At 42.8% G+C, this 72,089-nt stretch overlaps 2 protein-coding genes and 1 non-coding gene across 4 annotated transcripts; 1 reads left to right on the top strand and 2 right to left on the bottom strand.

The window, feature by feature from the left end:
- The first annotated feature begins 39,040 nt into the window (after positions 1 to 39,040).
- LOC123397736 lies at positions 39,041 to 47,185 on the top strand. Its single transcript, XM_045092272.1, has 4 exons — positions 39,041 to 39,253; positions 39,502 to 39,600; positions 46,050 to 46,360; positions 47,001 to 47,185. Exons 1-3 carry the CDS (start codon positions 39,113 to 39,115, stop codon positions 46,323 to 46,325), a joined length of 516 nt encoding a protein of 171 aa, XP_044948207.1. The 5' UTR covers positions 39,041 to 39,112; the 3' UTR covers positions 46,326 to 46,360; positions 47,001 to 47,185.
- Positions 47,186 to 48,174: 989 nt separating this feature from the next.
- TRNAE-CUC lies at positions 48,175 to 48,247 on the bottom strand. The gene has a single exon. It is a non-coding gene; the product is annotated as a tRNA-Glu (tRNA).
- A 988-nt stretch (positions 48,248 to 49,235) lies between these two features.
- On the bottom strand, positions 49,236 to 59,782 carry LOC123397735 (kinesin-like protein KIN-4A). 2 transcript variants are annotated; one of them, XM_045092270.1, is made up of 25 exons: positions 58,879 to 59,782; positions 57,497 to 57,643; positions 56,972 to 57,121; positions 56,588 to 56,847; positions 56,183 to 56,370; positions 55,967 to 56,091; positions 55,756 to 55,792; positions 55,353 to 55,444; positions 55,111 to 55,224; positions 54,897 to 55,007; positions 54,583 to 54,676; positions 54,355 to 54,470; positions 53,876 to 53,971; positions 53,661 to 53,768; positions 53,467 to 53,583; positions 53,275 to 53,355; positions 52,835 to 52,906; positions 52,221 to 52,314; positions 52,088 to 52,119; positions 51,912 to 52,009; positions 51,713 to 51,808; positions 51,261 to 51,482; positions 50,592 to 50,760; positions 50,035 to 50,190; positions 49,236 to 49,948 (listed from the first exon to the last, which is right to left on the bottom strand). In XM_045092270.1, exons 1-25 carry the CDS (start codon positions 58,999 to 59,001, stop codon positions 49,718 to 49,720), a joined length of 3,129 nt encoding a protein of 1,042 aa, XP_044948205.1. In that variant the 5' UTR covers positions 59,002 to 59,782; the 3' UTR covers positions 49,236 to 49,717. The 2 variants fall into 2 exon arrangements, with proteins under 2 accessions (XP_044948205.1, XP_044948206.1); XM_045092271.1 differs by having other exon boundaries at positions 54,355 to 54,467.
- Positions 59,783 to 72,089: the final 12,307 nt, after the last annotated feature.

Below are 72,089 nucleotides of genomic sequence, written 5' to 3'. Positions count from 1 at the left end.
AAGGGTAACAAGATGGGATGTTATCGTAGATATGAGATTGTCCATCTACATCATGTCATCTTTCTTAAGGCGTTACTCTGTTCTTTTGAACTTAATACACTAGATGCATGCTGGATAGCGGTCGACGTGTGGACTAATAGGAGTAGATGCAGAAAGTATCGGTCTACTTGTTTTGGACGTGATGCCTATAGATATAATCATTTCCATAGATGACATCACGACTTTGCCCGGTTCTATCAATTGCTCGACAATAATTTGTTCACCCACCGTCTACTTGCTTTCATGAGAGAAGCCACTAGTGAACACTACGGCCCCCGGGTCTATTCACACCTATCGTTTCCACTTTCGCTTTCACTCTGCTTTGTTACTTTGTTGCTTTCAGTTCTCACTTGGCAAACAATCTATAAGGGATTGACAACCCCTTCAGAGCGTTGGGAGCAAGTTTTTGTGTTTGTGCGGGTACTTGTGATACTCCTTCACTGGATCGATACCTTGGTTCTCAAAACTGAGGGAAATAGTTACCGCCGCTATGCTACATCACCCTTTCCGCGTTGAGGGAACACTAACGCAAGGCTCCAAGGCCACGGGGGAAATCCTTTGCATATTTGCCTAGGAAGTCCCTAAAGGCGTAGCCGTAGCAGAAGGATTCCTGGTGTCGTTGCTGAGGAGTATCAAGACAAGAATAGTCTCCCGTCAGCACGTGTTTCTGGCGCCGTTGGAAGGTCTTTTGTTGCAGTAGCACACGCGTACATCTCGATGACGATCTCCGCCTTCTTGATAAAGAGTGAGAGACAGGGAAGTAGATGAGTTCTCCGGCAGCGTGACGGTGCGCCGGTGGTGGTGATGATCTATTCCTGCAAGGCTCCGCCCGAGCTCCGCAGAAATCCGATCTACAGGAAGAACTACGAGGTGTAGGTTTGAGTTGTACGTGGCAAAGTTGTGTCTCAAAAACCCTAAAACCTCTAGTATATATAGGAGGAGGGGAGGGGCTGGCCTTGGGTGTCAAGGGAGCCGGGCGCTGTGTTGGGGAACGTCGCATGGGAAACAAAAAAATTCCTACGCGGACGAAGACCTATCATGGTGATGTCCATCTACGAGAGGGGATGAGTGATCTACGTACCCTTGTAGACCGTACAGCAGAAGCGTTAGTGAACGCAGTTGATGTAGTGGAACGTCCTCACGTCCCTCGATCCGCCCCGCGAACAATCCCGCGATCAGTCCCACGATCTAGTACCGAACGGACGGCACCTCCGCGTTCAGCACACGTACAGCTCGACGATGATCTCGGCCTTCTTGATCCAGCAAGAGATACGGAGAGGTAGAAGAGTTCTCCGGCAGCGTGACGGCGCTCCGGAGGTTGGTGATGACCTTGTCTCAGCAGGGCTCCGCCCGAGCTCCGCAGAAACGCGATCTAGAGGAAAAACCGTGGAGGTATGTGGTCGGGCTGCCGTGGAAAAGTCGTCTCAAATCAGCCCTAAAACCTCCGTATATATAGGTGGGAGGGAGGGGACCTTGCCTTGGGGCTCAAGGAGCCCCAAGGGGGTCGGCCGAGCCAAGGGGGGAAGGCTCCCCCCCCCAAACCGAGTTGGACTTGGTTTGGTGGGTGGGAGTCCTTCACTCCCTTCCCACCTCCTCTTTTTTTTCTTTCTCTTTGATTTTCTTTCCTAGGTGCATAGGGCCCTTTTGGGCTGTCCCACCAGCCCACTAAGGGCTGGTGTGCCACCCTCAAGGCCTATGGGCTTCCCCGGGGTGGGTTGCCCCCCCCCCCCCCCCCGGTGAACTCCCGGAACCCATTCGTCATTCCCGGTACATTCCCGGTAACTCCGAAAACCTTCCGGTAATCAAATGAGGTCATCCTATATATCAATCTTCGTTTCCGGACCATTCCAGAAACCCTCGTGACGTCCGTGATCTCATCCGGGACTCCGAACAACATTCGGTAACCAACCATATAACTCAAATACGCATAAAACAACGTCGAACCTTAAGTGTACAGACCTTGCGGGTTCGAGAACTATGTAGACATGACCCGAGAGACTCCTCGGTGAATATCCAACAGCGGGACCTGGATGCCCATATTGGATCCTACATATTCTACGAAGATCTCATCGTTTGAACCTCAGTGCCAAGGATTCATATAATCCCGTATGTCATTCCCTTTGTCCTTCGGTATGTTACTTGCCCGAGATTCGATCGTCAGTATCCGTATACCTATTTCAATCTCGTTTACCGGCAAGTCTCTTTACTCGTTTCGTAATACAAGATCCCGCAACTTACACTAAGTCACATTGCTTGCAAGGCTTGTGTGTGATGTTGTATTACCGAGTGGGCCCCGAGATACCTCTCTGTCACACGGAGTGACAAATCCCAGTCTTGATCCATACTAACTCAACTAACACCTTCGGAGATACTTGTAGAGCATCTTTATAGTCACCCAGTTACGTTGCGACGTTTGATACACACAAAGCATTCCTCCGGTGTCAGTGAGTTATATGACCTCAGGGTCATAGGAACAAATACTTGACACGTAGAAAACAGTAGCTACGTCTATTAGTTTGGGTCTAGTCCATCACGTGATTCTCCTAATGACGTGATCCAGTTATCAAGCAACAACACCTTGTTCATAATCAGAAGACACTGACTATCTTTGATTAACTGGCTAGCCAACTAGAGGCTTACTAGGGACGGTGTTTTGTCTATGTATCCACACATGTAAATGAGTCTTCATTCAATACAATTATAGCATGGATAATAAACGATTATCTTGATACAGGAATTATAATAATAACTATATTTATTATTGCCTCTAGGGCATAATTCCAACAGTCTCCCACTTGCACTAGAGTCAACAATCCAGCCCTCACATCATCATGCGAATTACATTGTAATAAATCTAACACCCATACAGTTCTCGTGTTGATCATGCTTTGCCCGTGGAAGAGGCTTAGTCAGCGGGTCTGCTACATTCAGATCCGTGTGCACTTTGCATATATTCACGTCCTCCTCTTCGACGTAGTCGCGGATGAGGTTGAAGCGTCGTTTGATGTGTGTGGTCTTCTTGTGAAACCGTGGTTCCTTTGCTAAGGCAATGGCACCCGTGTTATCACAGAACAAGGTTATTGGATTTAGTGCGCTTGGCACCACTCCAAGATCCGTCATGAATTGCTTCATCCAAACACCCTCCTTAGCTGCCTCCGAGGCAACCATGTACTCTGCTTCACATGTAGAATCTGCTACGACGCTTTGCTTGGAACTGCACCAGCTTACCGCACCCCATTAAGAATAAATAAGTATCCGGTTTGCGACTTAGAGTCGTCCGAATCTGTGTCAAAGCTTGCATCGACGTAACCCTTTACGGCGAGCTCTTCGTCACCTCCATACACGAGAAACATCTCCTTAGTCCTTTTCAGGTACTTCAGGATATTCTTGACCGTTGTCCAGTGATCCACTCCTGGATTACTCTGGAACCTACCTGTCATGCTTATGGCCAGGCTAACATCCGGTCTAGTGCACAACATTGCATACATGATAGAACCTATGGCAGAAGCATAGGGGACGGAGCGCATATGCTCTCTATCTTCATCAGTTGATGGGCACTGAGTCTTACTCAATCTCGTACCTTGTAAAACTGGCAAGAACCCTTTCTTGGACTGTTCCATTTTCAAACCTTTTCAAAACTTTATCAAGGTATGTGCTTTGTGAAAGTCCTATCAGGCGTTTTGATCTATCCCTGTAGATCTTAATGCCTAGAATGTAAGCAGCTTCTCCTAGGTCCTTCATAGAGAAACTTTTATTCAAGTAACCCTTTATGCTCTCCAAAAGCTCTACGTTGTTTCCAGTCAGCAATATGTCATCTACATATAATATTAGAAACGCCACAGAGCTCCCACTCACTTTCTTGTAAATACAAGATTCTCCAACCACTTGTATAAACCCAAACGCTTTGATCACCTCATCAAAGCGCTTGTTCCAACTCCGAGATGCTTGCACCAGTCCATAAATGGATCGCTGGAGCTTGCACACCTTGTTAGCATTCTTAGGATCGACAACACCTTCGGGCTGCATCATATACAACTCTTCCTTAAGGAAATCGTTAAGGAACGCCGTTTTGACATCCATCTGCCAGATTTCATAATCGAAAAATGCAGCTATTGCTAACATGATTCTGACGGACTTAAGCATCGCTACGGGTGAGAATGTCTCATCGTAGTCAATTCCTTGAACTTGCGAAAAACCTTTTGCCACAAGTCGAGCTTTATAAACGGTCACATTGCCGTCAGCGTCCGTCTTCTTCTTAAAAATCCATTTGTTCTGAATAGCCTTGCGGCCCTCAAGTAGTACCTCCAAAGTCCACACTTTGTTCTCATACATGGATCCTATCTCGGACTCCATGGCTTCTAGCCATTTGTTGGAATCTGGGCCCATCATTGCTTCTTCATAATTTGCAGGTTCATTGTTGTCTAACAACAAGATCGTTAAGACGGGATTACCGTACCACTCTGGAGCAGCACGTGATCTCGTCGACCTGCGTGGTTCGACAGAAACTTGAACTGGATTTTCATGATCAACATCATTAACTACCTCCTCAACCGGCGTCGCAATGACAGAGGTTTCCCCTTGCCCTGCGCCACCATCTAGAGGGATGAGAGGTTCGACAACCTCGTCAAGTTCTATCTTCCTCCCACTCAATTCTCTCGAGAGAAACTCTTTCTCGAGAAAAGCTCCGTTTTTTAGCAACAAACACTTTGCCCTCGGATTTGAGATAGAAGGTGTACCCAACTGTCTCTTTTGGGTAGCCTATGAAGATGCACCTTTCCGCTTTGGGTTCCATCTTTTCAGGCTGAAGCTTTTTGACATAAGCATCACATCCCCAAACTTTAAGAAACGACAACTTCGGCCTTTTGCCATACCATAGTTCATATGGTGTCGCCTCAACGGATTTTGATGGTGCCCTATTTAAAGTGAATGCAGTTGTTTCTAATGCATAACCCCAAAACGATAACGGCAAATCGGTAAGAGACATCATAGATCGCACCATCTCTAATAAAGTATGATTACGACATTCGGACACACCATTACGCTGTGGTGTTCCAGGCGGTGTCAACTGTGAAACAATTCCACATTGTCTTAAGTGAGCACCAAACTCGAAACTCAGATATTCACCCCCACGATCAGACCGTAGGAACTTGATCTTCTTGTTACGATGATTTTCAACTTCACTCTGAAATTGCTTGAACTTTTCAAATGTTTCAGACTTGTGCTTCATTAAGTAGACATAACCATATCTACTCAAATCGTCAGTGAAGGTGAGAAAATAACGATATCCGTCGCGTGCCTCTACGCTCATCGGACCACACACATCGGTATGTATGATTTCCAACAAGTCACTTGCACGCTCCATTGTTCCGGAGAACGGAGTTTTAGTCATCTTGCCATGAGGCATGGTTCGCACGTGTCAAGTGAATCAAAGTCAAGTGACTCCAAAAGTCCATCGGCATGGAGTTTCTTCATGCGCTTTACACCAATATGACCCAAGCGGCAGTGCCACAAAAATATGGTGCTATCATTGTTAACTCTAACTCTTTTGGTCTCAATGTTATGTATATGTGTATCGCTATCAAGATTCAATATGAACAATCCTCTCACATTAGGTGCATGACCATAAAAGATGTTACTCATACAAATAGAACAACCATTATTCTCTGACTTAAAAGAGTAACCGTCTCGCAATAAACAAGATCCAGATATAATGTTCATGCTCAACGCAGGCACTAAATAACAATGATTTAAGTTCATCACTAATCCTGACGGTAACTAAAGTGAAACTGTGCCGACGGCGATTGCATCAACCTTGGAACCATTTCCTACGCGCATCGTCACTTCATCTTTCGCCAGCCTTCGTCTATTCCGCAGTTCCTGTTTCGAGTTGCAAATATGAGCAACAGAACCGGTATCGAATACCCACGCACTACTACGAGAGCCGGTTAAGTACACATCAATAACATGTATATCAAATATACCTGATTTTTCTTTGGCCGCCTTCTTATCTGCCAGATACTTGGGGCAATTGCGCTTCCAGTGACCCATACCCTTGCAATAGTAACACTCTGTTTCAGGCTTAGGTCCAGCTTTGGGTTTCTTCATCGGATTAGCAACAGGCTTGCCGCTCTTCTTTGAATTACCCTTCTTGCCTTTGCCGTTTCTCTTGAAACTAGTGGTCTTATTCACCATCAACACTTGATGCTCTTTACGGAGTTCAGACTCTGCGACTTTCAGCATCGCAAACAACTCGCTGGGAGACTTGTTCATCCCTTGTATGTTGTAGTTCAACACAAAGCCTTTATAGTTTGGCGGCAGTGATTGAAGGATTCTGTCAGTGATAGCTTCTTGCGGGAGTTCAATCCCTAGCTCAGCTAGACAGTTTGAGTACCCAGACATTTTGAGCACATGTTCACTGACAGACGAGTTCTCCTCCATCTTGCAAGCATAGAATTTATCGGAGGTCTCATACCTCTCGATCCGGGCGTTCTTCTGAAAGATAAACTTCAACTCCTGGAACATCTCAAATGCTCCATGATGCTCAAAGCGACGTTGAAGTCCCGGTTCTAAGCCATACAAGACTGCACATTGAACTAATGAGTAGTCCTCCTTACGCGCTAACCAAGCGTTCCTAACATCCTGATCAGCCGTAGCGGGTGGTTCATCTCCTAGCGCAGCATTAAGGACATAATCCTTCTTCCCAGCTTGTAAGATTAGCTTAAGATTACGAGCCCAGTCTACAAAGTTGCTTCCATCATCTTTCAACTTAGCTTTCTCTAGGAACGTATTAAAATTCAGGGTGACTGACGCGTGAGCCATGATCTACATCACAAATATATTCAAAGTGGACTTAGACTATGTTCAAGATAATTGGAGTTTAACTTAATCAAATTATTCGCTAAAACCCCCACTCAAAAAGTACATCTCTCCAGTCATTTGAGTGGTTCATGATCCACTTACACTAACTCAAGTCCGATCATCACGTGAGTCGAGTATAGTTTCAGTGGTAAGCATCCCTATGCTAATCATATCATCTATATGATTCATGACCGACCTTTCGGTCTCATGTGTTCCGAGGCCATGTCTGCACATGCTAGGCTCGTCAAGCTTAACCCGACTGTTCCGCGTGCGCAACTGTTTTGCACCCGTTGTATGTGAACGTTGAGTCTATCACACCCGATCATCACGTGGTGTCTCGAAACGACGAACTGTAGCAATGGTGCACAGTCGGGGAGAACACAATTTCGTCTTGAAATTTTAGTGAGAGATCACCTCATAATGCTACCGTCGTTCTAAGCAAAATAAGGTGCATAAAAGGATTAACATCACATGCAATTCATAAGTGACATGATATGGCCATCATCTTGTGCTCCTTGATCTCCATCACCAAAGCACCGGCACGATCTTCTTGTCACCGGCGCCGCACCATGATCTCCATCAACGTGTCGCCATCGGGGTTGTCGTGCTACTCATGCTATTACTACTAAAGCTACATCCTAGCAAAATAGTAAACGCATCTGCAAGCACAAACGTTAGTATAAAGACAACCCTATGGCTCCTGCCGGTTGCCGTACCATCGACGTGCAAGTCGATATTAACTATTACAACATGATCATCTCATACATCCAATATATCACATCACATCGTTGGCCATATCACATCACAATCATACCCTGCAAAAACAAGTTAGACGTCCTCTAATTTTGTTGTTGCATGTTTTACGTGGTGACCACGGGTATCTAGTAGGATCGCATCTTACTTACGCAAACACCACAACGGAGATATATGAATTGCTATTTAACCTCATCCAAGGACCTCCTCGGTCAAATCCGATTCAACTAAAGTTGGAGAAACCGACACTTGCCAGTCATCTTTGAGCAACGGGGTTACTCGTAGCCATGAAACCAGTCTCTCGTAAGCGTACGAGTAATGTCGGTCCAAGCCGCTTCAATCCAACAATACCGCGGAATCAAGAAAAGACTAAGGAGGGCAGCAAAACGCACATCACCGCCCACAAAAACTTTTGTGTTCTACTCGAGAAGACATCTACGCATGAACTTAGCTCATGATGCCACTGTTGGGGAACGTCGCATGGGAAACAAAAAATTTCCTACGCGCACGAAGACCTATCATGGTGATGTCCATCTACGAGAGGGGATGAGTGATCTACGTACCCTTGTAGACCATACAGGAGAAGCGTTAGTGAACGCGGTTGATGTAGTGGAACGTCCTCACGTCCCTCGATCCGCCCCGCGAACAATCCCGCGATCAGTCCCACGATCTAGTACCGAATGGACGGCACCTCCGCGTTCAGCACACGTACAGCTCGGCGATGATCTCGGCCTTCTTGATCCAGCAAGAGAGACGGAGAGGTAGAAGAGTTCTCCAGCAGCGTGACGGCGCTCCGGAGGTTGGTGATGACCTTGTCTCAGCAGGGCTCCGCCCGAGCTCCGCAGAAACGCGATCTAGAGGAAAAACCGTGGAGGTATGTGGTCGGGCTGCCGTGGAAAAGTCGTCTCAAATCAGCCCTAAAACCTCCGTATATATAGGTGGGAGGGAGGGGACCTTGCCTTGGGGCTCAAGGAGCCCCAAGGGGGTCGGCCGAGCCAAGGGGGAAGGCTCCCCCCCCCAAACCGAGTTGGACTTGGTTTGGTGGGTGGGAGTCCTTCCTTCCCTTCCCACCTCCTCTTTTTTTTCTCTTTGATTTTCTTTCCTAGGCGCATAGGGCCCTTTTGGGCTGTCCCACCATCCCACTAAGGGTTGGTGCGCCACCCTCAAGGCCTATGGGCTTCCCCGGGGTGGGTTGCCCCCCCCCCCCCCGGTGAACTCCCGGAACCCATTCGTCATTCCCGGTACATTCCCGGTAACTCCGAAAACCTTCCGGTAATCAAATGAGGTCATCCTATATATCAATCTTTGTTTCCGGACCATTCCGGAAACCCTCGTGACGTCCGTGATCTCATCCGGTTCTCCGAACAACATTCGGTAACCAACCATATAACTCAAATACGCATAAAACAACGTCGAACCTTAAGTGTGCAGACCCTGCGGGTTCGAGAACTATGTAGGCATGACCCGAGAGACTCCTCGGTCAATATCCAACAGCGGGACCTGGATGCCCATATTGGATCCTACATATTCTACGAAGATCTTATCGTTTGAACCTCAGTGCCAAGGATTCATATAATCCCGTATGTCATTCCCTTTGTCCTTCGGTATGTTACTTGCCCGAGATTCGATCGTCAGTATCCGTATACCTATTTCAATCTCGTTTACCGGCAAGTCTCTTTACTCGTTTCGTAATACAAGATCCCGCAACTTACACTAAGTCACATTGCTTGCAAGGCTTGTGTGTGATGTTGTATTATCGAGTGGGCCCCGAGATACCTCTCCGTCACACGGAGTGACAAATCCCAGTCTTGATCCATACTAACTCAACTAACACCTTCGGAGATACCTGTAGAGCATCTTTATAGTCACCCAGTTACGTTGCGATGTTTGATACACACAAAGCATTCCTCCGGTGTCAGTGAGTTATATGATCTCATGGTCATAGGAACAAATACTTGACACGCACAAAACAGTAGCAACAAAATGACACGATCAACATGCTATGTCTATTAGTTTGGGTCTAGTCCATCACGTGATTCTCCTAATGACATGATCCAGTTATCAAGCAACAACACCTTGTTCATAATCAGAAGACACTGACTATCTTTGATTAACTGGCTAGCCAACTAGAGGCTTGCTAGGGACGGTGTTTTGTCTATGTATCCACACATGTAAATGAGTCTTCATTCAATACAATTATAGCATGGATAATAAACGATTATCTTGATACAGGAATTATAATAATAACTATATTTATTATTGCCTCTAGGGCATAATTCCAACACGCCGTCCAAGGAGGAGAGGAGGACTCCAAGTCCAATTCGGTTTTGGAAGGAGGAGTCCTCCTCTTCCTTCCCACCTCCCCCTTCCTTTTTTTTCTTTTCTCTTTGGTTTTTTCTTCCTAGCTCCATAGCCCAATTGGGCTGGCCTCACTAGCCCACTAAGGGTTGGTGCGCCAACCCTGGACCACCAGGCTCACTCCCGGGTGGGTGGGCCCCTCCCGGTGATGATCCGGAACCCATTCGTCACTCCCGGTACACTGTTGGTAATGCCCGAAATCTTTCCGGAGACCAAATGAAACAATCCTATATATCAATATTCGTTTCCGGACCATTCCAGAAACCCTCGTGACGTCCGTGATCTCATCCGGGACTCCGAACAACCTTCGGTCACCAACAACTATAACTCAACTATACCGAAACGTCACCGAACCTTAAGTGTGCAGACCCTGCGGGTTCGAGAACTATGTAGACATGACCTCACACACTCCCCGGTCAATATCCAATAGCGGGACCTGGATGTCCATATTGTATCCTACATATTCTATGAATATCTTATCGATTGAACCTCTGTGCCAAGGATTCATATAATCCTGTATAACATTCTCTTTGTCCTTCGATATGTTACTTGCCCGAGATTTGATCGTCGGTATCTCTATACCTATTTCAATCTCGTTACTAGCAAGTCTCTTTACTCGTTTTGTAATACAAGATCCCGCGACCAACACTTGAGTCACATTGCTTGCAAGGCTTATATGTGATGTTGTATTACCGAGTGGGCCCCGAGATACCTCTCCGTCACACGGAGTGACAAATCCCAGTCTTGATCCATGCTATCTCAATGGGCACCTTCGGAGATACCTGTAGAACACCTTTATAGTCACCCAGTAAAGTTTGAAGTTTGATACTCACCTATAGATCACCTCATGATCACATTGTTGGGGAACGTTGCATGGGAAACAAAAAAAATCCTACGCACACGAAGCCCTATCATGGTGATGTCCATCTACGAGAGGAGATTTGGATCTACGTACCCTTGTAGATCGCACAAGAGGAAGCGTTAAGAAACGCGGTTGTTGTAGTGGAACTTCTTCACGTCCCTTGAACCATCCCACGATCCGTTCTGATCTAGCACCGAACGGACGACACCTCCGCGTTCAGCACACGTACAGCTCGACGATGATCTCGGCCTTCTTGATACAGCAAGCAAGACGGAGAAGTAGATGAGTTCTCAGGCAGCGTGATGGTGCTCCGGTGGTGGTGATGATCTACTCCTGCACGGCTCCGCACGAGCTCCGCAGAAATCTGATCTAGAGGTAAAACTACGTGGTATAGGTTTGAGTTGCACGTGGCAAAGTTGTGTCTCAAATCATCCCTAAACCACCAATATATATAGGAGGGAGGGGGAGGGCTAGCCTTGAGGCACAAGGCCTCAAGGGTGCGCTGGCCAAAGGAGGAGGAGGACTCCTCCTCCAATTCGGTTTGGGAAGGAGGAGTCCTCCTCTTCCTTCCCACCTCCCTCTTTCCCTTTTTATTTTATTTTCTTTTGGTATTTTCTTATGTGGCGCCATGGGCCCCTTGGGCTGACTCCACCGACACACTAAGGTCTTGTGGCGCCACCCTAGTGCCTTGGGCTCACTCCCGGGTGGGTGGGCCCCTCCTGGTGAACTCCCGGAACCCATTCGTCACTCCCGGTACATTCCCCGTAATGCCCGAAAACTTTCTGGTAACCAAATGAGGTCATCCTATATATCAATCTTTGTCTCCGGACCATTCCATAAACCCTCGTGACGTTCGTGATCTCATCCGGGACTCCGAACAACATTCGGTAACCACACATATAACTCAACTATACTAAAACATTGCCGAACCTTAAGTGTGCAGACCCTGCGGGTTCGAGAACTATACATACATGCCCGAGGTACTCCTCGGTCAATATCCAATAGCGGGACCTGGGTGCCCATATTGGATCCTACATATTCTCCGAATAACTTATCGGTTCAACCTCAGTGTCAAGGATTCAGGCAATCCCGTATGTCATTCCCTTTGTCCTTCGGTATTTTACTTGCCCGAGATTCGATCGTCGGTATCCGCATACCTATTTCAATCTCGTTACCGGCAAGTCTCTTTAATCGTTCCCTAATACAAGATCCCGGGACTTACACTTAGTCACATTGCTTGCAAGGCTTGTGTGTGATGTTGTATTACCGAGTGGGCCCCGAGATACCTCTATGTCACACGGAGTGACAAATCCCAGTCTTGATCCATACTAACTCAACGGACACCCTCGGAGATACCTGTAGAGCACCTTTATAGTCACCCAGTTACGTTGCGACATTTGATGCACACAAGGTATTCCTCCGGTGCCAGTGAGTTATAAGATCTCATGGTCATAGGAATAAAAACTTGACACGCAAAAAAGAATAGCAATAAAACGACACGATCAATATGCTACGTTCATAGTTTGGGTCTAGTCCATCACATGATTCTCCTAATGATGTGATCCAGTTCTCAAGTGACAACACTTGCATATAGTCAGAAAACCTTGACTATCATTGATCAACTGGCTAGCCAACTAGAGGCTTGCTAGGGACATTGTTTTGTCTATATATCCACACATGTATCTATGTTTTCATTCAATACAATTATAGGATGGATAATAAACGATTATCTTTAAACAAGAAATATAATAATAACTATTTATCATTGCCTCTAGGGCATATTTCCAACAGATCATGTGACCAACACTTGAGTCACATTGCTTGCAAGGCTTATATGTGATGTTGTATTACCGAGTGGGCCCCGAGATACCTCTTCGTCACACGGAGTGACAAATCCTAGTCTTGATCCATGCTAACTCAATGGACACCTTCGGAGATACCTGTAGAGCACCTTTATAGTCACCCAGTAACGTTGTGGCGTTTGATACACACAAGCTATTCCTCCGGTGTCAGTGAGTTACATGATCTCATGGTCATAGGAATGAATACTTGACACGCAGAAAACAATAGCAACAAAATAACACAATCACATGCTATGTTCATAGTTTGGGTCTTGTCCATCACATGATTCTCCCAATGATGTGATCCCGTTATCAAGTGACAACACTTGACTATGGCCAGGAAACCTTGACCATCTTTGATCAACGAACTAGTCAACTAGAGGCTCACTAGGGACAGTGTGTTGTCTATGTATCCACACATGTATTTGAGTTTTCAATCAATACAATTCTAGCATGGATAATAAACGATTATTATGAACAAGGAAATATAATAATAACTAATTTATTATTGCCTGTAGGGAACATTTCCAACAGTCTCTCATGACCCACAAGTATAGGGGATCAATCGTAGTCCTTTCGATAAGTAAGAGTGTCGAACCCATCGAGGAGCGGAAGGCTCTGATAAATGGTTTTCAGCAAGGTAATAACTGCAAGCACTGAAAGTAGCAGTAACAAGTGATGATGTAGCGAGGTGAAACGTAGCAAGTGAAAGGTAACAAGTAAAAAGTAGTAGCGATGGTGCAGCAAGTGGCCCAATCCCTTTTGTAGCAAGGGACAAGCCTGAACAAAGTCTTATAGGAGGAAAAACACTCCCGACGACACACGGGAATTTCTGTCATGCTAGTTTCATCATATTCATGTGATTCACGTTCGTTACTTTGATAGTTTGATATGTGGGTGGACCGGCGCTTGGGTACTGCCCTTACTTGGACCAGCATCCCACTTATGATTAACCCCTCTCGCAAGCATCCGCAACTACGAAAGAAGAATTAAGACAACGTCTAACCATAGCATTAAACTAGTGGATCCAAATCAGCCCCTTACGAAGCAACGCATAGACTGGGGTTTAAGCTTCTGTCACTCCAGCAACCCATCATCTACTTACTACTCCCCAATGCCTTCCTCTAGGCCCAAGTATGGTGAAGTGTTATGTAGTCGATGTTCACATAACACCACTAGAGGAAAAGACAACATACAACATATCAAAATACCGAATGAATACCAAATTCACATGACTATTATTAACATGACTTATCCCATGTCCTCAGGAACAAAAGTAACTACTCACAAAGCATAATCATAATCATGATCAGAGGTGTAATGAATAGCATCAAGGATCTGAACAGAACTCTTCCACCAAGTAATCCAACTAGCATCAACTACAAAGAGTAATCAACACTACTAGCAACCTTACAAGTACCAATCGGAGTCGCGAGACGGAGATTGGTTACAAGAGATGAACTAGGGATTGGAGAGGAGATGGTGCAGATGAAGATGTTGATGAAGATGCCTCCCCTCCGACGAGAGGAGTGTTGGTGATGACGATGGCGACGATTTCCCCCTCCGTGAGGGAAGTTTCCCCAGCAGGATCGTCCTGTCGGAGCTCTAGATTGGATCTGCTCAAGTTCCGCCTCGTGGCGGCGGCGAAAGCACGAAAAAACTCCTTCTTGATTTTTTTCTGGAACAAAACCCTTCATATAGCAAAAGAGGGGGGCCAGTGGGCCGTCAGGGAGCCCACAAGCCCTGTAGCCGCCACCAGGGGGTGGCGGCTACCAGGCTTGTGGGGCCCTGGTAGCTCCCCTCTGGTACTTCTTTCCCCAGTATTTTTTATATATTCCCAAAAAATTCCACGTAAATTTTCAGGGCATTTGGAGTTGTGCAGAATAGAGGACTCAGATTTGCTCATTTTCAAGTCCAGAATTCGAGCTGCCTGAATTCTCCCTCTTCAAATAAACCTTGCAAAATAAGAGATAAAAGGCATAAATATGGTACCACAAAGTGATATAACAGCCCATAAAGTGATAAATATCAACATGAAAGTATGATGCAAAATGGACGTATCAACTCCCCCAAGCTTAGACCTCGCTTGTTCTCAAGCGAAAACCAAGTTCCATAAACATGTCCACATGTTTAGGGACGAAGGTGTCGATAAAACATAATACAGACATGAGGGCATCATGATCACACATAGAACAACAATACATCATAAAGATTCTTATGGGGAAGTAACAATTCCTTCACAAAGCAAAGTATGAAGCAAAAACCTTACTAAGAAGTAACCAACAACAGTCCAAAGTCATTGAAGCAATTGCAATCTATCATAACATCAGAAAGAGTCAAATAAGAGCTTGTAAGGCAAACCCACATACTCAATCATCTATTTTATTTTCCACAATTGTTACAACTCACGTGGTACTCATGGTATCAAAGTTTCAGCTGGACACAGAGGAAGATAGGGGCTTATAGTTTTGCCTCCTAACTATTTACCTCAAGGGTAAAGTCAACAATAATAAAGCATAAGTACTCAACTCAAAGTTGATATATCAATATAGATCTTTCCCAAACATGTGACGGTAGCCAAGACAAAGGCAAAAATAGGGAATTGGTGAAGATCACCATGACTCTTACAAGGGCAAAAACTAAAGGTACAAGATAGGCCCTTCGCAGAGGGAAGCAGAGGTTGTCATGCGCTTTTGAGGTCTGAATGTGTGTCCTCTTAGTGCGGAGGAACGTTACTTTATATTGCCTCCTGTGATAAAGAACTTTATTATGCAGTCTGTCACTTTTATGTCTTCCTCATCACAGGTTCGTACAAAGCTTATTTTCCACACACTAATAGATCATACATATTAGAGAGCAATTTTTATTGCTTGCATCGATGACAACTTACTTGAAGGATCTTATTCAGTCCATAGGTAGGTATGGTGGACTCTCATGGCAAAACTGGATTGAAGGTTCATGGATGCACAAGTAGTATCTCTACTTGGTGCGGGAGTTTTGGCTAATATGAGGTGGAAGCAATCGTCACATGCTAAGGGATCTCTAATCATATAACATTGTTTGGAACCAAGCAAACACAATTCATTATGTTGTCTTCCTTGTCCAACATCTACTCCTAAGCATGTAATAGTTTGGTGAGTGCTCACAATTGTAAAAAGTGTCTAAGATGATATATTTATATGTGAACCTCTCTTTCCTTATTACTTCTTATTAATTGCAACAATGACTAAGGTCTATGTTGATTTATTCTCAACAAGTTTCAATCATCATACGTGTCATATGTGAAGCTATCACTTTCCATAAGATCATCTCATGATCTTTCATGATATCATTCTTTTCATACTTTTGATCACAACACAAAGCAAGGCCCTTGACTAAGATACTCTTTATTATATAGCTTGCAAGCTCGAATACATCGGGGGAGACACAAGGCAAAAGACTCAAACTAAATACTCAAGACTTATTCCTCTAAGAGAAGAAATAAAAACTGAAAAGGAAAGAACTAAAACAAAGGTAAAAGCAAAAGATATAAAGGTGATACGATACCAGGGCAACTCCCCCAAGCTTGGCAAAAGCCAAGGGGATTGCCCATACCAATGCTTAGTTGTCTTCCTTTGGTGGTGATGGTGGTGGAGTTGTTGAAGCAGTCTTGAGCTTGTCTAATTTCCACTTGAGCAAAAAACTCTGCTCCCTCAGATCGTCATTTTCCTCCTCAAGTTTCGACACTCTATGGAAAAGTTCCTGCTTACTCTCCTGCAAGAAACGAGAGGGGATAAACAAGGTCTTAGGCTTCTTCCTATGGTCAGGGAAGCTTGACTTCTTGAACTCCACATGAGTGCGTCCAGGTTGAGGTAGAGGAGCCTCCTCTTCGTCGGAACTCGTTTGTTCCTTCCCCTTGGGCTCATAGTCCTCTTCCTTGTGAGTGGTCCAACCATATGGTTCCAAGTCCCCATAGACCTTGGGGTTAGCAAGGTAATCAGCCACATAGATCTCCCCCTCTGAATCCTGAGAAGACATCTTGACCTAGATCTGTGGCAGAAACAGGCTCGAAACGAAAACAGAGGAAAACTACGCGATACGGGGATCAAAACCTTCGGGTCTATATATATATTGATTTTTTCTGGACCATAAGGAGTGCTCCGCAAGAAAACGGAGTCCGGGAGGCACACGAGATGCCCACGAGCCCTCTAGCCGCCGCCAGGGGGGTAGGTGGCGGCTACCAAGCTTATGGCCGCCTCATGCGCTCTCCGGACTGCTTTTTATTTTTCTAATTTTCCAAAAATTCCAAAACGGAGGAATTTTCCTATTGGAAAAGCTTCAAAGTCCAGTTACTTACAAACAGATAACTCTTCGTTTTCAGGGTCTGAAACAGGCTGATAAACATCCCTTATGTACTCCTATGGAGTTATGATATTGATGATATTGGTCTCAACATTTATGAGAGTACCAGAGAGATAATGCTTGATTCTTTGCCCATTTACCACTCTAGGAAAATTTCCTTCTGTGTTATTGATTTTGATGGCACCGGAACGATATACTTCCTCGACAACGTAAGGACCTTCCCATTTAGAGAGAAGCTTGCCTGCGAAGAATCTCAAGCGAGAATTGTATAGCAGGACATAATCACCTACATTGAACTCTCGTTTCTGTATTCGTTTGTCGTGCCATCTCTTAACCTTTTCCTTGAACAACTTGGCATTCTCATATGCCTGGGCCCTCCATTCATCTAATGAGGTGATATCAAACAACCGCTTCTCATCGAAGTTTGAAATCGAAGTTGAGCTCTTTGATTGCCCAATAAGCTTTGTGTTCCAGCTCAGGAGGTAAATGACAGGCCTTACCGTAAACCATTTTATACGGCGACATGCCCATGGGATTCTTATAAGCAGTCCTGTAAGCCCATAGTGCATCGTCAAGTTTGCTAGACCAATTCTTTCGAGATCTATTGACAGTCTTTTGTAGGATCAATTTGATCTCCCTATTACTCAACTCCACTTGAGCACTAGACTGAGGATGATAAAGAGATGCAACTCTATGGTTGACATCATACTTAGCGAGCATCTTGCGGAAAACACCATGAATGAAGTGTGAACCGCCATCAGTCATCAGATATCTAGGGACTCCAAATCTTGGGAAAATGACTTCTTTAAGCATCTCAATGGAGGTGTGGTGATCAGCATTTTTAGTGGGGATAGCCTCTACCCACTTGGTGACATAATCCACAGCAACTAAGATGTGAGTGTACCCATTGGAACTCGGGAAGGGTCCCATATAATCAAAGCCCAAACATCAAATGGTTCGATGAAAAGTGAATAGTTCATAGGCATTTCCTGACGCTTACTGATATTCCCTATTCTTTGGCATTCGTCACAAGACAAGACAAACTTACGGGCATCCTTGAAGAGAGTGGGCCAATAGAAACCTGATTGCAATACCTTATGAGCAGTTCTATCTCCAGCATGGTGTCCTCCATAGGCTTCGGAATGACACTTCTGCAGGATCTGCCCATGTTCTTGTTCAGGCACACAACGTCTAATAACACCATCCACTCCTTCCTTATAAAGGTGAGGATCATCCCAAAAGTAGTGTCTCAAATCAAAGAAGAATTTCTTCTTTTGCTGATAGGTGAAACTAGGTGGTATGTATTTGGCTACGATATAGTTTGCGTAATCAGCATACCACGATGCACTATGTGAAGTGCGGATGACATTTAATTGCTCATCAGGAAAGCTGTCATCAATAGGTCGTGGGTCATCAAGGACATTCTCTAGCCTGGACAAGTTATCTGCTACAGGGTTATCAGCACCCTTTCGGTCAACAACATGCAAATCAAATTCTTGTAGCAGGAGAACCCATCTGATAAGCCTAGGCTTAGCGTCCTTCTTCTCCATAAGGTACTTAATAGCAGCATGATCAGAGTGAATAGTGACTTTGGAGTCAACTATATAAGATCTGAACTTTTCACATGCAAACACGACTGCTAAAAACTCCTTTTCCGTAGTGGCATAGTTTCTTTGGGCACTGTCTAGAGTTTTACTAGTGTAGTGAATAACATTCAACTTCTTGTCAACTCTTTGTCCTAGAATAGCACCAACAGCATAATCACTAGCGGCACACATGATTTCAAAGGGCAAGTTCCAGTCAGGTGGTTGAACAATAGGTGCGGTTATCAAAGCATTCTTAAGTATTTCGAAAGCTTCCTCACAATCCTCATCAAAAACAAAAGGAACATCCTTCTGCAAGAGGTTGGTAAGAGGCCTAGAAATCTTAGAGAAGTCTTCAATGAACCTTCTATAGAAACCAGCATGACCTAGGAAACTCCGTATACCTCTGATATCTGTGGGGCAAATCATTTTCTCAATTGCATCAACCTTAGCCTTATCAACTTCAATGCCTCTTTCGGAAATTTTATGTCCTAAGACGATGCCTTCATTAACCATAAAGTGGCACTTCTCCCAATTCAAGACGAGGTTGGTATCTTTGCATCTCTGTAAGACTCGATCAAGGTTGTTGAGGCAATCATCAAAGGAAGACCCGTAAACGGAGAAGTCATCCATGAAAACCTCGACAATCTTTTCACAAAAGTCAGAGAATATAGCCATCATACATCTTTGAAAGGTGGCAGGTGCATTGCATAAGCCAAAAGGCATACGTCTATAAGCAAAGGTACCGAAGGGGCAGGTGAAAGTGGTTTTCTCCTGATCAGATTGTGCAACAGGTATTTGCGAGAAACCTGAATAACCGTCTAGAAAGGAGAAGTGTGTGTGTTTGGATAGCCTTTCTAGCATTTGGTCGATAAACGGCAAAGGATAATGGTCTTTCCTAGTTGCCTTGTTCAGTTTCTGGAAGTCTATCACCATCCTATAGCCAGTAATAATCCTTTGTGGGATTAATTCATTCTTATCATTAGGAACGACAGTGATACCTCCCTTCTTAGGTACGCAATGTACTGGACTTACCCAATCACTATGAGCAACAGGATAAATGATTCCTGCTTCCAGAAGCTTTAATATTTCTTTTCTAACGACCTCTTTCATCTTAGGATTTAATCTCCTTTGATGATCAGCAACTGGTTTAGAATCAAGATCGGTTTTAATCTTGTGCTGACATAGAGTGGGACTAATACCCTTAAGATCATCAAGAGTATATCCAATAGTAGCACGGTGGTTCCTCAAAGTTTTTAGTAACTTCTTCTCTTCGTGCTCTGAGAGGAGAGCACTAATAATAACAGGATATATCTCCTTCTCATCAAGATAGGCATACTTAAGAGTATCAGGCAACTGTTTAAGCTCGAACACAGGATCACCCTTTGGTGGGGGAGGATCCCCAAGCAGTTCAACAGGCAGATTATTCTTGAGAATAGGATATTGTTCTAAAACAATTTTATCTATCTCATCTCTTTCATCCATATGCATATCATTTTCATGCTCAAGCAGATATTGCTCTAAAGGATCCGTAGGAGGTACGACAATAGAGGCAAGAGCAATGATTTCATCCCTACCAGACGACTTTTTTTCATGGGGTTGTCTTCCAAACTTGGAGAAGTTAAATTCATGAGACACACCCTCGAAACTAACTGTGACAGTCTGCTTAATGCAATCAATGTGAGCATTGACAGTGTTGAGAAAGGGTCTACCGAATATGATGGGACAAAAGCTATCTTGTGTTGTACCAAGGACGAGGAAATCAGTAGGATACTTCGTCTTACCACACAGGACTTCTACGTCTCTCACAATTCCCAAAGGGCAGATAGTGTCTCTATTAGCTAGTGTAATAGTGACATCAATGGGTTCTAGCTCAGCAGGTGCAATCTCATCTTTGATTTCATCATATAGGGAACGGGGTATTGCACTAACACTAGATCCCATATCACATAAACCATGGTAACAGTGATCTCCTATCTTGACAGAAACAACGGGCAGGCTAACTACAGGTCCGTATTTGTCTTTCGCGTGAGGTTTAGCAATTCTAGCGGAGTCCTCACAGAATTTGATAACATGCCCATCTATGTCTTCAGCTAAGAGATCTTTGATAATAGCAAGACTAGGTTCAACTCTAATCTCCTCAGGGGGTGCAAGTGGTCTAATGTAACCCCTACGTATCACAGTTGGAGCTTTAGAATAATCCTTTTTCCTAGCAGGATAAGGTGGTTTCTCAGCGTAGGCACAAGGAACAACAGGATCACTAAAAGCAATGACTTTTTTTCTCAACTAGATTGGTTTTGACTATGTTGCTTTCTACAGGAGGATGATACTTAAACCACTTCTCTTTGGGAAGATCAACATGAGTAGCAAAAGATTCACATAGAGAAGCTACTATCTCAGAGTCAAGTCCATACTTACCGCTAAAATCTCGAGAAGTGTTTGTCTCAACAAAAGATTTAACGCAATCAAACTGGAAATTCATACCTGACTCCTTACCTTCCTCCAGCTCCCAATCTTCAGAGTTACGTTTAATTCTTTCCAATAAATTCCACTTGTGGTCAATATCCTTCTTCATAAAAGAACCGGTACAAGAAGTGTCAAGCATGGTACGATCTTCATGAGAAAGCCGAGCATAAAAGTTTTGAGTGATAATTTCACTCGAGAGCTCATGATTGGGGCATGAATATAGCATTGATTTAAGCCTCCCCCAAGCTTGAGCTATGCTTTCCCTGTCACGAGGCCAAAAGTTATAAATATAATTCCGATCACGATGTACTAAATACATAGGATAGAACTTTTGATGAAATTCCAATTTCAACCGATTGTAGTCCCATGATCCAGTATCATCACATAGCCTATACCATGTCAACGCCTTATCCTTCAAAGATAAAGGAAAGACTTTCTTCTTTACCTCATCCTCGGGCAAACCTGCAAGCTTAAATAAACCACAAACTTCATCTACATAGATCAGATGCAAGTCTGGATGTGAAGATCCATCTCCTGTAAAAGGATTAGCCAACAGTTTCTCAATCATACCTGAAGGAATTTCATAAAATATATTTTCAGTAGGTACCTCAGGTTGAGGAACAACTCCTCGTGCTTCCGTTCATGGTGAAGATACCCCGAACTTGGGTACTGCCCTTACTTGGACAAGCATCCCACTTATGATTAACCCCTCTCGCAAGCATCCGCAACTACGAAAGAAGAATTAAGACAATGTCTAACCATAGCATTAAACTAGTAGATCCAAATCAGCCCCTTACGAAGCAACGCATAGACTGGGGTTTAAGCTTCTGTCACTCCAGCAACCCATCATCTACTTACTACTCCCTAATGCCTTCCTCTAGGCCCAAGTATGGTGAAGTGTTATGTAGTCGACGTTCACATAACACCACTAGAGGAAAAGACAACATACAGCAATTCAAAATAACGAACGAATACCAAATTCACATGACTATTATTAACATGACTTATCCCATGTCCTCAGGAACAAAAGTAACTACTCACAAATCATAATCATGATCAGAGGTGTAATGAATAGCATCAAGGATCTGAACATAAACTCAGATTTGCTCCTTTTCCAGTCCAGAATTCCAGTTGCATGAATTCTCCCTCTTCAAATAAACCTTGCAAAATAAGAGAGAAAAGGCATAAATATGGTACCACAAAGTGATATAACAGCCCATAAAACGATAAATATCAACATGAAAGCATGATGAAAAATGAACGTATCAGTCTCCCACTTGCACTAGAGTCAATAATCTAGTTCACATCACTATGTGATTGTAATGAATCTAACACGCATACAGTTCTGGGGTTTGATCATGTCTTGCTTGTGAGAGAGGTTTTAGTCAATGATTCTGAACCTTTCAGATCTGTGTGTGCTTTACAAATCTTTATGTCATCTTATAGATGCTGCTACTACGTGCTATTCGGAAATATTCCAAATGTCTACTCTACTATACGAATCCGGTTTACTAAGAGTTATTCGGATTAGTGTCAAAGCTTGCATCGACGCAACCCTTTACGACGAACTCTTTAACCACCTCCATAATCGAGAAAAATTCCTTAGTACATTAGTTACTAAGGATAACTTTGACCGTTGTTCAGTGATTCAATCCTTGATTACTCTTTGTACCCCTTGACAGACTCATGGCAAGGCACACATCAGGTGCGGTACACAACATGGCATACTTTAGAGCCTACGACTAAGGCATAGGGGACGACCTTCGTCCTTTCTCTTTATTCTGTCGTGGTCGGGTTTTGAGTCTTACTCAAATTCGCACTTCATAACACAACCAAGAACTCCTTCTTTGCTGATTTATTTTGAACTCCTTCAAAAACTTGTCAAGGCATGAATTTCATTGAAAGTTCTATTAAGCGTTTTTATCTATCTCTATAGATCTTGATGCTCAATGTTCAAGTAGCTCTATCCAGGTTTTCCTTGGAAAAACTCCTTTCAAACAACCCTTTATGCTTTACAGAAATTCTACATTACTTCCGATCAACAATATGTCAACCACATATACTTATCAAAAATTATATAGTGCTCCCACTCACTTCTTTGGAAACACAAGTTTCTCATAAACCTTGTATAAACCCAAAAGCTTTGATCATCTCATCAAAGTGTATATTCCAACTCCGAGATGCTTGCACCAGTCCATAGAAGCATCGCTGGAGCTTACATACTGGTTAGCCTTCTTTGTGGATATATATCATCATGATTGTCTTCTACTTAGAATCTTTTACACATGAGAGAACTTACATCTCTAATTGATATCCTCTTTTCTTTCACGTCCACCGTTGCATTTCCTTTTTCAGTTTTTGGTGGCTTCGTGAAAGGATTTGTCTTGAGTGCGTATCTTATTTTCCTACATCTTGATGCCTCTTTGGCCGTGAAGATTATTTTTCCTCATGCTTGTCTTGATGAGGGTTTTGCCATTTCGATTGGTATCCCTCCTCTTGACAAGGTTCTTATTTCCCATCTTCACCATCGGTTGTCACAAGCGTTGGTTCTTATTTTGTTTATTAGTAAGCTTGTGAACCCATTTTCTAGTATGTGTTTGTGGGAATGAGATGTCTTGCACTTTTTGTCTCATTTCATCAAGACTATGTTGATGAGTAATGCCCATCCTTATCTTAGTCTTCTCAAGTGCTTTGCCATGACTCACACACATTATTTTGGTTGAGCCTATTCTTAAGTTGCTTCTTTTACATGTTGCTCAACCATTTGTTTCGTGCAAGTGATATGCTTATTGTCTCATTTATCTTCTTGCACTCGTTGTGTATTTTTATTAATTTTAGGGGAACAACGATCCTATTTTCTGCACTTGTATCAAATACAAAAATCTCTTATTAGTGCACAAATCATGGGGAGCTTCTCTAGTTTTCATAAAACTTTATTTTGAGCAAATTCCAATCTCAGAAATTTTGATTCCTGGAATTTGCTCAACAGAAAGTTGGTCACATGCTTTCGGTGGCACCGATGTGAAACTTGGTGGTACCGAGAGATTAGGATTTGGCAAAGAACCTGTAACTGGAAAAATTGGTAGGCCCGAGTGGAAAAGTTGGTGGTACCGACTTTGCTTGTTTGGCTTGGGACAGCTATATTTGTGGGAGAATGAGTGAATATTTTTGGTGGCTATATCTAAGCACTTGAGCAACCAATTCATCATAATACCTCACCCCCTTTTAATACTATTGGCTTTCCTATGGACTCAAAAGAGATTTCTTAGAAATGTAAAATGTAGAGCCCTCTTACTTGAAGCTTGAGCCAATCCCATTTCTTTCCTTGCATCAAGAGGTTTCTCCTCACAATCCTTTGGCCACTGCATCTTTGAAACTTTCTGAAATATACTTGTCTAAGATCATTAGTTCAATGATACATATGTTATGAATAATTACCAAGACTACCTTAGGGAGCAATTGTGCTTTTAGACTTGCATGATCTCATGGTCTTAGGAACAAATACTTGACATGAAGAAAGTTGTAGCAATAAACTTAAGTGATACGATGTATGCTAAGCTTATGATTGGGTCTTGTCCATCACATCATTCTCCTAATGATGTGATCCCGTTATCAAATGATAACTCATGTCTATGGTTAGGAGACCTTAACCATCTTTGATCAACACGCTAGTTTAGTAGAGGCTCGCTAGGGACACAGTGTTGTTTATGTATCCACACATGTATCTAAGTTTTTCGTCAATACAGTTCTAGCATGGATAATAAACCTTTATCATGAATAGGGAAATATGATAATAACCAATTTATTACTGCCTCTAGAGCATATTTCCAACATAGGCCCCCCATGACGGTTCACTAATGGGACACTTCGGGCAGCCCATGGTGTATACAAGGAAGATTCCACAATACTTGGAGATCAAGACAAGGACTCCTCTCCACCGACATAGTCGACTAGGACTTCTTGTTAGAGCATATATCTCCATATGTGGTTTTGGTAATTGATGACAATTCCTATGTACTAATGGTTGCCTTATATATTTATAGGATTTGTCCATAGACACTTCTTGAAGTCCATCTGTTGAGTTCAAGGAGTTTATATGATGATCAAGGTGGTATTCAAGGTATTATCCAAAGAATGGTCATAGAGACACAAGGTTGATCAAGATCGTCAGACAAAGAGTAAATCAAGATGATCAACACACAAAGCGTACAAGATGTACCGAGAGGGATCAAGTGATCCCATGGTATGGTAAGCATTGTCCATTACGTATTTGTGTACTAACCCATGGTCTTCGTGAGAGTTCTATGTGGGGTTAGGTGTGTTTCCATGGACTTGCATCAAGAGAAAGATCTCATACAACCCCTGGAGGATGACGTCGAGTGGTGGAGGATGGTGGCAATGGACTTGTGAAGATATGTTGAAGAGCGGCTCACCCATAGTGTGTATGGGGGAGCAATCAACTAGTCTTTATCAAGCCAACGCAATCAAGAAAGGTGGTCCATCTTGAGGAAGCCAAGATCAAAATCATCTATCTCAAGAGGACGAGGTGCAAGGTATAGGTTTGCCCTTGATAGGTTTTCTGTTTTAGGATAGATTGTCGTACTGTCAAGGGGGGCTCTCAAGTGAGTAGCTTGATCGTATCATTCGTTGAGAGCTCAAACCATTTGCATCCTTGCATCATACTTCTTGGTTCTTGTTTGGTGTTTATCTTTGTGAGTTTAGAGCTTATGTTCATCTTCATGACAAGCTCGAGTTCATCGAAAACGGAGTCCATATGCATCTTCTATGATGTTTTCGATGTTGAGAGTTTTTACCGGTCTTATTCGAAGAAGGGTTCTCACCATTTTGTTATGGGACTTTTCTAACTTGCTTCTTATTGATATTTCTATCAAGATTGTGTTAGCCTATGTCGTTAGCTTTCCAACAATCTTGGTTTCGTTGAATTCGGAATCCGTATGCGAAACTTAGAGCAGTTTCAGTATCCAGCGGTAGTACCGCTCGTGGTGCCAGCGGTAGTACCGCTCCTGTAGCGGTAGTACCGCCCCCGGAGCGGTAGTAATTTTTTTAATACCGCTCCGTCGGACTGTTTTTCGCATCCTTTTTGGCCTCAGCATGGTTGGTGAACCTACCGAGCGGTAGTACCGCTCCATGAGCGGTAGTACCGCTCTGTGCGGGATGTGAAGCATAACGGTTGGACTTGTCCCCGCCTATAAAAGGGGGTCTTCTTCCCCATTGAACCTTATCTCGTTAGCTCGTGTTCTTCCCCCATTGTTGACCTTCTTTGAGCTTGCTAACTCTCAATCCCTCCAATGATTCTTGCTAGTTCTTGAGGGAAAAGAGAGAGGAGATCTAGATCCACATTTCCACCAATCACTTTCTCCTCTAAGTGAGGGGAACCCCTTGGGTCTAGTGCTTGGAGTTCTTTGTGTTCTTCTTCATTCTTCCTCTCATTTTCCTCCCTAGCATTAGTTTCTTTGGTGGAATTTGGGAGAGATGTACTTGGGCACTCCGTGTGCCCTTCCCATTGCATTAGTTGCATCGTTTGAGTTCTCCACGGTGATACGTGGAAGTGAAGTTTGAGAAGCTTATTACCTTTGGTACTTAGTACCCTAGATATTGTTCTTCGTGGATGCTTTGGCGTCCTAGAAGCTTGGTGGTGTCTCGGAGCTCAATCATTGCAGTGTAAAGCTCCGGGCAAGCGTCGGGGTCTCCAATTAGGTTGTGGAGATTGCCCTGAGCAATTTGTATGGGTATCGGTGACCGCCCCCAAGGTTTTCCATTTGTACGGGTTCGGTGACGACCCTCAAGGGTCCCTTAGTGGAATCACAACATCTTGCATTGTGCGAGAGCGTGAGGAGATTACGGTGGCCTTAGTGGCATCTTGGGGAGCATTGTGCCTCCACACTGCTAACGGAGATTAGCATCCGCAAGGGTGTGAACTTCGGGATACATCATCGTCTCCGCGTGCCTCGGTTATCTCTTACCCGAACCGTTTACTTATGCACTTTACTTTGTGATAGCCATATTGTTTATTCTCATATATCTTTCTATCACTTAGTTGTTTATCTTGCTTAGCATAAGTTGTTGGTGCACATAGGTGAGCCTAGTTGTTGTAGGTTTTGTGCTTGACAAATTAAACGTTAGTTTTATTCTGCATTTGTTAAAGCCTAAACCGTAATTATTTTAAAGTGCCTATTCACCCCCCGCCCCTCTAGGCGACATCCACGTCCTTTCAATTGGTCTCAGAGCTAGGTCTCTCTTTATTAGGTTTAACCACCTAGAGATTAAGGATGTCGACTAGGGGTTTAGGATTCACTGACACTCTTAGTTTCGATGGCACAAATTTTGATGTTTGGATAATTCGCATGCTTAATCACTTTCGGGTCTTGGACCCAAATTTAGAGCGAATTATAGATATGGGTTTTTCTCCTCCAAAGGATTCTCAAAATATATCTTTAGAGGATGAGAAAAATTCTTATCTCAATGCTCAAGCTTCTAATGTGCTTTTTGATGCTTTGAGCAATGTAGTTATATTTCAACTCATGCCATTCCAGGATGCTCATGAGTTGTGGACAAAGCTTCAAGATAAATATGGTATGTCCAAGATTTGTGGGAATGATTGTTCTCCCTCCACCTCTGGTCGTGTGGTCTTCTCAACTTCATCTACTTCACCTACATGTGGATTTCCACAAGGTAATGATATGGTGAGTAGTGGTGATCATTGCAACGATGATAGTGGGTTTATTATTGATGATCCTTCATCACTATATTATTGCAATGCTTCATCTTTGGGCATTAACACTTTGAGCACTCTAAATGTTTTACATGCTTGTGTTGATAGTCCTTGCATATCATGTAAAAATTGCTTGACTAAATCTCATGATGATATGTTTCCTATATCTTGTTGCCATGATAAAAATGTATATATTTCCTCGAGTTGTTGTGCTAACAATGTAGAGGAAATTCATCACTCCATGGAACAAGATGTGGCCTTGAATGATGCTTCAAGGGATCCTACATCATCATCTATTGTGACTCACTTTTGCCTTATGGCTAAGGCTTCAAAGGTATCTCCTACTTTGAATCCCAATATATCTCGTGATGATGATGTTGATGATAATGGGGATGAGAATAATGATGAATAGAGTGATAATATTGCATCCTTAAAAATTAAGGGTGAAATTATTTTTAAATCTCTTTATAAGAATAAACTTGCTTGTTCCAACTTCTTGGAAATCATGTCTATTGCCACTAAGGGCAAGAAATACATTGAGGAGTTGGAAGCTCATCTCGAGGAGCATGATGCCACCATTGAGACAATGGCAGGTCATGAGCGTGAATACGCTAACGAGATCGCGGAGCTATCTCAAGCTCTTGAAAATGAACAAACCACCAAGGAATCTCTTGAGGAAACCTTTGCTATAGAATTATGTAGATTAAAGGAATCCCATGATAGAGCTCTCGAGGTGGCTAATGATTTTAGAACTAAAAACGATAAGCTTGAAGTTGCACATGCTAAACTCGTTGAGGACTATGATCACCTCGAAAATGGCTCAAAGGCTATTAAGAGTTCGCTCATCGAACTCACCGAGTCTCATGCTCAACTTGAAGCTTCATATGCTAAAGAGCTTGCCAAGTTGCCTTCTCCTCTTATTTTTAATAATGATGCTTGTGCTACTAATTCTACTTCTTGTGAAGCATCCATTTTATAGGAGAATGTTGAGATAAGGGCTCAACTCGAGTTGCTATCTAGCAATTATGGGAAATTGGAAGAAAGTCATGTAATGCTCACAAGCTCTCATGATGATCTTCTAGTATCCCATAATGTGCTAAAATTAGCTCATGAGGCTATTACTACCAAGGTAACATCGAGTGAGCCTCATGTGGACATTAGCACTACTTCTAGCCAAAAAGCTATATTGCCATGTGCTAGTCCTCGTAATTCATCTACTCACAATGTTGCTACATGTTGTGATGAATTACTTTCCATGCCTTGTTGTTCTAACAATGAAGCTTATACTTCCTCTAGTACTTGTGTTGATACTAACCATGTAGAGGAAATCAAAGAGCTCAAGGCCCAAGTCACTTCCTTGAAGAAAGACTTGGAAAAGAGTCATGAAGGAATGTCCACACTCAACAATGTATTGTCTGGGCAAAAAACCCCAAATGACAAATATGGACTTGGATTCAACTCCAACAAGAAGAATATGTCCAAAAGCTTCAAGAAGAAGGGCCAAGAACAAGTCAAGAATTCGGCCAAGATTATTTGCTTCAAGTGCAAAATTGAAGGGCGCCATGTTAGATCTTGCCCACTAAAGAAGAAGCCCCAAAGTCACAAGAAACAAGGGAAGAGGCCACAAGTGCACTCACATACTCAACTACAAGTTGAAGAAAGGCCCCTTCCCAAGAAGACCCAAGCCAACACTCCTCATGTTGAGAAATCAATAGGGAAGAAATTAAAGGGTAGATGTTGCTACTTATGTCGTGAGAAGGGCCACTTCGCTTATTCTTGCACGAGAGGTAATTTATCCAACCCAATCATTATTGATGATATCTATTCACTTGGGAAGGATAAGGTTGGCAATGTGTTTGCCAAGTTTGTTGGTACTCAAAGTGGTGTCAAGGAAAGTACCATTTGGCTTGCCAAGCCTATTGTGACTAACCTCTTAGGACCCAACGTGGTTGGGGACCAACAAGCTCAAACTTGATCAATAGGTGTTTGTGAAGGACATTAGAGACTTGGATACATAATTAAGAATTAAGGGGTCTTCATCATTCATATTTTCTCAAGCCAAGTCATTTGGATTATCGAGTTTCTATCTTATATCCAATGTGCCTCCTTACGGTAACTTGTACTTAAAATGTTTACATTGTTAGTTGCTTGCCCCTTTTCATGTTGTGGTTTTGTACCTTGCATGTGTTTGTACATGTTGTGCTTCCAACTTGCTTATGTTGAGTAATCGAGTATGTGTATGTTGGTTTGCATATCATGTACATGTGAGTCTTGTATTGAGCCTTTTTGCATCTTGTTTGTATCTTTGTTGGCTCTTGTGAGAGATTAATGGATTATCCCATTGTGGGGGAGTGATGTGCTTTGCACACCTCACAATCCTATAACTGTGTATACATGGGGAATACCACTTAGGATTGATATTTCAAGATTATCTAGTTTCTATGTGGTATGTCTTACTCATGAGAAATTCAAATTCTACATGGTCCATTAATTATCTCTTTTTGGTTTTAATTTGACACTTGTTAATATTGTTGGGTTATCACATTATGGGGGAGTAATATGCTATGTGCATATTACAAGCCTAGAGAATGTGTACATTTGAGGTATTGCCACTCAGTGTTGATATTGTAAATTATCTTGTTCCTAGGTGGCATGTTTGCTCTACAAGTGTCATTTGCTTGCGTTTTATGGGTAAAGATGATCTTGGATATATTTGCGATCTACAAATGAGTATCATTTCCAAAATACTTCTTGTCCTTGACAATTGGTATTCCCATCATGTGGTAGGAATTGCTAATCGTCTTTACATTGGATTTTGTGTTTCGTTTGTCTTCCTTGCCTCTTGTGGATCTATTTTAACATGTCTAGTGTTTTTATAGATATATAGAAAGTTATGATCCCATCTTGTTCATTTTGTATTTAAATGCAAATTCTATATAATGCACATCCCTTGGGGGAGCTATCCTATTTTCTTTAGAACACTCTCTTTATTCGCCCATCATAAAATCTTTTGATCACCATCAAGTGTGTGTTGATGGGAGGCAAGTCTTGCTCTTTATGATGCTTTGTGCCATCATGAAAATTTGTCGAGGGTTTGGTTTGTTGGAACCTAGCTCTCTTTTGGAAACTAGATACCTCGTGTTTGTTTTCCTTCAATTGGTATCTTGTTTCCTTTTATTTGGCATGTGTAAATGGATATCTCATTCCTTGAGGTATCTTTTAATTGATATCCTTCAAGTGATAGTTTTTCATTTGGTATCTTATTATCACTTGATATCTTGTCTTTTGGTGTATTATCAACTTTGTGTTGAGTTGATTCTTGAAAGCCTTGAGCATGCATATTTACTATATATAGCTTCTTTTGCTTGCTTTCTTTCTTTGACCCAATATATAGGGGAAACTCCACCTTGTCATAAATTGGCTAAAGTGTGCATGAAATTCAAATTCATATATATGTGCACATATGTATGTGGAGTTTTCCCTATGTATTGTTGGTTTTCTAACTCTTTGGTCCTAATGAGCTTGGGCACCATTTTGTTTGTTTTGTTGTTCCAGGAACAATTAGAGATGCGTTGGATGCTCGGCTCACCTATAAGGAAGGTGTTGAGACCATGTGATCATTGGAGCCAAGTTAGGATGATCAACGAACAACTATCTACTACATCAATCCAATGTTGTCTCGGTAACAAGTATCTACTTCATGCATTCATTTCTTGCAAAGGCCCAAACATGTCTTTTCTTTTCCAGGTTGCACCATGGCACGAATCTCTTGATTCATTCTTATAGTACTTGTTTCTTTTCTCAAAGCATCCGAACGATGATGTCTTATTGCTAGTTGGTATGTCTTTGATGTTCGTATGTTGGAAGTTCATATTGTACAATAAGAAAATATTAGGCCATGTGCTATGCTTCCAAGCAAAGATCTTCTTGATATATTTATGACTTCCTTTTGGATATCTTGTTTGTTCCTTCTTGTAACCATTTCGTGTGTACATCCTTCTTTGTGGATATATATCATCATGATTGTCTTCTACTTAGAATCTTTTACACATGAGAGAAGTTACATCTCTAATTGATATCCTCTTTTCTTTCACGTCCACTGTTGCATTTCCTTTTTCAGTTTTTGGTGGCTTCGTGAAAGGATTTGTCTTGAGTACGTATCTTATTTTCCTACATCTTGATGCACTCTTTGGCCGTGAAGTTTTTTTTCCTCATGCTTGTCTTGATGAGGGTTTTTCCATTTCGATTGGTATCCCTCGTCTTGACAAGGTTCTTATTTCCTATCTTCACCATGGGTTGTCACAAGCGTTGGTTCTTATTTTGTTTATTAGTAAGCTTGTGAACCCATTTTCTAGTATGTGTTTATGGGAATGATATGTCTTGCACTTTGTGTCTCATTTCACCAAGACTATGTTGATGAGTAATGCTCATCCTTATCTGAGTCTTCTCAAGTGCTTTGCCATGACTCACACACATTATTTTGGTTGAGCCTATTCTTAAGTTGCGTCTTTTACATGTTGCTCAACCATTTGTTTTGTGCAAGTGATATGCTTATTGTCTCATTTATCTTCTTGCACTCGTTGTGTGTTTTTATTAATTTTGGGGGAGCAACGGTCCTATTTTGTGCACTTGTATCAAATACAAAAATCTCTTATTAGTGCACAAATCATGGGGAGCTTCACTAGTTTTGATAAAACTTTCTATTGAGCAAATTCCAATCTAAGAATTTTTTATTCTTGGAATTTGCTCAACGGAAAATTGGTCACATGCTTTCGGTGGCACCGTTGTGAAACTTGGTGGTACCGAGAGATTAGGGTTTGGCAAAGAACCTGTCACTGGAAAAATCGGTAGGCCCGAGTGGAAAAGTTGGTGGTACCGATTTTGCTTGTTTGGCTTGGGACAACTATATTTGTGGGAGAATGAGTGAATATTTTTGGTGGCTATCTCTAATCACTTGAGCAACCAATTCATCATAATACCTCACCCCCTTTTAATACTATTGGCTTTCCTATGGACTCAAAAGTGATTTCTCGCAAATGTAAAATGTAGAGCCCTCTTACTTGAAGCTTGAGCCAATCCCATTTCTTTCCTTGCATCAAGAGGTTTCTTCTCACAATCCTTTGGCCAATGCATCTTTGAAATTTTCTGAAATATACTTGTCTAAGATCATTAGTTCAATGATACATATGTTATGAATAATTACCAAGACCACCTTAGGGAGCAATTGTGCTTTCAGACTTGCATGATCTCACGGTATTAGGAACAAATACTTGACATGAAGAAAGTTGTAGCAATAAACTTAAGTGATACGATGTATGCTAAGCTTACGGTTGGGTCTTGTCCATCACATCATTCTCCTAATGATGCAATCCCGTTATCAAATGACAACTCATGTCTATGGTTAGGAGACCTTAACCATCTTTGATCAACAAGCTAGTTTAGTAGAGGCTCGCTAGGGACACAGTGTTGTTCATGTATCCACACACGTATCTAAATTTCTGGTCAATATAGTTCTAGCATGGATAATAAAACTTTATCATGAATAGGTAAATATGATAATAACCAATTTATTACTGCCTCTAGAGCATATTTCCAACATAGGCCCCCCATGACGGTTCACTAATGGGACACTTCGGGCAGCCCATGGTGTATACAAGGAAGATTCCATAATACTTGGAGATCAAGACAAGGACACCTCTCCACCGACATAGTCGACTAGGATTAATGGTTGCCTTAAGTTATATTTGTAAGATTTGTCTATAGGCACTTCTTGAAGTCCATCTGTTGGGTTCAAGGAGTTTATATGATGACCAAGGTGGTATTCAAGGTATTATCCAAATAATGGTCATAGAGACACAAGGTTGATCAAGATCGTCAGACAAAGAGTAAATCAAGATGATCAACACACAAAGCGTACAAGATGTACCGAGAGGGATCAAGTGATCCCATGGTATGGTAAGCATTATCCATTACATATTTGTGTACTAACCCATGGTCTCCGTGAGAATTTTATGTGTGGTTAGGTGTGTTTCCATGGGCTTGCGTCAAGAGGAAGATCTCATACAACCCATGGAGGATGACGTCAAGTGGTGGAGGATTGTGGCAATGGACTTGTGAAGATATGCTGAAGAGCGGCTCACCCATAGTGTGTATGGGGGAGCAATCAACTAGTCTTCGTGAAGCCAACACAATCAAGAAAGGTGGTCCATCTTGAGGAATCCAAAATCATCGTCATCTATCTCAAGAGGACGAGGTGCAAGTTATTGGTTTTCCCTTGATAGGTTTTCTGTTTTAGGATAGATTGCCGTACTGTCAAGGGGGGCTCTCAAGTGAGTAGCTTGATCGTATCACTCGTTGAGAGCTCAAACCATTTGCATCCTTGCATCATACTTCTTGGTTCTTGTTTGGTGTTTCTCTTTGTGAGTTTTAGAGCTTATGTTCATCTTCATGACAAGCTCGAGTTCATCGAAAACGGAGTCCATATGCATCTTCTATGATGTTTTCGATGTTGGGAGTTTTTACAGGTCTTATTCAAAGAAGGGTTCTCACCATTTTATTTTGGGACATTTATCACTTGCTTCTTATTGATATTTCTATCAATATTGTGTTAGCCCATGTCGTTAGCTTTCCAACAAACTTGGTTTCGTTGAATTCGGAGTCTGTATGCGGAAGTTAGAGCAGTTTTAGTATCTAGCGGTAGTACCGCTCCTCGTGCCAGCGGTAGTACCGCTCCTGTAGCGGTAGTACCGCCCCCGGAGCGGTAATAATTTTTTACTACCGCTCCCTCGCGCTAGTACCGCTCGTGTAGCGGTAGTACTGGCCCCGGAGCGGTAGTAATTTTTTACTACCGCTTCGCCGGACTGTGTTTCGCATCCTTTTTTGGCCTCAACATGGTTGGTGAACCTACCGAGCGGTAGCACCGCTCCATGAGCGGTAGTACCGCTCTGTGTGGGCTGTGAAGCATAACGGTTGGACTTGTCCCCACCTATAAAAGGGGGTCTTCTTCCCCATTGAACCTTATCTCTTTAGCTCGTGTTCTTCCCCCATTATTGACCTTCTTCGAGCTTGCTAACTCTCAATCCCTCCAATGATTCTTGCTAGTTCTTGAGGGAAAAGAGAGAGGAGATATAGATCCACATTTCCACCAATCACTTTCTCCTCTAAGTGAGGGGAACCCCTTGGGTCTAGTTCTTGGAGTTCTTCGTGTTCTTCTTCGTTCTTCCTCTCATTTTCCTCCCTAGCATTAGTTGCTTTGGTGGGATTTGGGAGAGAAGGGCTTGGACACTCCGTGTGCCCTTGCCGTTGCATTAGTTGCATCGTTTGAGTTCTCCACGGTGATACGTGGAAGTGAAGTTTGAGAAGCTTATTACCTTTGGTACTTAGTACCCTAGATATTGTTTTTCGTGGATGCTTTGGCGTCCTAGAAGCTTGGTGGTGTCTCAGAGCTCAATCATTATGGTGTAAAGCTCCGGGAAAGCGTCGGGGTCTCCAATTAGGTTGTGGAGATTGCCCTGAGCAATTTGTACGGGTATCGGTGACCGCCCCCAAGGTTTGCCATTTGTACGAGTTCGGTGACCGCCCTCAAGGGTCCCTTAGTGGAATCATGACATCTTGCATTGTGCGAGAGCGTGAGGAGATTACGGTGGCCTTAGTGGCATCTTGGGGAGCATTGTGCCTCCACACTGCTCCAACGAAGATTAGCATCCGCAAGGGTGTGAACTTTGGGATACATCGTCGTCTCCACGTGCCTCAGTTATCTCTTACCTGAACCCTTTACTTATGCACTTTACTTTGTGATAGCCATATTGTTTATTGTCATATATCTTGCTATCACTTAGTTGTTTATCTTGCTTAGCATAAGTTGTTGGTGCACATAGGTGAGCCTAGTTGTTGTAGGTTTTGTGCTTGACGAATTAAACATTAGTTTTATTCCGCATTTGTTCAAGCCTAAACCGTAATTATTTTAAAGCGCCTATTCACCCCCCCCCCTCTAGGCGACATGCACGTCCTTTCACTTCTGTTATCCTAGGCCTCCGGTACATTATATAAGCCGAGGCTAGGCTAGTCTATGGAGAATAACATCTCATATTCATTACAACAGTCTTGTGGTAGATACGTGTACTATGTACTAGCTCCCATATCAATACAATCAATATCAAGATATAGGTTTTCTTTGAGAGAGCCCGAACCTAGGTAAAATCATGTGTCCATGTTACCATCGCTCTAAGACACCTAGCTTAGAGTGTTGGAAATATGCCCTAGAGACAATGATAAATTGGTTATTATTATATTTACTTGTTCATGATAATTGTCTATTGTTCATGCTATAATTGTATTAACCGGAAACCGTAATACATGTGTGAATACATAGACCACAACATGTCCCTAGTGAGCCTCTAGTTTGCTAGCTCGTTGATCAATAGATGGTCATGGTTTCATGATCATGGACATTGGATGTCATTGATAACAGGATCACATCATTAGGAGAATGATGTGATGGACAAGACCCAATCCTAAGCATAACACAAGATCGTGTAGTTCGTCTGCTAGAGCTTTTATAACGTCAAGTATCATTTCCTTATACCATGATATTGTGCAACTCCCGGATACCGTAGGAGTGCTTTGGGTGTATCAAACGTCACAACGTAACTCGGTGATTATAAAGGTGCACTACATGTATCTCCAAAAGTGTCTGTTGGGTTGGTACAAATCGAGACTGGGATTTGTCACTCCGTGTGACGGAGAGGTATCTCTGGGCCCACTCGGTAATGCATCATCATAATGAGCTCAATGTGACTAAGGAGTTAGCCACGAGATGATGTGTTACATAACGAGTAAAGAGACTTGCCGGTAACGAGATTGAACAAGGTATAGGGATACCGACGATCGAATCTCGGGCACGTGTCATACCAGTAGACAAAGGAAATTGCATATGGGATTGAGTGAATCCTCGACATTGTGGTTCATCCGATGAAGATCATCGTGGAACATGTGGGAGACAACATGGATATCCAGACCCCGCTGTTGGTTATTGGCCGGAGAGGTGTCTCGGTCATGTCTGCATGTCTCCCGAACCCGTAGGGTCTACACACTTAAGGTTCGGTGACGCTAGAGTTGTTATGGGAATTGTATATGTGGTTACCGAAGGTTGTTTCGGAGTCCCGGATGAGATCCCAGACGTCACGAGGAGTTCTGGAATGGTCTAGAGGTAAAGATTCATATATAGGAAGTGGAGATTTGATCACCGGAAATGTTTCGAGGATCATCGGTATTGTACGGGGACCACCGAAAGGGTTCCGGGGGTCCACTGGAACGGGCCACCAGCCCCGAAGGGCCACATGGGCCAAAAGTGGAAGGGAACCGACCCCTAGATGGGCTGGTGCGCCACCCACCAAGGCCCAAGGCGCACAAGGAGGCCAAACCCTAGGGCGTGGTGGCTGCCTTGGGTGGCAAGCCACCCCCTAGGGCGCCGCCCCCTCCTCCATCTAGGGCTGCCGCACCTCCTAGGGTTTCCCTAGGGGTGGCGCACCCCCTCTCCCTCCCTCCTATACATAGTGGAGGACTTGGGAGGGCTACACACACATGATTCTATCTCCCTCAGCGCAACCCTACCTCTCCACCTCTCCTCCTCCGCGGTGCTTGGTGAAGCCCTGCCGGAGAGCCACAAACTCCATCGCCACCACGCCGTTGTGCTGCCGGAGTTCTCCCTCAACTTCTCCTCCCTCCTTGCTGGATCAAGAAGGAGGAGACGTCCCCGGGCTGTAGGTGTGTTGAACACGGAGACACCGAACATTCGGTGTTTGGATCAGATCTTCTGCGATTTGAATCGCCGCGAGTACGACTACATCGGCCACGTTCATAGTAACACTTCGCTTTGCGATCTTCAACGGTATGAAGATGCTCTCCATCACTCGTTGCTAGCTTCTCCTAGATGATCTTGGTGTGACGTAGGAATTTTTTTGAATTATTACTAAGATCCCCAACATAGAGCCCCTACCTTGAGATATGTCAGATTTAGCACCGACAATCTCTATCCCCATCACCCCATCCGCATCCCCCATTTACATGTGTGGGGATGAAATTTCCTTATACCCATGCCCCACTAGGTAAAGGGGCCCCATCCCATAAACAAATATATATATAATATGGTAGATTGTAATCTACATATATACATGTTCTTGACCGTGCCTTGTTGCTGCCAATCTAGGTTGTATCGACTTCTGGTCATATTTGTGGTTGAGGTGATGAGGTGAGCAAGGTTTACGACTTTTTTAGGGTTTTTGTTTTGTTTTAAAAGTTTGTTTGCAAATATTTTTGGGTTGACCTTAGTGTATATATAGAGATATATACATGGTACTACATCATAGTTAAAAAGTGTGTCCCTCATGGGTACACTAGTTTGATAAATATCCCCATAGGGAACATGTTCTCCCATCCCTACCCCAAGGCCCTAGTATATGAAATCCCCATGGGTTTGACGGGTATGGGCCACATTGTCATCCCTAAGAGGGAGAATGTTTGCTTTTGTTACTTAGTTTCATTTTGATTTAACTAAAGTGCCATACTTATTCTCATTGTTGATATATATACTATGCCATATTTCACATGTCGGCATGTGATTTCAAATAAGTTCTTTTGGTTCAGAAAAAAATGTAATTTTCAATATTTCACACCCAAATAGATCTCTCTAACATACTTGTTCTTATTGCTGGTGTACGGGTCATTATTATTATTTTAATATATATTTACTTTTGTAAATCAAAAATAAAAACCAATGGCTTTGGATGATGGTTTGAAAATGTCGACTGACAAAGTTACTGACATAACTATGATGGATTACAAAACTAGTTTTACACAATAGAAAAAGATGCATACAAATGTTTTTTGTTTTTTTTTCATATATATTACACATGATAATACAAAATGTGTGTTTTCATATATGTTTATTTTTTGTATACTTATGAGACAATGGTCCTATGACGATGTAGTTTGTATAGACAAAAAGTTCATCATGTTTTATACAATAAGAATGCCGAAAAAGAGTTTTAGATGCCCGCGAAAACGCACAGGCGTTCTGCTGGTTAGACACCATGGATGAATCCTAGCCGTTCCTTCACAGATCTAACGGTCCCGAAACTGTGCGTGGGCGAAGCTTTGCTGATACAACCTCACGCAAAAAGCTCCGCGAGCCATTCCCCGTTCTACTCTACAGCCAACAAGAGGAAAAACAAGAGGAAAACCCCAAGTTCACACGAGAAGAAGAGGAGAAAACCCAGCAATGTCGGGGCGGCGCGGGCGCGGAGGCGGGGGCAGGAGGCCGACGAAGGCGGAGCAGCTGATGCACGGCGCCATCAACCATTTCGGACGGATGGGCTACGCCGAGGCCGACATCCGCAACACTGTCAGGCAACTCATCGAGGTCCCCTTCCTTCGCCCTTTTCCGCCTCTTCGTTGCACCCGAATCCCAGTGTTATCTGTTGGATTCAGTAAACTCGAGCACTGTCCCAGAGATCAGGACTCTTCCGGGAGCATCGATGTTGCTGCTTCTCCCCTTTCTCTATTACCGCGGTTTCCTCAACCGATTTGAGGAGTTTGTCGGTCGACACTAGTTCGTGAGATTCTTCCTTGTGGTTCCAAGGTCATGATTTGGTGGTCTGATTTCCTCAGGTCTATGGGGAGGATGCTTCGTCGTTCCTGAAGGAAGATGACTACCGGGTGGTGCAGGACGCGCTGTTTGAGAAGCAGGAGCAGGAGGAGGAGCCTAAAGTGAGCTCCCTTCTCAATGTCACTTCCTGTGCCTATCTCACACGTGTGGTTCTTGTTCCTGATAAGTTTTCATGTTTCACCCATCAATTTGGTTTGCCTCTTTCTCTAAAAGAAACACAATTAATCTTCATGTTCCCGATCTTACTGTTTGTTTGGGTCGACTGTTCCAAGTGACAACATGTACACAGTTTCCCAATGCACTGGAAATTCAGAATTCCTTTTTACGGTTTAATAAAATAGGAGTGATGCATTTCAGTTCATAACAAAGCTGGAAGTTTGTTCTCTACTAGTTAATCATTATAGCTCGTTGATGCAACTTTTTTATCCATATAATTCGTTCATTAGTTTCTTTCCATAGGTAGCAGCGCACTAAGTTATGAAAACCACTCTATTGAATGTTAGGGCATCTCTAGCAGATCCCATATCCTAAAAGTCCAAAATGTATCTCTTATTTCATTTCCTTGTAATTTTTTAAGGGATTAAGTTTTTTCTAAATCTAGCAGATCCTCTAAACGTAACCCTCCAAACCAACTTGATCCTAGATGGAAGCCTCTCTTCATCATCTTCTTCCTTCTTTCTCATTATTCCTTTCACGCGGCCAACGGCGACTTCTCGCCACTAGATGATGCCCGTGAGCTACCTAGGACCTAGTATAGATGATCCGCAGAAGTAATTTGATAGGCCTCCCCTGTCACAGGCACTGCCTTGGGCAGTAACGTGTGCGGACTTGGGCCTCTCTGGACCCTAGCTAGGGCTTATGTAGCCGTGGGGTGGGAGATAACCTAGTCATGAGCCCGAGAGTGCGTCAGGGCCTCGAAACAAAAAATGAGTGAACCCGTCATGGAAATAGATTTCGATCGAACCTTCATTGGAGTATGAATTCCGACTGTTCGTTAGATTCAAGGGGCCACAAATTTGCTCGGAAAGAGACCCTAATGGACTAACGAGCTGGAAACCAGTGGCATAAGTTGATAGGAACAAATTAAGGAAAATCTTGATGATACTTAATCATCTCTTAGAAGAGTCCGACCAGTGAAACCTGAATGATTATTTTGGTGTTTGGTATAATTCTCTCGGAGAGAAACCAATCAGTATCCCTTAGGAACACTAGTAATTCATCTGTTTCGGATCCAAACTTATGCTTTGTGATATTTTGGTTCCTTAGAGAAGGTCCAAACCATGCCACAGAGGATATCAATTCCGCCCCTTGTTCAAGGTGATGCCGAATGATCTAGCAATCTCAAAGAAGCGGATCGTCGGCAACTGAGGCTAGAGAGCTGGTCTGTGAGGAGTGATAATTTACTCGGTATTTACCTCGTGCAAGTTGCATGGTATATTTGTGTCGGAATTTCTTCAGATGGATTTATGTGCAACCCAGTTGGATCCAAAGCGACTGATGATTTGTTGTGAACGGATCAGAGTGTATCTTTTGCATGCTGCCGAAAAGATTCGGGAGCAAAGTTAGTGGGATTTGATAGGACGTGACCGTAGGCGAATTTCTCGATTCCCGCACGCGACCCACTTTGATAGGTGTGAGCCGCTGCATGCCCGAAGAGAGGTGTTGATGTCGCTTGGGTCCCCATGTGCTAACCAGTCCACTTCCCAAAACTCACTCCGCCATTGTAGACACGTGTTCGGCCAGATTCAATGATATGCGGCCGAAATTAAGTGACGATTTAAAGCACTTAGGCTGCCCGTAATGGTAGTATCATAGGTAGTATCATGCATGCCAACTAGGCAATTTCGATGAGGTGTCGTAAAATTAAATGAAGAAAGAGAGGGTTGAGTATCATATCATGATACCGTATCATATTAAATGATGTGCTACTATGTGTCTTGCATGACAATAAATGAACTACCCTATGATACTAACATATGATACTATGCATTACGGATGTGGTATCATACACTATTACCATATGCATGATACTAGTATATGATACTACCCATTACAACCAGCCTTATGCCATATAAGGAGAAGCAGAGAGAGAGGCTCGTTCTTTCCTCGATTCCCGCCTGCTCCAGCGAAATCGCCGCCGCCCTAGATTCCAGTCACCACAGCCCGCATTCGCCGCCATCTCCAGTGTGAGCAACATCGCCGCCATGTCCAGTGGTAGATCCTCAAGTTAGAGTTGTTCAAGACCGCTGATGCATCTTCGACCGTACTTCTGCCTAACTGGAGCGCCGACATTTCGGTGGCATCGATGGCGTCACGGGAGATGCTGAAGAAGTACGTCGGCGAGGGGCTCTTGCAGAAGCAAGGATGAAGGGTTCCCGGCGTCGGCGAGAAAGAGCCATATCCATGTCTCGGCGAAAGGGTACTCCTCACCACTCATCTAGATCGTGGATTTTCTCTTCCCCTACATCCGTTCTTCAAGGCTTTCTTTAATTTTCACGACGCTGAACTTCACCATCTTCCCCCGAACGCCATTGCCCATCTTTCTTGTTTTGTATCGCTCTGTGAGAACTTCCTAGGTACCGAGCAAACACTCGATGTCGTGGAGGTTCATATTTAACTCCAAGATCCAGATGATAAAGAAGGGTAACCCGACTGATCCACCCATCGGCATTGCCCAATTATGCGGAGGGTGAGGGTTGCAGGTGAAGAAAATCATGGGTTATTTCGACATGAAGTGGCCTGATACCGTGAAGATGTGCTAGCAAAACTGGTTCTATGTGAAGATGTTGGACTATTGTGCATCCCGTATATCATCATTCCGGGCCTAGTCCTTTCTTGTGTGGCCACACATCCATCTCAACATGCGCATCTTCACTACACCTAACTGTTGAACATGTTAACACTCAACATCATACAACATTGCGGGTCGAATCGTCGTCCTATAGAACCTGCATTTTAGCTTTTGTGGCACTCTCGTCACAGAGAATGCCAAAAGCTTGTCGCCATTTCATCCATCCGGCTTTGATTGGGTGGTTCACATTTTCATCGATATCCCCATCCTCCTGCAGCATTTACCCCAAATGTTGAAAGGTGTCCTTCTAAGGCACCACCTGCCCATCTAGGCTAACCTCCTCCTCGTGCCTATTAGTATCGAAACCGCACCTCATGTACTCCCTTTTAGTTTTACTAAGCCTAAAATCGTTCGATTCGAAGGTCTGTCTCCATAGCTCTGACTTCCAATTAACCCCCAACCGGCTATCATCAACTAGTACACATCATCCATACACCATGGGATATCTCCTTATGTATCCCTTGTGACCTCATCCATCACCAAAGCAAGATAAGGGCTCAAAGCTTGACCCGTGGTGCAGTCCTATTTTAATCGGAAAGTCACCAGTGTCCCCATCACTTGTTCGAACACTTGTCACAACATTGTCGTACATGTCCTTGATGAGGGTATGTACTTTGTTAGGACTTTGTGTTTATCCAAGGCCCACCACATGACATTTTGCAGGATCTTATCGTAGGCCTTCTCCAAGTCAATGAACACCATATGCAACTTCTTTTGCTCCTTGTATCTCTCCATAAGTTGTCATACCAAGAAAATGGCTTCCATGGTCGAACTCCCAGGCATGAAATCAAACTATTTTTTGGCCACGCTTGTCACTCTTCTTAAGCAGTGCTCAATGACTCTCCCATAGCTTCATTGCATGGTACATCAACTTAATTCGATGGCAATTAGCACAACTTTGAACATCCCCTTGTTTTTGAAGATTTGTACTAATATACTCCCTCTCTATTCTTCTGGCATCTTGTTTCCCCGAAAAAAGAGGTTGAAAAACTTAGTTAGCTATACTGCCACTATGTCCCTGAGGCCTCTCCAGTCTCCACACCTCAATGGGGATACAATCAAGGCCCATCGCCTTGCCTCGTTTCATCCTTTTTAAAGCCTCCTTGACCTCAGACTCCTGGATGCGCCGCACAAAACGCCTGCTGGTATCATCAAAGGAGTCGTCCAGTTCAATGGTAGAGCTTTCATTCTCCTCATTGGACAATTTTTCGAAGTACTCAGCTTAATCTCATCGTCCTTCACCAGGAGCTGGTCTGCTCCATCCCTGATGCATTTGACTTGTATGACACCCCTCGTCTTCCTCTCTCGGATCTTGGCTATCTTATAGATGTCCCTTTCGCCTTCCTTTGTGTCTAAGCTCTGGTAGAGGTCCTCGTACGCCCGACCCCTTGCTTCACTCAAAACTCGCTTTATGACCTTCTTTGCCACCTTGTACTTCTCTATGTAGTTTGCACTCCTATCCAGGTAAAGGCACCTAAAACAATATTTCTTCTCCTTAATAGCCTTTTGGACATCATTGTTCCACCGCCAGATATCTTTAGCTTCGCTTCTACTTCCTCTGGACACTCCAAACTCCTTTGAGGCGACCTTATGAATTCAAGTCGCCATCTTCATCCACATATTGTCTGCATCACCTCCTTCCTCTCAAGGCCCTCCTTAATGACCCTCTCCTTGAACGCCTGGGCTACCTCCCCCTTGAGCTTCCACCACTTTGTTTTAGCGACTTTGGCATGCTTATTCCGTTGGACACGAATCCGAAAGCGGAAGTCAGCCACCACAAGCTTATGCTGAGGGACAACACTCTTTCTAGGTATCACCTTACAATCTAGGCACGCTTGTCCTCTCTTCTCAAGAGAATGAAATCAATCTGGCTAGAGTGTTGACCACTATTAAAAATCACTAGTTGTGATTCTCTCTTTGTAAAGAGGATGTTAGCTACGATCATGTCGTAGGCTAGAGAAAAGCTTAAGACATCATCTCCTTGATTCCTGATGCCATAGCCAAAGGCCCCATACACCCCTTCAAAACCTGTGTTAGATGTACCCACGTGGTCATTGAGGTCTCCTCCTATAAAGAGCTTCTCATCAATAGGTACACTCCTAACCATGTCCTCCATGCCTTTCGAAAACTCCCTCTTGGTGTTCTCATTGTGGCCTACTTACGAGGCATACGCGCTCACAACATTGAGAACTAAGTTCCAAACTACCAGCTTGACTAGGGTAATCCAGTCCCCACACCTCTTGGCGTCTACCACTACATACTTGAGGCTCTTGTTGATCAAGATGCCTACTCCGTTTCTGTTTGCGATCGTCCCTGTGTACCACAGCTTGAAGCCGGTATCCTCCACCTCCTTCGCCTTCTATCCCCTCCATTTGCTTTCTTGAACGCTAAGAATATCAACACTTCTCCTCACCGTTGTATCAACTAGCTCCCGAAGCTTACCTGTCAGGGACTCACGTTCCAGCTACCTAAGCAGATCCTTCATTTGTTGTACATGTTGAATTTGAATTATTCAAATGATTGATTTATTTTTGAACGAAGGCAAAAGATTCAAATGATTGATGAAATAGCATGCAATTGTTTGAAATGTATCTGACAAGGCTAAAAGAATTGAGCTGATTTTTTTCAGGCACTTAAATAAAGGGGATCAGTTAGAAACGGCCATCCTTTAACTCCTTATAATATACTCTAAATATACTCGGCCGTTTCCTCTATATTATAGGGGATCGGTTAGAGAAGAGATGCTCTTATCCTGATAAGTGGCTTCTCTGGACTAAAACTAGGCAAGTAGGGAAACTTTTAAGGGATACAAAGTCAATTTTTTGAGGAAGTAAAGGTTTGAAGGATCTGCTAGATAACACTTAACCCCTCACAACAAAAGTTTCTCTCACAAATATAACTTTTGAGGGATCTGCTAGAGATGCGCTTAGGCTTCAGGTTTTGGTCCAAGTGTTTACAAACTAACACGTTCTTTGCCCATGGACTGCTGTTTTAGTTATCTTAGCTGTAGTTTTATACTATTATTGACGAAAAAGCTCTCTAGTGGAATAACATGGTATATGGAAGTTGAGTAAGCGAAAATGGAGTTTAGTAGGTTCACTTATTTCTACGCTTGATGCTTTTTTTTTTGCTGTTGATTTCTTCTCCCTTGATTGTCCATATGTTCTCTCACAATTTCCTTATTTTCTGGAAATTACATTTTATGCGTTCTTGACATAAAAGCTTAGTTATACATAAAAAGCCAGAGGAAAACAAATTATTTGTTTGATTTCTACATTTGTGCTGTTACAGTTGGCTGGTGAACTGGGTCGTGCATTTTAAGTTGTGTTCCATCATGAAGCAGTAGAATTCCCTTTCACCCTGTCTGGTTCATGGAATTGAGCCCATAATTAGGCAATTGGAATTGAATCTCTCGAATATAAGTTTTTTGGATGTCTTTGAGGTAGAACTGGAGTCGTGCATCATTGTCAGATGAATTGTGGAATAGCCAAAAATGCTTCGCCATGGAGTATATTTGTATATGCATCCTGGGTTGACAAAAGTGTGTTCCTTGTTAGCCTGGATTTGGCTTCCAGCAGACTCTTATACCCATCTTTATCATGCCTATAGTTCAGCTGTTGTTTATATAATTTCATGTTTAGCTCTAAACTGACGCTTTGGGTGCAATTCTTAACTGGTCTTGATTGGTGGGTAATGCAGCAAAAGGAAGCAGCAATCTCTGAGGCACCAGTAGCAAGTGGCATGCACAATGAGATGCCACCTGGGGCTGAGTTATCAGTTGAGGGAGCAGACCCTATGCTCATCGACCCGCGTGCTTCTGAGGCTACAATGTCACGTCCTGCAGCTAGAGGAACTAGTAGTGCAAGGCGTCCGTGCTATGGATGGATTAGCGAATCTGAGAGTGATTCGGACTACGAAGAATACCTCGCCAGTCGACGACAGGAGATGCATGCTTCAATTCCAGGAAGCGGCTGAGTGCGTGGAATGTGAAATGAAGCCCCACTTAACTGGTGATGTTTCTGATCTCCTTTCATTAACTTTAATTAGATGCTCGCATCCTAATTGCTACGAGTGAGTGACTTCATATCTCTTGCCATACTTGCATGTTGGATTCAATGGTAAATGCTTGCTGTGTAGAATTTTCGGTTTCCTTGGTTGTGAACACAAAGAGTATGGTCTAGTTTGAGAGGTGAACGCAAGACTGCACACATTGTAAACCAGATACATTCCTGTGTCTAGTTCTTACTACCGCAAAAGAATGGAGATCGTCAGTTTTGTTTGTACCAAGCCTATAAAACTCATCTATGAATATAAACCTTATGACTGAAGGATATAATTTCGCAGGATGGGCCTACTTTCTGCTTATTGCTGTTAGCAGCTTACCAGTTAGGTCTAATACACGTGCTAGCCAGTTGACAGTTGTTGGAAGATGCTGAGACTTGAGGCTGTGCTGCCCCCACGGAATGAGTTCTAAGGGGTGGTACGCTATAGTTTTAAACAGAGAGAAAATGTATTCCTAGCGTAGAAACGTCTTTTTAGAGTTGACAGAAATCAATCAGTCTGTACAAGCTTTCTATCTAACTTATGAAATTTTTGTTGTGGTTCTTATTATCTAAATATATGCTAACTATGCTGCTCTTATTATAACAGGCAGGCACAGGGCTGACTTCACTGGGTGGGTGCTGAGGTCGAGTGAATGAAGTGTCAGAAAAACGTCTTATATTTTAAGATAGAGGGAGTATATCTTTACCTACTAATAAAGCAATTAGTGCTTCTGCCGTCCGTCATTAACATTGTCCATAAAGTTGATGAAAATTACCCACAATTGCCACTTATAAGTCATAGAAAACGTTTCAAACAGGAAAATCTCCGGACTGGGCCGGCCCATGTAGGCACCCCCTATATTACGCTCTGGGCATTGGAAAAGATGCACCACACCTATTTGGGCCGGCCCATGCGTGGCCGCCTGTTCTTTTAGTTTAGTTTTTTTATTTTACTTTTCAGTTCCATTTGTTCTACATTAAATAATTTAGAACTTCAAATAACCTTTTTTTAAATTTAAGAAACTGAGAATTTTGAAATAACATATTAAAAAACATAATTTTTTTGATAATTCGAAAACTACTTAGGAGTTTTGAAAAAAATGTTTAAATTTTCAAAAAATGTTTAAATTTTCAAAAAATGTATGTAAAATGAAAAAGTCAATAATTTTAAACAAAAGTCCGTGTAAAAATCTTAAAAACAGTTCGTGCCTCTGTTTTTAGTCTCATTTTTTATTTTCATTTTCTGTTCCATTTTTTTTTTAATTTAAATAATATCGACTTTTGAAAAACTTTTGCAACTTATAAAACTGAGAATTTTGAAACAGAATTTTGAAGAAAACTTAAAATGATTTTGAATTCAAAAAATGCTCGGGATATTTGTAAAAGTATTCCCATATTCAGAAAAATGTTCATAATTTTGAGAACAATGTGGTGAAAACAATAAAAGTCCATGATTTTGAGAAAAAAGTTTGTGTATTATTTTTTGAGTGCAATTGAAAAAATGTTTGCTAATTCAAAAAATGTTCATGCATTTGAAGAAATGTCCTAAAATTTTAGGGACGTAATATGATCAACATCCTTGAAGATTATAATTATTTTTCTCCCGTTGTTGCAACGCACGGGACCTTTTGCTAGTATAGTATAAACACTAAGTTAACACAACACGGATAGTTTGACAGGCCTTATTTCCATTTAAGAACAGCATGGATGCTGCTAATCAAGTACCAAAATGTCCTAGCTTCGATTGTTATAAAAACATGTTATTTACGAAAAGAATTCAATTCCGTCGCCGGGACTTGAACCCGGGTCTCTCGGGTGAGAGCCGAGTATCCTAACCACCTAGACTACGATGGATGATGTTTAACAACCGTTGGAAATGCTCAAGTACAGTCCATCCAGTTTTTTTCTTACCCTACTTCAGTATTTATATTTAACTATGTAAACTTGCCTTGTGTCACGGACATGCTGGACTCAGACGCGCGCTTTGACATAACGGAGTTGCAAATGAGGGTTTCAGTTTCCCTTTTGCAGTGGCATACAAGGATTTGCCGCGTGCAGCCATTTACTTTAGAAGTTTAGAGCAATCTCTGTTTTTCCTTTTCCCTTTCTGCAAGTAGTTTTTCTTTTGTATATGCTCTCTGAACATCAGTGTACTTTGACTGAACAATAAGCGAAATTGCACTATATTGTTGCTTATTCATATACTTCATTTGTTTTTAAATATATGTCTTTTTAGAGGTTCTACTAACGGACTACATATAAACCCTGTTTGGATCCATGGGTTAGAGTTAGTTTGAGTTAGTTGGGGCTTAAATAGCCTTAAAATATTCAAACATGACGGTAAGATTGGAGCTAGTTGCATCTAACTCACCCTAAAAAACTATCCCACCCAATATGTGCTAATTGGAGCTAGTTTTCATGGGGCCCATTGAAAAATCACTTCTCTCTCTATCCCATCGGCCAAGAGGTGTTAATTGGAGCTAATTTTTATGGGGCCCATTGAAAAATTACTTTTCTCTTTCCATCAAGTCCATCTATTATCAATCTAACCCTGTCATCCAAACACCTCTTTGGCTAGAGTTAGTTTAGGGTTAGTCATGAGCTAGAAACTAACTCTAACCTCTAGCTAAGTTAGAGTATCCAAACAGGATCATAGTTGTATATAGACATACTTTAAAATGTAGATTCATTCTTTTTGCTCCGTATGTAGTCGTTAGTGGAATCTCTAGAAAGACTTCATTTTGGAATGGAGGGAATAATTTTTAATAAAGGTTTGGTTGAATGTAACCTATAACTCATAATATCACTGCGCACAGCACAACGCAAGAGTTGACAAATACAGTGCCACAAGTTGCTGTGTCAGATCAATATAATTCCTAACAAACCAAACCAGAGTCATTCGACTTGCCACTTTCGGTACCAACATACAGAAATAACATAAAGGAAACAAGCACAAGGCATCCAACTTCCACCATCCTTCTTGCAAATCTTTATGTAGAAGAGCACACCATCTCTCCAGTCAGACGGACGGCTGAAACATGAAACCTCGCGCTCACTTCTTCCAGGAAGAATGGTGGCCACTCGCTCACTCACTCACTCACTCACTAATTTCACCACCTCTACATTCACATCTCACTTTATAGGCACAGGAAATTTACACCCAAAGACAAGTCACCCTATGAAGAACATATACTTGTCGATCCCGTGGCTAGGTAAAACCGAAGCACGAAGGAGATCCCATCAAGCCTTTAGCTGCATTGTTAGCTGTGTAGGTCCGCGAACCGTGTCAGTTAATGTGAAGCCGGAAAAAAAGAGAAGCCTGTTTCACATCACTTTCTGAGGTTTATGAGTGATGAGTAGCTGGGGTCTGGGTCTGGCCCTCGTGATCGTTTCGTCGCTGTGGCGGATCATCTCGGACAGTTTCCAGGGCTTCTGCCACTTCCACTTGAATTGCAGTAGCCACTGGTGGTGGCTCCTTTTCCATCTCCAAAGTTTCCCTGATTGCCCTGATATCGAAACCTTCTTGCCAATAGGCAACTGCGCAATAGGAACCAGCTGCGTTGAAGATCATCAATCAGAAATGTACATGAGACAGAGAGACATGGAAAGGCAAAAGGAGCTATCAGGCTGAGATGTAAAACCTTGACTTGTTGTTTGTTCAATGCAGCTACGCCTTTGCTGGGGCTATTTACAATTCCAGCAGAGTACTTCAGCTGCTTCTGTGCGGGAACTGCGACCGGTGATAGTGGCGTGTTGGAGTCATCTGCAGTGTGCTTCGCGGTGCCATTTACGCTTCCCTATAAGGTTTATGGAAATTCATTAAAAATTGCATGCTATATGTCAAATGTCCATGATCAAAATCAGGTCCCATGTCTTGTACCAATTGTTTTTCGCTAAATGTAGATAGTCTTTGACATTTTACCAATGAATTGTTTGAAAACATGCTTCTTTTAAAATAGATGATTGTATATTATTGAAGTATATTTCATGATGGTCCCACTAGTATCATTTGTTGTTGTTAATGTCGACAATTCTTTTTATATTGATGTTAAAATTTGAAAAAGTTGAACAGCCATAGAAATATAATCTAAAAAATATTTTTATTTCGGATAAAAGGGAGTAGATATTTATCCATGCTTTTCACTGATCAAGTATTTTTTGAATGACTCATATGGTTGCAAGCTGTGAGAAATCGCACCGGAGGTGTAGTAGCCATGGGGGCTGTCTGCTCTTTCTGCTTGCTCTGCTTTTCAAGTTCCCTCCTACGTGATTCACTGTGTCGAAGAATGCCCACAAGCTCTGTCATTTGCTCTGTCATTTGCTCCTTCATTTCCTTAATCTCAATTTCTTTTTCCCTTACTTCACATCTGTTTTCAGCAACAAAGAGAAGTATCAGTTGTTGTTTCAAGATAAATATATTAATGAAGTTGGCTTCGATATAATCGAACTTTCAGATGAAAAAAAAAGAGATCTTGCATGGTATCACAGAAAGGCTTAGTGTCTCTCTTTCGTACATCCATGACATACTGTAACTCTTGAAAGGAAATGAGAAACCAATTTTTTATGTTTGGGTTTACTATCAGCTATCTCTTAGAAAAGAAGGGTGCTTTTAGTTTCAGGGTCTACAATTTACGAAGTCTAGGCAGTATTTTTTCGAAAAGGAGGCATCGCCCCGGCCTTTGCATCGAGTGATGCATGCAGCCATAATATTAATAAAAAAGAGGTAGTCTGAGTGAAATACAAAGCAGTCCAAGAAGATAAAGAAAGAAGAAGTCTAGGCAGTATGGATGATGGATGATATTTGTTCCTTTCACGGAAGATGATGCCATAGTATGAAACATTGAAACCATGAAGATGCCGTAATAACCTGGCATCCGCAGCAACGCTAAAGATGTACTGCAGCAAACTCTTTGCTTCTCCCATTGACCGCAACTGATTCCAACGGCCACGCCCCGAGAAAGCACGCTCTCTTTCTTCAGCCTCTGAAAGTTGAGAAGCCATCGCGACAAGAGTATTTGAAGAGATTGTGACCATGCTCTCAAGTGATGCTATCCTAGCTTGTCGTGCATTTGGGGACAAGGTATTTGCCCTGCGAAAAAGAGTTGCAGTCAAGACATGCATGACCATTTAGAAGTCCTGAATACAATATGGGAAATTGCGAAATAAATATGTTCAAACATATTTACGAGAAATTGGATTATAGATCTGGACACAGTAACAGGAAACTTATTTTATATGGCTTACTTACTGTGATCATAAATGGATTATGTGATCGAAAGATACCTTAAGTACATAAGAAAACAAGGAAAGAACAATTACCTTGAGTTTCCATTCTTCCCTCTCGGCGGACTAGCTGCACCAGACATGACATCTTCTTTCCTCAAAATGGCAAGCTCCTCACCAAGTGCAGCACGCCTTTAAAACCATATTATTTTGAAATGGTCATGATTTATGCAAAAATGTAAAAAATATCTGCAAAATACAGTTGAGAAGCAAAACTGAACCACACAACACATACAATTGAGACTGTTTTTCATATTCGTTTCGGACTTCGTGGACATGAACCATGACTTCTAGCTCTTGATCTAACCATTTTTGCAATGATTTCTCACTCATCTGTGTCACAAAAGAATATGTTGAGGGCTATGCAAAATAAACATCGGAATTTATAGGGCAAGTATGAATAAATCTTACATGAGAGCCAGGAGAAGTGCCATTCATGCCAGCTATTTTTGGAGGAAAGAAGAAGATTGGAGTATTGTTAGATAGGAAGTACTATTATGCTGCAAATAATAATGTCATGATGCAGAGAGACTGAGAGAGGTACCTGAATTATCACGCCCTGAAGATTTCCGAGCTTCAAGTATCTCTTTCAGCCTTTTCGTTGCCATGGCAGCTTCTTCAGTCTTCCTTTGAAGAACCTATAATACAAAAAAGTGCACCGTATTGTTATTCAACTGATATATACATATATAAAGAGCCTTTTGCTAGTTCTGTTCTTAATCGCATTTCTTCGTTTTGACATTTATCAGTCTTGAAGGGACGTCACTACTCGGTAAGCACCGTATCAGAAAAAAATAAACACCACTTAAGAAGAAGTTGCCTACTCGCATGCACCATACTGGGGTGATGCATAGCAGAGTTGCTTGTGGCGGCATTTATCCATCAATTGACTGATCGAATAAATATCGAGAGAATTTTCATTCCATTGGTGTGTACAAAAAGATATCCATCACTCTTTGCAGGGGAGCGTTACTCGAGTGTGTGGAGGCATCTAAATAACCAATATCCCAACCGAAACCAATCTTCCAATAAGGTGGATACCAGCTTCCCTGTGCACATCAATTCTAAAATCCATTTTTTTCCTTTCACTTGTTTTTTTCCTAAGTATCAAAGCACACCATTTCTCTTCTTACAATACAATCCACATGCCAAACTTACCAATTTTTGCCTCTGAGTAAGTGCTTGAAGTTTGTGGCGTTCATACTCATTCCTTCGTCCCTCCTTCCGTAACTGCACATGGGAACCAGAATGAAAACCATGCTTCTCAAAATGATCTCTGGAATACCTGACTCCATCTTTAAAAATAGTACAACAGAAGCATCATAAACACTGCATGCATACCAAATCTAGATATCTAACGACATCTTATTCAGCAATTAAAGGCCATATTATAAAATTAGAATTAAATCATTTCTGAAAATACAATTTTTTTTTCATGTGCTAGGGTGCCCCTGCAAACAAAAAGAAGCATGTAATCTAAGTAAGCTATGATAAAAAGGCCCATCATCGTTACATGGTCCACATTTTGATTGAACTACAATTTGTCACACAGTAATTCTGCAGTAATTTGCACTAACTATGTAACGGACTGTACATACCTGCAAAAGTTCTTTTTCACGGGAAGCCTTCCATTGCCGGAACTGTTCTGCTTCTTGTTTGATCTTGTGTTGTAGTTGAACCTGAAACCATAAAATATTGCATTAATATTCATGAAGTATTATTAACAATACATAGAAATGAAATAGAAAATGATGCAGTTATCACAGACAAGCTGACATAGGAAAGGTAACCTTCTGTGACTTTATAAAATGGATTTCTTCTTGCAGTTTCTTAGCAGCTTCATCACTCTTCTGCTTTTCTTTCAGAAGTTGAACTTGGCTCTCCTGCTTTTTCTTGAGTTCCAGAATCTGCAGGTCCAGTATTTTATGACTAACATGTACTAGATTGTGAAATTTACTAGAACACATTAAGAAGAACCATTTACCTGTGCTTCAAAGGTTTTAAGTTTTTGTAGTTGGGCATCTCGCACCTTATGTGTCTGCCCATCTGCATTTAGGCTTTCAACTTCAGCCAACAACCTGTCCCTCTCTTTCTGAAATGTGTTCAAATTTCCTTGTAAGATTAGCATTTTTCGTGGCTGGGCTATAAATATGCAACAATTATTGACTGAGTATGTAGTTTGAAGATTTTATGACAAACCTGCACAGCTCTTTTCTCTTCTTCAAGTTCCATAAGTTTCTTTCCAAAGTGTTGCTTAAGTGCAACAGTATCATGTCCATACCCTTTCATCTCAGACTGCAAAGTGTTCGGGACAAATTTGTGGTAAGGTTATTGGCAAGCATAATCAGAATGCAAGAGTAAAGTTAACTCAGGAAACAGATCAGAATAATGTATGTGTAATGTGTTGCTCTTTCAAATTAATATAGTAATCACTGGCACCCAATTAATGACCTTCACAACTTCATGAATCATGCATTTTGAAATCAACTTTACCAAGGCAAGGACAAGGTTGGCTTTGCCGCTGATCCTAGTATAGAACGGGAAGGACAGAAACAAAGGGTTCGGAAGTGAATGCATATTCATGTGTGCGTGAACATTAACTCGTATACATTTTATTATTATTTTAAACGGTTTTTTATTTACATGGTGAAATAGTTTTCAGTGTACACGTTGCATACCTCTTTTTTCTCCAGTTGTTTGTTTAATTCATTCAACTCTTTGCCTAAGCTATCCTGCAGCATTGTGTGTTCCCATTCTTTGGCTACTTCATCGTCAATATCTTTAGGGTTGCCTTCTGCAGGTAGGGACAATTAGTGCCATACAAGCATAGCAAGAAAACAAAGATAAGTTCCAGATTTAGTCATGGTTTGAGAGGCAACCAAAGAACTACAACATTCTAAGATTACCTCGTACAGAATCAGTCATAAGGACATCAAATGGCTCTGTACTTTGCAAGCTTCGTTTGAGCCCTTCACCTTTGGTGTAGCCATTTACAGTTTTCTGAAACAAAGTGCAAAACAAGTGAGATACATATAGTCTAGCTATAACATTTCAAGTGCAACTACATGAAAAACAAAGTAGTAGACAATATGCTATGTGGTTTCTTGTTTTCCCTTTGCGAGAAACATACATATAGTGTGAAAGGAGCAGTGGAAGTGCAAGTATATAATTTCTCAAATGTAAAATCTCCAAAAACAGGCTTAAGAATTCATTGACATACATGCAGTTCAGGTTCGCATGGATCACTGTGACCATGGTTGCGAAGGCCATAAAGTTCCCGGCAAAGGTCTTCATTTGTGTGTTCAAGCCATGAGATCCTTTCCCTGAGACCCTGAAAATTGATATCTTGTTATTCCAATTCTTAGTGTGAGTGACTGTGTTCTACAGTCTAAATTTTGCTGATGACATTGCAAACAGATTGTAAAAACATTTACCTGAACATCATCTGATCCTACTCCTCCCCCGCGAGCTAAAACTAGCTCTGCTTGCAAGTACTCGAGTTGCTGGCGCATCCTTTTCATCTCATCAGCAATGGGATTCCTGTTGACCTGGAAATCAGGGAAGCAAATAGCAAAAATTCAAGTAACCACCACGGAGAAAAGCTTATCAATTCAATAAAGAAAGTGTAGGTACATGTCTGGTAAATTTCTAGAGAGGTTAAAGTTGGCAAACTCACAATTGGCTTATTCTGAATATTACGTGCCCGGTTAGCGTATTTCAATGTGTTCAGTGTTTCTTCAGCATTAATATCTGCTGGACTAATACAAGCTGCAGGAGAAAATATAGATATAAGTCAGTTCAATGTAAGTTCAATCGGGCCGTTAGTAAAATATAAGCTTAACGACCATATATACGAACTTGTCTTTTCTTTCAATTAAATTAAATGAAATGACTAAATCATACGTATCATGGTATTCATATAGCCTAGTAAAGGAACTGAAGATGATACGAATCACCTATCGTTTTCAATCTTGATATGCCAATTCTGGAACTTTTACAGAATTTTAGATTTCGTGGGAGATCGGCACTTATTATTCTAAACATGAAAAGATTAAGTGGTATCCAGCAAAATGAGTTACCTATCATTACAGTCTTGCTGTTTCCACCGAGTGAGTCCTATAAAAAAAATAGAAAAAGACCACTAGTTAGTATTAGGACAGAAGATAAGATGGTATAAAACACATCTGATGCTGAAGCAGTAGTTGACCAGATCCTATTTAACAGAACATAGCTATGAAATCAATGGCACTTAAAGGTCACATGTGTTTAGTTGCATGAGAAGAATATAACCTGCAGAAGGCGAGTGAGTTTGCTGTCCCGATAAGGTACATGTGCACCTTCTTTCCTCTTTTTCTCATCTCCAAGGGCACTTATGACGTTGCCAAGGGCGAGAAGTCCTCTGTTGATGTGAACACCTGGTGACATGAGGCATAAATTACCTTTAGCATGGGGATGAGGTCATGCATCAATGTTCATCTAAAACGGAAGAGCATGCGAAGTACGCACCTTCCTTGAAGCGAAGGCCATCTGAACCAGTTCTCTTGGCCCGTTCCGAGCCCGCAAGATCTACCAAGTGGAGCTTGGCACATAGATAATCGTCATTCATCTCCTCAATAGGCATTCCATCTGATCCCATGATGGGGTCTGCTTTGCGCATCTGCTCCAATGTGATTGTGAAGATGGCATGGGAACGACTATTACATGCCGAAACAACAAAAAAGAAGCATAAAGTTCATTAAAACAAAATGAATAATTCTCTAATCTGAAACTGTATCCAGCACTGATTGCATGTTTGTAATATGAATGATGTTTACTTGTTTTTCTTCATCATATCAAATCAGTTATGAGTGAGAGTGATTAAAAGGCTTCATCTTTTTAAAAGATAGTGATGATTATGCCAACGTTGCTAACCTTGATTGATTGTTCATGTTGGTGCTCCCAGTGGCGCGACTCAGCGATCCTTGCTCAAGGCATGTGGTCATTTCCTTCTGAGTGGTGACGTGCACCTCGGTCGACCCCGACAGGGTTATGACCCCGTTGGACCCCTCTCGAATCTGCACCGGAGGTTTCCCGGGTACGGTCAACTTCCCGGCATGCCCATTGCCATTCTCAACTTTGCCAGCAGCAACAGTAGCAGGATCAAGCAAATCTCGCACCTCTTCTTTCAGGATCTGTCCAAGACAAGTGTTTAGCATAATTACTTGAATAAATTCTCGAGGGGACTGTCCGTCAGTTCAGACTTCAGACAGGCAACTGCATTCGATCAGGTTGGAACATAGCATCCCATGTGTTTACCTCGATGAACGAAACACGAAGCTGGAAGTCTACTTGGTTCTTGAGCTTGTCAATCTTGTCGAACAACGCCGCCATGGCTCGCGGGATGATCCCGACGTGCGTCGCCTCCTTGCACGCCGTCCCCATGGTGTACGTCTTCCCCGAGCCGGTCTGTTGAATTGAAAAAAAAAACAAGGACAATATTTTAGACCAGAAATGAAATGATCAGCATCCTATTTTGCGGGATTTTATGGTAAATTGCCAAATGAGCCATCGACATTTTGCTTGGGGTTTTGCTTGTGGGGGCAAGCAGCCTGCCCCATAATGGCCAGCAGAAACAGCTGGGGCTGGAAGAAAAAGGTTTGCAGCCCCAGCAGCGCCACATGATGTGCTGCTGGCTTTTTGCCACCCCCCAACGTGGTGGTCCAGGCGCCATATCATATGGGTCTTTGCTTGCTCTCTGAATGAATGGCACATGGGACTGGGACTGGGGCTGTGGGGTGGGGTGGGAAAAAAAATGAATGAATGATTGACCGAGTGACTGACCTGGCCGTATGCGAGCACGGTGGCGTTGTAGCCCTGGAAGAGTCCCTCCACCAGCGGCGCCACGCACTCGTCGAACATGGCCGCCGACGGCGTGCCGGAGCTGCCGTAGACGTGGTCGAAGGTGAAGGAGTGGGTGCCGATCTGGACCTGCATTCATTCAACAGATAATAGTAAGTTAGTGTACTCTCCAACAGCATCTCATCATTGCCTTGCCAACGCTACTAGTAATAAAGAGTTGGACGGAAAGAAAGTCACTTTCCATCTACTACCCATCTTGATTCTTGACCCCCAAAATGGCTCAACAAAAAAGAAATTATCACACACACAAAGAGAGAGAGAGAGAGAGAGGGAGAGAGAGAGAGAGAGAGGGAGAGAGAGTGATCAAGCTGAGATTGGTGGGAAAGCCAAGGAAGATGAGGAAGAATGTGCCACTGACAGCTGGAGTTGCATGCAGATCATTCACAAGAGGAAATAAAATATTACTCCACTACATAGGTGAAAGTAAGATAATAAGCCAGATCTCACTCACCCAGGCTCAGGGTGGAACTGAGAGAGAACCCAATCCATGAGAATTTGGGGAGATTTTTATAACAAATGATGATAAAAAATCCTTCTCAAAGAAGAAACGGAAAGAGGCTTGAATTGGGAGAGGTGAAAGGGACCGGATCATCAAACAAACACCCGGGAGTGCAAGTGCGTGACGCTGACAGGATTCCTGCCCAGATAAAGAAGAGCAACGAACGCCATCAAGATCGGACGCAACTCCGCACCAGAAATGCATGAACAACTCTGGCACTGCCGACAGGGGAAATTTCTCCAGAAAGGAGAAGGGAAAAAGGGGGCCGCCCATCCCTGTCACGGGGTGCTAAATCGGGAAAGCAAGCAAGCAACCGAGATTCTCGCCGCCGAATTCGAGATGTTCTTCATGGCCGGAATTGAGGTGGATCGGTTGGTTTCTTGTGATGTGAGGTTGGCTGTTCTTGAGTCGGACGGTCAGAGAGAAGAAACAGAGGAGGTGAAAAAAGTATTCTTCTTTTGTTTATTTCTTGGCGAAATCTGGTGCTGCAATCCTCAAACTTGGGTGGAAAATGTCAAATCCGATCTCTGAATTTCAGGAAACCGAATAAAAAAAACGCAGCCGTATGGTTTCTCTTTCCTTTTTTTTTGTAATATAAGAAAACACAAGAGAATTTATCGTACTGGCAGAATTGGATTGAGCAGTCAATCAATCTATCTATCTAGTCTCTGAACTGAGACATGTACTGCCACCAGTGAAGAAACCAGAAACAAGAAAGAGAGGGGGGAAACACAAACACAAACATTCCATCAGGAAAAAAGCCTAGTAAATTGAGTGAAGAAAGAAGAAGAAAGCTCGGTGTTACCTGCGGCTTGCCGGGCACGACGGTGACGCAGTCCTTACAGCCCTGCAGCTTCTCGTCGCCGATGAGCGGGCGGGCGTGGACCGCCACCTTGACGCAGCAATCCTCGCCGTGCTCCATTGTCATCTCGGCTGCTGCCACCGATCATACAACAACAACAACCACCACCACAAGCAGGGACGCGACGACGCACCAACCGAGAAGAAGGTGTGCTGTTGGGAATGCGGCCGGGTTTTCTTTTCCTCTCTTGCAACAAGGCAATAAGACAAGGCAGGAGGGAGGGAGGGAGGGAGGGGAGGAGTGAAGCAAGGATTAAAGGGAAGGGAAGAGGAGATGGCGACCGGTGAGTAACAGCAGCGGCCACTACTAGCGCCGATCAATCCTCCTGCCCCTGCCACACCATCATCATGGTTTCTTGGGTTGTACTGCAATCCCTCTCTCTAGTCTCTACCCGTGGATGGATGGATGGAGCCGGGGGATTCAGATGGAGATGGGTTTCAGGTGGATGGTGCGTGGTAAAAAGGGAAAAAGGAGAAAGCAAAGCTCCGGGGGAACTTGACCCTCACTCCTGCGCAAGCGAGCAAGCAAGCGAAGCCCAACCACTTCCACTTCCACCACCGGCACGGCACACCGCCGCTCCCTGCCTCCCTCGCTGATCCAACCGCCGCGGCTCCACCGATCTCTACAAATGCTGCTGCTCTTGCTCCGAGAAAGCCAGGCCAATCTTGGGACTTGGATCTTGCTGTGCTGGGTGGTGGTGTTCTTGGGATGGAGGGAGGGATGATGGAACGGGAGGGCGTTTGGTGGTGAGTGGAAATGCAAATGGAGGAGGAGGACGATCGATGTGCTGTGCTGTGCTGGGCTGGGTGTGTAGGTGGGGGTGTGTGTGAGGCTGAGGCCTCCCCTTTAACCAATTATTAATCTTTCTTCCCTTGGCCTTGGCGCTTTCTTTTTCTGCTTTTGGTGAGGGCCGGGGGTGAGAGGAGAGTGCTGCTGCTGCCGCCGCCTGCGAACGAACCGTGAATTCTGTGATTGTTACCACTGTCTGTGTCCATCTGCCTGTCCCTGCAACAAGGACGCCCCATCTCCATGGTTGTTAGCCAGCCACCGCACTCCGCTCCTATAACAGCTGAAAAATATAGGAGTATATATGCTCCTGCCCTGCCCGATGCGTATGATTTTGCAGGCGCCATGTCTCCCTGCCTGCCCCTTGAGGGGTACTCATTTTTACGTGCAAAAATCATGCTACTACCAATTTCAGGAGCTTTGAAATCTGAGTTTAATTGGAACGTCATTGCTCCTAAAACCACTCTCTCCCTTCTTTCATGCAAGCACTTTATACTAGTATTACCTGTTCAAGCACAAAAAAAATGCGGGCAACCTATTCAAGTTTTTCATGTGGTTCCTGCCAGATGGAAGCGTTCCTACTCTCCCTAAAGAGCCGCGTGGGTATATATTGATCGAGGCAGGAAGAGCCCCTTGCCGTGGCATACAAGGTATACCCAATCGCTAGGATATGGGTTCGGTTAGAGATAGAGATAGATACAGGAGGAGGAGGAGATAAGTAGTTGAGATTACAATATATCTCTAAGTCTAACACCCTTCCTTAATCTCAACTATCCTACATTAAGACTCTTCTTGAATTCCTCGGATGGCTTGACTGGCAAGGCTTTAGTGAATCCATCTGCAACTTGATCTCTGGAAGGAATGAAGGGTATGTCTAACTTCTTTTCTGCAACCATTTCTCTGACAAAATGAAAGTCAATTTCTATATGCTTTGTTCTGCCATGAAATATTGGATTTGCATAGAGATATATGGCTCCTAGATTGTCACACCACAAACATGACACATGATGTTGTTTAACTCCTAACTCATTTAGCAATGATTCGAGCCAAATGATTTCAACAGTTTCATTAGCCAATGATTTATATTCACCTTCAGTACTTGACATGGATACTGTGGCTTGTTTCCTAGCACTCCAAGAGATGAGGTTAGAACCAAAGAATACTGCAAATCCTCCAGTTAACCTTGTATCATCACTGCATCCTGTCCAGTCAGCATCAGAGAAGGCACTAACAAGAGTGCAATTGGAACATTTAACTTGGAGACCTAAGCTCACAAAATGCTTTATGTACCGTACAATTCTTTTAACGGCTACCCAATGTACACTAGTAGGTGCATGAAGATACTGACAAACCTTGTTAACAGCAAAGGAAATATCAGGTCTTGTTACTGTCAAGTACTGTAGGGCTCCTACTGCACTCCTGTATTTTGTGATCTCTTCTTCTTTCAGTGGCTCACCTTCAAATGCTGAGAGTTTCTCTGAAGAGGATAATGGTGTGGGTGAAGGCTTACAGTCTTTCATCCCCATACGAACTAGAAGTTCAGTGGCATATTTTTCTTGATTCAATACTATGCCATCTTGAATCTTCTTTACCTCAATGCCCAAGAAGAAGTGTAGATCATCAAGATCCTTTAATGCAAATTCTGAGCTTAAATCATGCAAAAGGGCATTAGTGGCACTTTGTGAAGAGCTTGCAACTATAATGTCATCAACATATACTGATACAAATATAGTTGTGTTTGCCTTGTTATAAATGAACAAATAAGTGTCAACTTTGGATGCAACAAAGCCTAGGCGCTTTAACTGAGAGCTTAACCTTGAGTACCATGCCCTTGGTGCTTGTTTGAAGCCATAGAGCGCTTTATCAAGCTTGCATACATAATGAGGTACCTTCTTGTCAACATACCCAAGTGGTTGTCTTATGTAAACCTCCTCTTCCAGAACATCATGCAAAAACGCGTTTTGAACATCTAGCTGTCTCAAACTCCATCCCCTAGACACAGATATAGCTAACACAAGTCTAATAGTTGCAGCTTTAACAACGGGACTGAAAGTATCCTCATAGTCCAAACCATATCGTTGCTTGAAGCCTTTTGCAACCAAGCGAGCTTTATACCTGTCAATGGGGCCATCTGCTTTTCTTTTGATTCTATAAACCCACTTACAGTCAATAATATTTATACCTCTCTATTCTGGTACAAGATGCCAAGTCTTGTTTCTCATGAGCGCTGAATATTCTTCATCCATTGCATTTTTCCATTTTGGATCTCCTAGTGCATCCTCCAATTTTCCTGGTTCTCCTGCGATACATAACATGCCATATGGAATAGTACCATCAGTTCGGACTTTTGGATTTTTTATACCTTTTTGCGACCGAGTCATGACACGTGAAGTTGTAACTGGTTGAGGTTGACTTCGTCGTGTGCGTGCTGATTGTGCCACAGGAGATGGTGCAGGAAGCTCGGGCACAGGAGATCCTCAGAGATTCTCAGGTTCGCTTTCCACAGCAGATCCAGAACTTAGTTGTGTGGCCTGAGGTGTGTCTGATTCATCAGAGAAGATGGCCGCAGAAGATCCGCCGCTGCTGGTCGCGCGCAGCGCGCACAGGACATGGATCCCGACGCCCCCCCCCCCCGAATCTGCTGTCGCTGCCGCTGCGGGCCCGCGTGTGGGACGCGGTGCGGGACGGGGATTCCCGTCTAGATGTGGTGACGTGGCGGCGGCCAACTGGCGCGGCGCGAGGACACTGTCGGGCGCGTGGTTCGGTGCGGTGGTCAGACGCATGGGAGTTTCAGGTGACTCCGGATCCGCCTCGTGCTCCGTGCCAGCTTTGTCCTCTTCTACTGCATGAAATATAAGCTCGTTTTCTCCAAAGTTTTAATCATTTTCTCCACCATTTTCTGCACCACTTGCTGCTGTAGAATCCTGCACACACGGAGACACATTCCTGCTAGTAGGATCATCAGTTGGATTAGTACAATTGTCGCCCCCATGATCAGAATTTTGGAGATGTGGTGGAAGGAGAAGGATTTCTTGTTTGAGAAGTGCTCCGGCATTGGGATGAAGGGATTCAAAAGGAAATATTGACTCATCAAAAACTACATCACGGGAGATATAAACCCTGCCAGTGGAAACATCTATGCATTTGACTCCTTTATGAATAGGACTATATCCAGGAAACACACATTTCTTTGAACGAAAAGCAAGCTTGCGTGTGTTATATGGCCGAAGGTTGGGCCAACAGGCACAACCAAATACATGCAGTGACTTATAGTCAGGAGAAATGCCAAAGAGGCGAGTGATGGGAGTTTCAAAATTGATGACTTTGCTAGGTAGAAAATTGATGAGGTAGGTGGCAATTAAGAAGGCTTCATCCCAGAATTTTAGTGGCATGGATGAATTTGCTAGTAGAGCTATCCCTACTTCAACAACATGGCGATGCTTCCTTTCAGCGGAGCCATTTTGTTGATGTGCATGAGGACATGCAACATGATGTGAAATACCAAGTTCTTGAAAAAAGAGATTGAGTTTTATGTATTCACCTCCCCAATCTGTTTGCATGGCAATGATTTTGGTGTTTAATTTGCGCTCAACAAGATTTTGAAAGTTCTTAAAAACTTGAAATACTTCGGATCGTTTCTTGAGGAGATAGATCCATGTAAATTTGCTAAAGTCGTCAATGAAACTGACATAATATGAGTGTCTGCCAACAGAGGTGGGGGCTGGCCCCCACACATCTGAAAACACAAGTTGCAAAGGTGCAGTGGAAATACTGGCATATATGGGGTATGGCAACTGATGACTTTTAGCTTGTTGACATGGATCACAAACAGACTCAATACTAGACTCGTGAGAGTATGGAAGTTTATCCTTGCTAAGAACAAATTTAACAATAACCGACGAAGGATGACCTAGTCTACTGTGCCACTTTGATGAGGAAGGCTTGACAGCAACAAAGGCCTGCTTATTGGATGGTGTTGATGAGGATATGAGCGGGTAGAAACCTCCCACGCATTTGCCCCTAAGAAGTATTCTCCTTGTGTCCAAGTCCTTTACCAAAAAGAATTATGGATACAATTCAATGAGAACACGATTATCAAGGGTAAATCTATGAACATAAAGGAGATTCTTTGATGTTGTGGGCACATATAGAACTTTTTTAAGATGTAGGTTTTTCATGGGGGTTTTAACAATTGAACTACCAACGTGAGTAATTTCCATACCAGAACCACTTGCACTGTGCACTTGGTCATGTCCACGATATTTGTCTCTGACCGTCAGCTTGTCAAGCTCCCCTGTAATATGGTTAGTGGCACCAGAGTCGGCATACCAATTTGTGTCGACGCCGTCGGAGTAGGTGATGCCGTTTGCCTCCTTTTCTTCATACTCATCTTCCTCATAGCAATCCCAACACTCACGGGCACCCCCGCGGTGATGCTTGAGACATATTTGGCACTCGGGGTAATCCCGGTGCGGTGGGCATTGCTGTTGTTGTTGTTGGGGACGACCACCTCTCCTGTTGCCGCCGTTTGGAGAAGGGGAGGAGGGTGAGCGTCTCCCTCGACTGCGGCCTCTGCTGTCGCGCCCGCGTCCTCTGCCACGGGATTGGCCACGCCCCCTGTACACCATGTTTGCGGACGTGTTGTACCCAGCTTCTGGTCCGCCGCCTAGCATCTCCACCCGCTGATCAAAGGCGGGGATCTGGGCAAAGAGTTCGTCGACGGTGATGGAGGCTTTGATGGCGCCGATCGCCGCCACGACCGGATCATAGTCCCGATCAAGACCAGCAAGGACATAGTCCACCATCTCTGGATCAGAGACGGGCCGGCCTACTGCAGCAAGTTCATCCCCCAAATTTTTTATCCGGGTGATGTAGGAGGTGCTCGACATGGAGCCCTTCTTGGTGGTGGTGATAGCAATTCTCAAATTCGTGATTCGAGATTGGGACTGCGAAGCAAACATAGTGGTGATAGCAGTCCATAGATCAAAAGTATTTTTTTTTACTCACAACTTGGGCCAGGATTTCCTTTGACAGAGAGTTGAGGAGATGGCTGAGGACTTGTTGATATCTGGACAGCCATGGCGCATAAAGGGGATTAGGTACCATGACCTTCGTCTTGTCCGCCTGCTGCTGCTCCACTGTCTTCGTGGGTGCTGCATCGGTTCCATCCAGGAGGCCGGTGACCTGCGCTCCTCGCAGGCCCGACATCACTTGGGCCTTCCATAGGAGAAAGTTCCCCTTGGTAAGCTTCTTGGCACGCGGCGCTCCAAGGTTGAGGGCGACGGGAGCCGAAGAAGACATGGCGATCTGGTTTTGGTAATAGATGGAATTTGTTTCTGGCTAGATAGATGGGAAGAGGATGGCTCTGTATACCATGTCAGATGGAAGCGTTTCTACTCTCCGTAGAGAGCCGCGTGGGTATATATTGATCGAGGCAGGAATTGCCCCTTGTCGTGGCATACAAGGAATACCCAATCGCTAGGATATGGGTTCGGTTAGAGATAGAGATAGATACAGATACAGGAGGAGGAGAAGATAAGTAGTTGAGATTACAATATATCTCTAAGTCTAACAGTTCCTTCTTGAGGATTGTTCTTTTGTTGGTCTTGCATTCTTCGTTTTGATTCAGCTGAATTTTCTGGAAATCCTCCATGATACCCGTTTCCTTCTCCTTTTCGTTTTGACGGGATATTCGCTTCCTTCTCAATTGACTAGTTTTTATCTGCTTCACTCGGGTGCCACCGTAACCAACTTGTACAACAAATTATTCATCGAATTATTCCCAGTTTATTGTAGTTGTTTCAAATTTTTGTGTAATTTCAAATTTAAATACTAAAATTGAATTTGATTTCAAATTTAAATACTAAAATTGAATTTGATTTCAAATTCAAATACTAAAATTGAATTTGAAACTAAACTATAAAGACTCTCAAAATTGTATGTATTTAGCGGGAATTTTACCAGATTTTCAGCGAAACATTTCTAATCTATTGGATTTTTTTCTTTTGTACAAATTGAGTTTTCCTAGATATTAAGGGAGGAAATAATAGACATGCATAGAAATGAAACCCGATGTGGCACTATTATCTAGCATAAGACGAGAGCCGAACATGTAAAATGATCAAATGGGAAAAAATTCTAAAATTCGTAGGGTAAACTGAACCAAATTGAACTTCATGATTGTGTGGTGGTGGTTTTGCACATGTCAGCATAAATAAAGAGAAATAATACATTTTAGGGGAAAACTAAAACAACAACAAAAAGGTTAAAAACAACAATTAAAAAAACAGGAACCATGCTATAAGCTAAGACAAAAAAACAACAATTAAAACAACAATCAAATATGTTCGATTTGCATTATCCTTAGGACACCTTATATGTATCAAAAAACAAGACAATTGTCTTTTTAGTGAATCGTTGAAAGAAAGACTGATATTGTGGTTAGTATTTTCTTTACTATATATCATCCTTTTATTTATTTTTTAGTTATTCAGGAGCAATTATGTATTAAAGTCAATCCAAGGCAAGTCTTCCACATTAGGAATAGAAACAAAAATTGATTGAATGAAAGCGCTCTTAGTTCAATTCGATAGAGCATCAAGCCATTCGTAGTAGGGGCGAGCGAAATGGAAACATTCTAAGGGCTCCTTTGATTCAAATGAATTCTGTAGAATTTTTGAAGGATTGAAATCCTTAGGAATTTCTTATACTACATTTCATAGAAAATCTAACATCCATTTCAACCTTTATTGTTATTATTATTATTTTTGTAACATGAAACATACATTGCTAATTCTACAGGATTCAAGTGAACGTGCCACTTCAACCCTATACTTTTTCTATTTTTCTATTTCTAAATCCTACAAATTAAAGAGGCCCTAAACCATGAGATCGGAGTTGTGGGAGAGGTACTTCCAGTATTCTTATAATAATCTAATAATATTTCTTCTTTTGCTGAATAGATTGCCGTGTGGACGAAAGAATCACCATCTCATCATGAGAACCACTTTGAGTAGTGTGAGAGAAGTGTGCCAAAAAGAAAGCGCCAGAGAAAAAAATTCTGTTGAATTATGAAAGTTTGGTAGTATTGAAGTTTAGAGACCAAGCTAAGATTCGAACAAACAGTCCGTGGACAAAATCTGATTAATTTTTTCTGACGTTTGTTTGTTCACGTGCCTATGTGCGCTAGCTAGAACTACAGTTGAACTCGGTAGTCTAGCATCTGAGTTACTGAAAGTGGATTCTATTTTCTAGGGTTCAGGGCTGCCTGTGTTTGTCAGGAAGTAGGTGAGGGACAATCAGTGAGTAAAAACTACTCCGTAGTAGCAGTGCATGGAGAATTACTCGAGACGACAGATTGGAGCGTGGGCTGCAACGGCAATATGCATGGAGTGACAAACTGGCCACGCTTCAGCATTTTGCTAACGTTGCTATCTCGTCCGACTCCCGTGTCCACTCCACTGTCGCTCCAGCTCCCGTTCCTCTCCCTGGAACATCAACAACCGAAAGCCTCAAACAATCCTTAAGCGTCTAAATTAACGGTTCAGGCATCGACTAGTTAGACACGTGCCTTAAACGAGTGTCAAACATTCGATACCTCTCATATTTAAAAAAAATCTTGAATGGATATAGGATGGTCCGAACGCGTCCGTTACGTCGGACTAACGTTAGGGTTTCACTAGAAAACACCCGGAAACACAAAGGTCCGACACGCGTCTCCTCCGGTGGGGTTTGAACGCCGCGTGGCGCAGCTTCGACTCACCGCCCAAGGACCAAATTTGCCTATTTAAGCCGGACAACGCTCCCCAACCCTAGCCGCCTTCCTTCCTCTCCGCGCAACCACTCCGAACCCATCCACCTCTCTTCCTCTCCGCCTCACTCTTCCCTTTCTCGTACGGCTTCACCGTGGCTGCGTAGAAGAAGACCACTTATGATATGCTAACACCGCAACGCCGCTTCGAGATGCTCGACGGGATCCGGGCAAGGCATGCCACTCGCAACACAGCCAACCTGTAGCCAGAGAAGGAAAGGAGAAGGGGGGGGAGCAATAGTCGTAACCGGAGCAGCAGCTGGTTCCCATGGAGGTGGCGGATCCGGAGAAGGACGGCGCGAAGAAGCAGATGCCGGTTGCGGGCTTTGGCATGAAGGACGCCATGGCAAAGTTCGCGAACCCCAAGCGACGGGGATGGCGGAGCAATACATCATTCTGGAGTCCATCCAGGATGAGACCTATGCCGAGGTCAACCGGTGGTTCATCCAACAAGAACGGGCGGCGACCAACTTGCTTGTTGTCGAACTGGAGGCAAGGGCCGACGCAGAGAAGCCAGAGTTGCGGTTGTCACCAGTATACGCGGAGCCGGACATGGAGATCATGGACATCTCCAACGAGGACTAGGGTAGTGTAGGTTATTGTTGATGTAAGCACCACACATGTTTTCCTTTTTTGCATGTTTGGTATGGATTTAAGGTTTTAAATATGAGGTAGTCACATGCAGAGGAGCAAATTTAAGGTGTGGCCGGTCACTACCCGCGAAGGTTCTAGAAACTTTTGGTGATGTCCAGAAGGTTACAGAACCTTCCGAATAAATCCAAAGGGTTCTTGGTGCGAGGACACATTGGTTGAGCCAAGGGGTAAGGCCCACGAGCCTTTAGGTTGGTGCAAAAGGAGTTTTTGCGGAAGAGAGGGGCCAGACGCCAGGTCCCTGGCCTCTAGCCCTGGGCTCGACGCTGTGTTCGCGACGTTTCGGTAAATGCTAGGAACTTTGGCGTTTCATGTTGGAATCCGAGGAGACTCTTCATTGTGTTCCAAACTGACTTTGTGAAAGCCCCCTCCCCAAGTTGCGACCCCACGACTCAACATATAAATAGAGGGGCAAGGCTAGCCCCTAGAATACAAGTTTTGGAGCCTCCTCTAGTTTTTGTAGTTTTAATTCTAGTTGGTCCTAGTTGACTAATTAGTGCTAGGTCTAGTTCCTCCAATTCTCATAATTAGAAGCCCAATGTGGTTCTAATCTCCTCCTTATAATTCTCCGGCGACGATTAACTCTAGATGGCGAACTATTGTCGGATCATGAAGACTGCACGCTTGCAACCTAGTAGACAGGTCGTGCTTTCGGTCTTCAGTTCGAGCGATCGTTTGAGAGGTTCGCGAGATCGTTCATCTATGGTTTGAGGGACTCCAAGTATGATCTACATCGTCGCGTTCTTCTTCTCCTGCAATTCGGTGATGGTAACAATCGTGATCGCAGCCATTATCGTATCTTCATAGTGTTCCTAGTTTATCATAGGGAGGAAATTTTTTGTTTTCTACTACGTTTCCCAACATCAATATGCATGATTCACAAGACGAGAGGAATTATTGTAAACCTATATAGAAAGGGCAAAACAAGGACCAACGAAGAAAATATTTTTTGAAACCAATAAATTAATAAAAACAGTAATAGAGTTCTGATGAGGGACGAGAGCCATGGGTGCATGGGTCCACTTGGGAGACCCCTATGGCGCCCATGTGGGAACCCTTTGATCGTGTGGTGTGTGCGCATGGGGCCCATCGGTGGCCCCTTGGATGCCTTCGATGTTCCTGGTCCTATTTTCCCCTGAAACTTGCTATGGAATTTTACAGGATTTTTTCGTCGCCATGTGTGTGGAGGAACAAAGACAGGGAACTTTTCTTCAATGAGAGATGCGCATGGGGCCCATCGGTGGCCCCTTGGATGCCTTCGATGTTCCTGGTCCTATTTTCCCCTGAAACTTGCTATGGAATTTTACAGGATTTTTTCGTCGCCATGTGTGTGGCGGAACAAAGACAGGGAACTTTTCTTCAATGAGAGCATTATTTCTTCGGGATCCTTACCATGTGGAAGGGGGAAATCAAAGTCATGGACATGACTAATGTGTTGTTCATCGTGGTAACCATCGTTGTCATCATCGTCATCACCAATACCATCTTCACTATCATCCAGCTCGTACCCTAGCCTTCAATCTATGAACCATTATCTGAAATATTTTGCTGATATTTCTTTTTGGTGTTGATTGTTGTTTGTAGTTGATGCTTAGAAGTTTTATTAGTGAAATGTTTATATGTCCAAATTGTTAATCATATTTCCATCCCCATTGATCTTGATCCATATGATGTTTTGTGAGTAGTCCATTATGTTCTTCAGGACATGGGATAAACGTTGTTGCTAGTAATCACATGAAGTAAAATGAAGGTCAATGTTTTGATATTATATTATACGATAATTCTCTAGTAGTGGTGATGTACGAACATCGACTACATATCACTTCACTGTACATCCCTAGAAGAGAGCACCATGTGATTGTTTTATCTATGGCTAGTTGGGGTGACAAATATAACCAAACCCTAAGTTGATGAACAATTGCATGAAGGGTTGTTGGAACCCCAAAGTTTAATGATATGATTAGATGTTATCTTAATTACTCTTTTGTATCCGTGGATGCTTGCATAGAGGGTATAAACATAAGTCTGTTGTTGTTTTTGTTAAATTAAGAACACCACATTATTATGGATTCCATCACATAACATATGAAGGCAATGGACTTCAACTAAAGGAAATTATATGAATGTAACTTGGTGAAATGCATGTGTGTCCTTGAGAACGATTTGATCCCTATAAGCAATACAACCACCTTGTGCTTAACATAATTAAGAATTGGGTCACTTGCTGCACCGTTGCATTTTTGTTACAATTTACATTTTTACATTTATTCTTGTGATCAAACAAACTATCAAACAATCTTTGCAACTTTTACGATGATTCTTTACCAGAATCCATCAACAAATTAATTTCTCCCCTCCTTGGGTTTGATAGGCTTATTTATTGAAAATGGCTACGATATATCCCCTACACTTGTGGGTTATCAACATGTGGGGATATTTTGCATGGTTTATCTATCCTCATAATGACAGTTTCATACGTCCATATTGCATCATGATTTCTTATTGATATTTATATGGTTATTGGTCATTATTACACTTTATGATACAATTCTAATGCATTTTGTAGCTTAATTTGCAAGATCTACACAAAGAGAGAAAGTGTCAGAAACTGGAATTCTCGACCTGAAAGCCATGGAAAAAGTTGGAAATTTTCTCGACTCCAAATGTCCTGAAACTTCACGAGGATTTTTTATTGAATATATAAGATTTTGTTAAAAAAGGTACGAACGCGAAGCAAGTGAACCATTTTTAGTAAGGTTATCAGTCTCACTAGTTTTGCTAGTTGCAACAAGTACTTAGTAGATAATGAGATGAGGTGTTTTTGGAATTAATAATAACTGAAAATAAGAGCGCATGAAAATGAGAATTGAAGTGTTATCTTATGTAAGAAAGTGGACCAAGGTCCATAAGTTCACTAGTATCGTCTCTCATGAAGTGATGACACATAATTACACATGCATGTGTAAGTGGTCAATCAAACAATTCACGTCAAACAATTATGCCTTTTTGCACAAAATTACTAAGTTAGTACTGATACGTCTCCAACGTATCTATAATTTTTGATCATTCCATGCTATTATATTATCAACTTTGGATGTTTTATATGCATGAATATGCTATTTTATATTATTTTTGGGACTAACCTGTTGACCTAGAGCCGAGTGTGGGTTCCTGTTTTTTCCTTGTTTTTGACCTTTTTCATATAGGAATATCAAACGGAGTCCAAACAGAATAAAACTTTCGCTATGATTTTTTATGGAAAATATCAAAAATACCAGAATAAAAAGATACCGGAGAGGAGTCCCGAGGAAGCCACGAGCAAGGGAGGCGCGCCCACCCCCTGGGCGCGCCTGGGGGGCTCGTGACTTCCTTGTGGGTACCCCTAACTTGTTCTCGATGCCATCTGGTCTTATAAATACAAAAACCTCGAGAAATAAACCTAGATCGGGAGTTCTGCCGCCGCGAGCCTCTGTAGCCACCAAAAACCAATCGGGAGCCCTTTCCGGCACCCTGCCGGAGGGCGAATCCATCTCCGGTGGCCATCTTCATCACCCCGACGATCTCCATGACGAGGAGGGAGTAGTTCTCCTTCGGGGCTGAGGGTACGTACAAGTAGATATGTGTTTGATCTCTCTCTCTCTCTCGTGTTCTTGAGATGTCTTGATCTCGATGTACCGCGGGCTTTGCTACTATAGTTGGATCTTATGATGTTCTTCCCCCTCTCCCTTCTTGTAATGAATTGAGTTTCCCATTTGAAGTTATCTTATCGGATTGAGTCTTTAAGAACACTTGATGTATGTCTTGCACGTGTCTATCTGTGGTGACAATGGGATATTAATGTGAGTACTTGATGTATGTTTTGGTGATCAACTTGCGGGTTTCGTGACATCGGGAACCTATGAATATG

Source organism: Hordeum vulgare, chromosome 5H, assembly GCF_904849725.1.
Source record: "Hordeum vulgare subsp. vulgare chromosome 5H, MorexV3_pseudomolecules_assembly, whole genome shotgun sequence".
NCBI lineage: Eukaryota > Viridiplantae > Streptophyta > Magnoliopsida > Poales > Poaceae > Hordeum > Hordeum vulgare.
The sequence above is the reverse complement of the archived record's forward strand: the minus strand, read 5'-3'. Positions and strand labels throughout refer to the sequence as shown.

What these genes read in the sequence shown, in the direction of transcription:
- LOC123397735 (XM_045092270.1), bottom strand. Translation starts at nt 59,001, where the DNA reads ATGACAATGGAGCACGGCGAGGATTGCTGCGTCAAGGTGGCGGTCCAC. An exon ending in TATGACTGATTCTGTACGAG is followed by an intron (nt 54,471 to 54,582) that starts GTAATCTTAGAA and finishes CCCTACCTGCAG; the next exon opens with AAGGCAACCCTAAAGATATT. An exon ending in TATGAAAAACAGTCTCAATT is followed by an intron (nt 51,809 to 51,911) that starts GTATGTGTTGTG and finishes ATGGTTTTAAAG; the next exon opens with GCGTGCTGCACTTGGTGAGG.
- LOC123397736 (XM_045092272.1), top strand. Translation starts at nt 39,113, where the DNA reads ATGTCGGGGCGGCGCGGGCGCGGAGGCGGGGGCAGGAGGCCGACGAAG. An exon ending in CTGTCAGGCAACTCATCGAG is followed by an intron (nt 39,254 to 39,501) that starts GTCCCCTTCCTT and finishes TGATTTCCTCAG; the next exon opens with GTCTATGGGGAGGATGCTTC. An exon ending in AGCAGGAGGAGGAGCCTAAA is followed by an intron (nt 39,601 to 46,049) that starts GTGAGCTCCCTT and finishes TGGGTAATGCAG; the next exon opens with CAAAAGGAAGCAGCAATCTC.